General features: G+C 42.8%; 5 protein-coding genes across 6 annotated transcripts; 1 reads left to right on the top strand and 4 right to left on the bottom strand.

The window, feature by feature from the left end:
- Positions 1-9,150: 9,150 nt before the first annotated feature.
- On the bottom strand, positions 9,151-12,706 carry LOC310683005 (alpha-1-antiproteinase 2-like; the record flags this gene model as incomplete). The annotated part of the gene is made up of 3 exons (XM_083452414.1): positions 9,151-9,310; positions 11,213-11,483; positions 12,127-12,706. The coding sequence occupies 3 exons, from the start codon at positions 12,704-12,706 to the stop codon at positions 9,151-9,153; spliced, it is 1,011 nt and encodes a 336-aa protein (XP_083308540.1).
- Positions 12,707-20,465: 7,759 nt separating this feature from the next.
- Positions 20,466-24,810, top strand: LOC310682943 (serpin A3-5-like; the record flags this gene model as incomplete). The annotated part of the gene is made up of 4 exons (XM_083452294.1): positions 20,466-21,060; positions 21,312-21,582; positions 22,209-22,356; positions 24,619-24,810. The coding sequence occupies 4 exons, from the start codon at positions 20,466-20,468 to the stop codon at positions 24,808-24,810; spliced, it is 1,206 nt and encodes a 401-aa protein (XP_083308420.1).
- Positions 24,811-28,891: 4,081 nt separating this feature from the next.
- On the bottom strand, positions 28,892-57,340 carry LOC310676978 (alpha-1-antitrypsin-like). 2 transcript variants are annotated; one of them, XM_083439248.1, is made up of 4 exons: positions 56,352-56,466; positions 55,676-55,946; positions 55,233-55,380; positions 28,892-29,227 (listed from the first exon to the last, which is right to left on the bottom strand). In XM_083439248.1, the coding sequence occupies exons 1-4, from the start codon at positions 56,380-56,382 to the stop codon at positions 29,036-29,038; spliced, it is 642 nt and encodes a 213-aa protein (XP_083295374.1). In that variant the 5' UTR covers positions 56,383-56,466; the 3' UTR covers positions 28,892-29,035. The 2 variants fall into 2 exon arrangements, with proteins under 2 accessions (XP_083295374.1, XP_083295373.1); XM_083439247.1 differs by lacking the exons at positions 28,892-29,227; positions 56,352-56,466 and adding exons at positions 51,122-51,454; positions 56,835-57,340.
- On the bottom strand, positions 30,881-35,331 carry LOC310677129 (kallistatin-like). Its single transcript, XM_083439505.1, is given in 4 exon segments — positions 30,881-31,185; positions 33,057-33,411; positions 33,415-33,710; positions 35,213-35,331. Coding segments are annotated over 3 exon segments (906 nt in total). The 5' UTR covers positions 33,691-33,710; positions 35,213-35,331; the 3' UTR covers positions 30,881-30,910.
- LOC310677266 (serine protease inhibitor 2.1-like) lies at positions 38,247-43,401 on the bottom strand. Its single transcript, XM_083439947.1, has 5 exons — positions 43,332-43,401; positions 41,805-41,996; positions 40,500-40,770; positions 39,765-39,825; positions 38,247-38,568 (listed from the first exon to the last, which is right to left on the bottom strand). The coding sequence occupies exons 1-5, from the start codon at positions 43,384-43,386 to the stop codon at positions 38,377-38,379; spliced, it is 771 nt and encodes a 256-aa protein (XP_083296073.1). The 5' UTR covers positions 43,387-43,401; the 3' UTR covers positions 38,247-38,376.
- Positions 57,341-61,900: the final 4,560 nt, after the last annotated feature.

The following is a 61,900-nucleotide window of genomic DNA, read 5'->3' as shown; positions in this document are numbered from 1 at the left end:
TAATAGCACAGAGCTCACTCATAGAATCATAGAATCATAGAGTTGGAAGAGACCACAAGGGCCATGAGTCCAACCCCCTGCCAAGCAGGAAACACCATCAGAGCACTCCTGACATATGGTTGTCAAGTCTCTGCTTAAAGACCTCCAAAGAAGGAGACTCCACCACACTCCTTGGCAGCAAATTCCACTGTTGAACTGTCAGGAAGTTCTTCCTAATGTTTAAGTGGAATCTTCTTTCTTGTAGTTTGGATCCATTGCTCCATGTCCGCTTCTCTGGAGCAGCAGAAAACAACCTTTCTCCCTCCTCTATGTGACATCCTTTTATATATTTGAACATGGCTATCATATCACCCCTTAACCTCCTCTTCTCCAGGCTAAACATGCCCAGCTCCCTTAGCCGTTCCTCATAAGGCATCGTTTCCAGGCCTTTGACCATTTTGGTTGCCCTCCTCTGGACACGTTCCAGTTGGTCTTGAACTGTGGTGCCCAGAACTGGACACAGTACTCCAGGTGAGGTCTGACCAGAGCAGAATAAGGTGGCACTATTACTTCCCTTGATCTAGATGCTATACTCCTATTGATGCAGCCCAGCATTGCATTGGCTTTTTTAGCTGTCACGTCACACTGTTGACTCATGTCAAGTTTGTGGTCAACCAAGACTCCTAGATCCTTTTCACACGTACTGCTCTCCAGCCACAAATCTTGTATTTGTGCCTCTCGTTTTTTTTGCCCAAGTGCATTACTTTACATTTCTCCCTGTTAAAATTCATCCTGTTTGTTTTGGCCCAGTTCTCTAATCTGTCAAGGTCGTTTTGAAGTGTGATCCTGTCCTCTGGGGTGTTAGCCACCTCTCCCAGTTTGGTGTCATCTGCAAATTTGATCAGGATGCCCTTGAGTCCATCATCCAAGTCGTTGATAAAGATGTTGAATAAGACTGAACCCTGTGGCACCCCACTAGTCACTCTTCTCCAGGATGAAGAGGAACCATTGATGAGCACCCTTTGGGTCCGGTCAGTCAGCCAGTTGCAAATCCACTGAGTGGTAGCATAGTCAAGACCACATTTTACCAGCTTCTTTACAAGAATATCATGGGGCACCTTGTCAAATGCCTTGCTGAAATCAAGGTAGGCTACATCCACTGTGTTCCCTTCATCTACCAGGCTTGTAATTCTGTCAAAAAACGAGATCAGGTCTGACATGACTTATTTTTCAGAAATCCATGCTGACTATTGGTGATCACAGCATTCCTTCCTAGGTGCTCACAGACTGTTTGCTTAATGATCTGCTCCAGAATCTTCCCTGGTATTGATGTCAGACTGACTGGGCAATAATTATTTGGGTCCTTTCTTTTCCCCTTTTTGAAAATAGGGACAACATTTGCCCTCCTTCAGTCTGCCGGGACTTCGCCTGTTCTCCAGAAATTCTCAAAGATGACTGCCAGTGGTTCTGAGACCACATCTGCCAGTTCTTTTAATACTCTTGGATGCAGTTCATCTGGCCCTGGAGACTTGAATACATCTATACTAGCCAAGTATTCTAGTACTATCTCCTTAGTTATTCTGGGCTGTGTTTCCTCTGCTGAATCATTTGCTCCAAATTCTTCAGGTCGGGCATTGTTTCCTTTATCGGAGAAGACTGAGGCAAAGAAGGCATTGAGGAGTTCAGCCCTTTCTGTGTCCCCTGTTTGCATTTCACTGTCTTCTCCTCTGAGTGACCCCACTGTTTCTTTGTTCTTCCTTTTGCTACGAACATACCCATAAAAGCCGTTTTTGTTGCTTTTAACCTCTCTAGCAAGCCTGAGTTCATTCTGTGCTTTAGCTTTTCTGACTTTGTGTCTACACGTGCTGACTATTTGTTTGAATTCCTCTTTGGTGGTTTCCCCCCCTTTCCATTTTTTGTACACATCCTTTTTTAATCTTAACTAAGTTAAAAGTTCTTTAGATAGCCACCCTGGCTTCTTTAGGCACCTTCCCTGTTTCTGTCTCATTGGTATTGCCTGAAGTTGTGCTTTTACTATCTCCCTCTTAACAAACTCCCAGCCATTATGAACTCCCTTTCCTTTTAGTATTACTGCCCAGCACTTCCCTAAGTTTTATGAAGTCGGCTCTCTTAAAGTCAAGAAATTGAGTCCTAGTATGCTTGGCTGCTCCTTTCCACTGTATAGTAAACTTCAGAAGAGCATGATCACTCGCGCCTAATGATCCGTCCACTTCTACCCCACTAACCAGGTCATCAACATAGGTTAGGACCAGATCTAAAATGGCTGTTCCTCTTGTTGCTTCTCCCACTTTCTGGACAATGAAGTTGTCTGCAAGGCCAGTGAGGAATCTGTTTGACCTTATGCTCTTGGCTAAGTTTGACATCCAACAAATATCTGGGTAATTGAAGTCCCCCATTACTACTATCTCCCTTCCTTTTGCATGCTTGGCCATCTGTTCCAGGAAGGCATCATCTATGTCCTCCATTTGGCTTGGGGATCTATAGTAAACTCCCACAATGAGGTCACTGTTATTCTTCCCTCCCTTAATTTTGACCCAAATGCTCTCACTTTGGTTTTGAGGTTCTAAATCTTGGATCTCTTCACAGGTATACACATCCCTGACATATAACGCCACTCCTCCTCCTTTCTTGTCTGGTCTGTTTCTCTGAAATAGATTGTATCCCTCCATTATTACATTCCAATCGTGGGACTTATCCCACCAGGTTTCAGTGATGCCCATTATGTCATATTTAGTTTGCTGTACCAAGAGCTCAAGGCTCATCTTGTTTATTTCCCATGCTTTGCGCATTAGTGTACAGACATTGAAGACCATTAATCATTCCCCCCTGTCTCTTATTTAAGGATTTTTCCCTCCCACCACTAGGTCTGCGTGCTGTTTGCTCCATTTGGTCTATGACATTTGGATGATCAACTTCATCAGTTGATAGACTCCTACCTTCAGGAGCACTGTCTCCCTCCCCCACATTAGTCAGTTTAAAGCCCTCCTGATGAGGTTTCTGAGATTTTTGGCAAAAACATTCCTCCCAACCGTTGTGAGGTGCAGCCTATCACTCAACTCAACGTGCCAGTTGAGAAGGTCTGCCCTGAGGAACTTCAGAATAAAAGCTTATATTGCAGTTCGAGCACAGCAAACAAAGTCATAAAACATCTTCACATATGCCAGGAAAGGTTACATGTCATGAGAAGTAAAGCACACATGGCTCCATACTGGTAACTTCACCCCCACACCTTAAGAAGTAGATTCTTCATAATCACAGACATTTTATCTAGCCACATCAACTGGTAGCAATGCTCAGCATTCTAAAGATGTTGATGTCTCATTTAATGAACTTTTATGACAACAAAAAAAGACAGCAATATTTAATAACAAGCTAATCACGCCATAAGATTTATCATATATTCTTTTATTCTATTGTCTCAAGTCAATGTACGTGAATTTAAATCTTATCTGGCATTATCTGGTTATATATTTATTTTGCAGCCGGGAATTAAGTGGAACAGTTGCCTAAACAGTTGAAATAGTGACAGAATGTAATTCACAAGTTTCAACAACATGACAGCTGCATCATCAGCAGGAAGGGAGAACATTTTGTATAGGTGCCTTGTTTAATGGTTTGAAATGCATCACACATTCGCAATAGCAGCTGAGGCTCCCCTCTTTGTTGATAAAGCCTTAGGGAGTCTTCGTTTTTAACACGTTGGCATTTCTGTAAGATTCAGCGATTTACTTTCTATGTTCCTTTTGAAGGCATAAATCACGTTACAGATCTGAAATAGCAAATGGATGTTCCCTTGGTGTGTCATGCTTGAAGTGGGTTCACTATTTTCCCCATGAAAAGCATTACCCAGTCCTCTGGTGCCCACATGAAGAGAAAGAACGGCCTGTCAAATTTGAGTAGAACAGGACTTGGGGCATTGGGTCCAGTCTTGTCACTTCCAAAGCTGACTGCAGCTGCCTCCGTCCCTCTTTCATTAACATCCAAAACAGCCTTGTGAGAAGCCTGCACAGGAGGGAAAATATATATATATATATTGTTGGAAACCATTGCAGCTTCCAACAGAACCACAGGTGAAAAGAGAGTCACTGATTTTTAATAGGGCACAGTTGTTTCTGCTCTTATACTAATGCATGCGTTTACATACGTGTGCATATTGGCAAATATGCACACGTATGTAAAATATGTGTGCTATAACATTGTGCCACCAGATGGCGATGTGGAGTCCTGATTTTCTCTACCTGTTTTCCCTGCTTAAATTTACAATGCTTTAAACTTCGTCACTTTTTTGATGTGTCTAGATCCAGCCTAGGAGTTTTACTGATGGCAACTGCATGCACACAGAAAAAACTGTGTTGCGTTAGAGAACTTTGTCTTGGCTATAGAAATTCAGCACTAAACTACTGTGGACCAAGCAGCAAATATACTGCAGCTGCTAATTTCATAAACGAATTAAAGCATACACAACTTCCCAATGTAAAATGAATTTAGAAGCAATGAAAACAGCTTTGTGGCTAGAAATGACACCTTAAAACAATATAAAACAATAATGATGAAATGAAGGAACAGACCACGATGTTTGGCACCTATCCATGCTCTGCTTACCTCCAGATTGGGACTGCCCTAGAAGATTACTGAGCAACTGCAGTTGGTCCAAAATGCAGCAGCAGGGTACTGGCTAGATTTCCATTTAATAATAAATAATAATAATAAATTTTATTTATATCCTGCCCTCCCCAGCCGAAGCCAGGCTCATGGCGGCTAACAACAATAAAACAGTACAACAGAACAACAGAACACTCTAAAATCATTCATTATAAAATTAATTCAAATCAAGCCCCTGGCAACCATTGGGCCAGAGCTCCACAAAGATTGCCGAGGGAGGGAGTCAGGCTGTGCCCTGGCCAAAGGCCTGGTGGAACAGCTCTGTCTTGCAGGCCCTGCGGAAAGATGTCAAGTCCCGCAGGGCCCTAGTCTCTTGTGACAGAGTGTTCTACCAGATCGGAGCCACAGCCGAAAAAGCCCTGGCTCTAGTTGAGGCCAGCCTAACCTCTCTGTGGCCTGGGAATTTCAAGATGTTTTTATTTGAAGACCGTAAGTTTCTTTGTGGAACATACCAGGAGAGGCGGTCCCGTAGGTATGAGGGTCCTAGGCCATATAGGGCTTTAAAGGTTAAAACCAGCACCTTAAACCGGATCCTGTACTCCACCGGGAGCCAGTGCAGCTGCTATAGCACTGGGTGAATGTGATCTCACAGCGAAGACCCTATAAGGAGTCTTGCTGCAGCATTCTGCACCCGCTGGAGTTTCTGGGTCAGTCTCAAGGGCAGCCCCATGTAGAGCGAGTTACAATAATCCAGTCTGGAGGTGACTGTCGCGTGGATCACAGTGGCTAGGTCAGGGCGAGAGAGGTAAGGAGCCAACTGCTTAGCTTGGCGGAGATGGAAAAATGCCGCCTTTGTTATAACTGCTATCTGCGCCTCCATGGAGAGGGAGGTGTTGAAGATTACACCCAAACTCTTAACGGATGGTGCTGGCACTAATTGCACCCCCGCAAGAGATGGGAGTTGCCCCCCCCCAATCCTATATCGGTTTGCAAGCCCCCTCCACAGAGGCTGACCCCTCTCACTGTCCTTGGAGCTTGCTTACTGGTAACCTCCTCTGGCTGACATCCAGACAGACCAGGGAGATTTTGATAGGCGACATTTTCCCAAGAGTGGGGAAATGCACACCCCCTCCTCCTGCTTCCGCAGGGGAAAGAAAAGTAGTCAGAAATCTATTTACATGATGTTTATTTCTGACATTAAAGCACTACAGAAAAACACGTCCTTTCAGTTCTGTTCTTCCAGCACGTCTAGCAAACTTCCTATACATGCGCACACGGAAGGTTTCAAATTACACTCTTCACAGAGACTTTTCCAGCCTGTGAACTTCCTGGGAAATTCTTTCCCACAGATAGGCGCATCATGTGATGTCAACAATCTGGCTGTCTGCAGCTGTGATGTTTCCATATACTGACAGTCCCGTCCCAGCCACAGGACCTCTGTCTTTGGAGGATTTAGCTTCAACCGGCTCCCATGTAACCATCTAGCCACAGCTTCCAAACATCTGGTCAGTGTGTCTGGGGCTGAGTCAGGATGGCCATTCATCAACAGATAGAGTTGGGTGTCATCAGCATAGTGATGGCAACCCAGCCCAAAACTTTGGACAAGCTGGGCGAAGGGGCGCATAAAGATGTTGAAAAGCATCAGGGAGAGAATAGCACCCTGAGGTACTCCACACACCAAGGAGTGGCGCGATGACAATTCCCCCCCAAGCGCCACCCTCTGTCCCCGACCAGAGAGAAACAAGCACAGCCATTGAAGGACTGTGCCCTGGATCCCCAAGTCGGCAAGGCGGTGGTCCAGGAGTTTGTGATCGACCATGTTGAAAGCTGCTGACAGATCTAGAAGAATCAGCAGCCCCAACCCGCCTCGATCCAACTGTCTACGAAGATAATCTGTTAGGGCAACCAGAGCTGTCTTGGTCCCATGACCAGCGCGGAAGCCGGACTGGAACGGATCCAGAGCTGATGTTTCATCCAGAAACCCACCAACCGCTCTCTCAATCACCTTACCCAGGAACGGAAGATTCAAAACCGGGAGGTAATTGGATAGATCTAAAGGATCTAATGATGTTTTCTTTAAGAGCGGGCGCACCACTGCCTCCTTCAGTTCCCCTGGGAATGTCCCTGTGCCAAGGGACAAACTGATGATATCTCCCAGGAGGGCCCGCACCTCGTCCGGACATGCTCTAATCAGCCAAGACGGGCATGGGTCGAGAGGACTTTCCAGCTCGGAGGAGTCTGTCCACATCGGCTGGGAATATCTGATCAAAGTGGTCCAATACTGGACCCGAGGACAGTCGAGGGGCCTCCAGTTCCTTTATTGTATCCAAATTGGTAGGGAGGTCATGGCAGAGCAACAAGACCTTCTCCGCAAAAAAAGCTCGCAAATGCCTCACAGCTGTGTGTCAAATTGTTATTTAAATTTGGCTGTCCCTCAAGGGACGTTAAAGACCTAATTATACTAAATAATTGCGCCGGGCGAGAGCTAGCAGATGCAATGGAGGCCGAGAAGTAAGACTTCTTAGCAGCCTTCACCGCAATCTCGTAGGTTTTCATAAAAGCCCTATAAGATGTCCTTGAGGCTCCATCACGGGCACCCCACCATACTTGCTCTAGCCGTCTGAGGTCCCGCTTCATTTTCCGGAGCTCCTCAGTAAACCAGGGAGCCCAGTTTCTGCGGGGTCGCAGAGGGCGCTTAGGTGCGATCTCATTGATGGCTGCCAGGAGCTGGATATTCCAGCCCTCAACAAGCTCAGTCAGTGAGTCGCCAGGGGGAGCAAGTTCCCGCAAGGCTTGGTGGAATCTATCAGGGTCCATCAGCCTCTGCGGGCGAGCCCAAATCGGCTCGCCACCTAAGCAGGGTGGGGGTGGAAAGTCAATCCTGGCTTTCAGGGCGTAGTGATCAGACCATGACACCTTCATCAAAGGAGACATGATCACATCTATACCTACGCCAAGGATCAAATCCAGCGTGTGGCCTGCTTGATGTGTGGGGCCCGAAACAAACTGGGAGAGCCCTAGTGTCGCCATGGAAGACACCAGGTCCAGAGCCTGTGAGGAGGGAGTGGCATCAGCATGGATGTCGAAGCCCCCCAATACCAATAGGTTAGGGAACTCCAAGGCCAAGCCGGCCACCGCCTCCAGTAGGCCTGACAGGGTGGCTGCTGGTGCGCTAGGTGGCCGGTACACCAGCCAGACAGCCAAGCTCTCCTCGGAGCCCCACACTAGGCCAACACATTCAATGCCGGGGATAGATGGCGATGGTAGAGCCCTGAAAGGACAATCTTCCCGGATTAATAATGCCACCCCTCCCCCCCAGCCCACAGTCCGCGACTGGTGGAGGACGGAGAAACCCGGGGGCGCCATCTCTCGTAAGGTAACTGTTTCCCCTTCGCGCACCAATGTCTCCGTCACACAATCCAGGTCGACCCCCTGTGAGATAAAGAAATCTAGCAGGGTGGTGGTTTTGTTGCCTATAGACCTGGCATTGCACAGCACCAGTGACGGAGGTGAGTAATCCTTGCTCACCCTACCCTCGTCCCTCGGGATGAGGCGCAGATTGGAAGGGGTATGAGCATATCCATATCTTGATCCCCTTCGCTTATAGCATCTGCCCCCACTGCCATACCTCCCTCGCCCCTCCACGGTAGCAATCATATTAGCCTCCATTGGTGGCAATTAATGTTATTCTTTCACAGCCTAAAACAATAAAACCTTAAAACAATAATAAGAAAACCCCATAAAACAATAAAACAATATAAATAAAAACTGCAAAAATTACAAATCCATCAAAATCAAACAAATTCCCAAGCCCACCCAAACGTCCATCCCACCCCCATATATAAAAAATCTAAAGGGAAAGGAAAATTTTAAAACATGTTAAAAAGCACCCCTCCGGGTCCTCCTGGGCAGCAGCATCAGTGGCAACAACCGTCCTTGTGAGGCCCCACCCTGGGCCAGATAGTAAGTGGCAGGAGCAGTCCTTTTGAGGCCTGTCAGGCCCCGCCCTGGGCCAGGTGGTGAGTGCCAAAAGTAGGGCCCTCACGCACTCACACAGGGGAGTCCTCCTGGGCAACAGAGCAGTCCTTGTGAGGCTTCAGGCCCCGTCCTGGGCTAGATGGTAAGTGGCAAGAGCAGGGCCCTCATGCATTTAGATCTTCTAAAACCCCTGTTTTAAAACAGCTGTGGTGGCTGCCATTTCTGGGCCCAATCCAAGGTGCTCATGAAGCCCTAATGACTCGGGCCCCAGTTGAAAGACTGCCTCCTTCCTATAGACGGTCTTAAATGCTGAAGACCAGCAGAAGAGGGCCTGCTTGGTAATTCTTCCACCTGAGCAGTTTGCACATGCATGTTTGTGTGGCCTGAGAAAGGGCATTCTCTGTGGCAGCCCCTAAGATGTGGGACTCCCTCTGCACAGAGGTGTGTCTGGCAACTTCATTATGCATCACCCAGTGGATGCTGAAGATACACCTCTTTACCTTAGCTTAATGATGCAAAAGCCTCATGCCTACACGCTACTCAAAATACCTGAGTCTGTTTTGACCCCGTTTATGTACGTACTGTGGAAACCATCAGGTTGCTTTTTCCAGTAATTCCCGATAGGTCAGCCTTCTTGGTGAAGACTTCAGTAATACCCAGTCTGGAAAGCAAATCTTTGAGATCGTAGGATGTAGACATTAAAAATTTTGGAAGGTGCAGGCTAATTTTGCTGGGAAACAAGAGAACGAAAACGTTAAAACGATAGCAATACGGAGTTTTATTTTGTGAACATGTACAGACCCTCCAAGTGTCCATATTTCCCAGATTTACAGAAGCCGCCCAGTTTCTGATTTGATCCCGGGATGTCCCACTTTTCCATAGGATGTCCCTATTTTCATCGGAGAAATGTTGGAGGGTATGGAGTTATATGACCCCTGAGCCAAGGAGATAAGTAACTATACAACCTTTAGAAGATATCTGAAGGCAGCCCTGTATAGGGAAGATTTTTAATGTTTGATGGGCAGTGCAGAAGCAGCAGCAGCAACAACAGAACAGGACATCCTTATTTTCATCAGAGAAATGTTGGAGGGTATGCATGCAGCATTTGCAGTTTCAGATTTGCATACACTTAAAGGCGGGCATTTACAAATAGCGGGGGAGAGAAGGCAAGCAAAATGCGAGGGAGATAGTGAAAGATACAGGAAATTGAATGCAGATTTCCAAAAAATAGCAAGGCGAGACAAGAAGGCCTTCTTAAATGAGCAATGCAAAGAAATAGAGGAAAACAACAGAATGGGAAGAACCAGAGATCTGTTCAAGAAAATTGGAGATATGAAAGGAACATTTCGTACAAAGATTACAATAATAAAGGACAAAAGTGGTAAGGACCTAACAGAAGCAGAAGACATCAAGAAGAGGTGGCTAGAATACACAGAGGAATTATACCAGAAAGATATGGATGTCTCATACACCCCAGGTAGTGTGGTTGCTGACCTTGAGCCAGACATCCTGGAGAGTGAAGTCAAATGGGCCTTAGAAAGCACTGCAAATAACAAGGCCAGTGGAAGTGATGGTATTCCAGCTGAACTATTTAAAATTTTAAAAGATGATGCTGTTAAGGTGCTACACTCAATATGCCAGCAAGTTTGGAAAACTCAGCAGTCGCCAGAGGATTGGAGAAGATCAGTCTACATCCCAATCCCAAAGAAGGGCAGTGCCAAAGAATGCTCCAACTACCGCACAATTGCACTCATTTCACACGCTAGCAAGGTTATGCTTAAAATTCTACAAGGAAGGCTCAAGCAGTATGTGGATCGAGATCTCCCAGAAATGCAAGCTGGATTTAGAAGAGGCATTGCTTCATTGACTATGCAAAAGCCTTTGACTGTGTCGACCACAGCAAACTGTGGCAAGTTCTTAAAGAAATGGGAGTGCCTGATCACCTCATCTGTCTCCTGAGAAATCTCTAAGTGGGACAAGAAGCTACAGTTAGAACTGGATATGGAACAACTGATTTATTTTTCGCCCTATAGGACGCACTTTTCCCCCTCCAAAAATGAAGGGGAAATGTGTGTGCGTCCTATGGGGCGAATGCAGGCTTTCGCTGAAGCCTGGAGAGTGAGAGGGGTCGGTACGCACCGACCCCTCTTGCTCTCCAGGCTTCAGGAAGCTCTCTGCAAGCCTTGGAAGCCCGCGGGAGTTCCTGTTGGGCTCCCTAGGCTTGCGGATAGCAGCATGCATCTCAAAGCCTGGGGCGTGCTGCACAGCGCGCCCCGGGCTTTGGTTCCCCGACCTGGTTTGGAGGCTGGCGGTGGGGAGAAGCCAGTGAACCCATACCCGGCGTATAGGACGACCCTTAACTTTTTAGAGGATTTTCCGTGGTTAAAAAGTCGTCTTATACGCCGGAATCTATGGTAAGTATAATTTGGTTTGCAGATCCTGCAAGGAGCCATATTCAATAAAACTTTATCATTTTCACCACAAGTGGTTTCCAGAGTCATCTTCTGGTATATTGGTAAAAGTCCTTTGCACAGATGTTCTCCTTTATTTTAAAAGAATGCCTTCATTCCATACTCTCCTGCACAATAAATACTACAGAGGTGCTTAGAAACGGCAGAGAGAGAAAGCTTACCCTTTTTGTAAAGTTGTTTTCCACCTGGCCAGAGTATTTTGCCCCAATGCATCCTCCACTGTCTTCAGTTTCCCTTTGTCCGGCAGAACAAACCAGGCGACAGCACCTCCTCTGTAGGGAAGTTCCACTAACCAGCAAGACAGGTGTTCATCGCGGAGATAATTGAGAGTCTCGGTTTTGCGCATCATCTTGACTTTCAAAGTGGTCTTTGCGTCGACAAAAAAGGGTTCTTCCCAGGTAAAACGAGCTTCAAAAGGGTTCTCCCAGTTGTCTTGGGAGAAAAAGAATAGGTAACTGCATATTTGAGGATTAACCTTCAAGCATGAAAGCAAGGCGTCACATCAGGCAAGGGCAGTCAAAGGAGAAAAACTACCAAGTGCAAGTCTACAGACCTTTGAAGTTTTAGAAAGGAAAAGACAAAAGGGGAAAAGCAGGGTTCCACGGGCCAAAATGTGGACTAAGTAGAGGGGCACTGTTTCCTTTGGTAGAAGCATCCAGGGACAGGAAATTTGGTGCCCTACAGATGTTATGCCCTAGCTGGCATGGCAATGGTCAGGGATGGTGGAAGATGTAGTCCCAGAACATCTGTAGGGGCAGAGCTTTGTCACCCCTCCCTCAACCCTTGCCCTTCTTTAATATTGTAATATTTCATTGAACTTATGTATTTTGGAACTTTCAACTCTTTTATACTTTACAAACTCTCAAAAATTGGTCTGTAATATACTATTACAAAAATCAGTTCAAGACATGCAACTTTAAAGCCACCCATTTGAAAGTGATAACTTTTCCACCATTGCCTGCCAGATTATGTACTTTAGAGAGTAAATATTCCTTTGTTTGTCATTCCTGCTAACTTCAGGTGATTAAGCAATTCAAAGCATTAAATATTTGTTACTTATATTTTTTCAACATACCTTTGAAGTAGACATAGTTCGCAAGAAACATGCTAGTGTCTTGAGCTATGTTTCTAACCATTTCGGTTATTTTCCCACGAGTTTTCTTCTTCACATAATCATTTATCTGCTTTTCAGCCACTACATTGTCTTTGAAGTCAACTGCAAAGATCTCAGAATTGTAGAAACTTTGGAGATCATTATTGTACTTAGTGGCTATTTTAAGGCCCTTAGTTAAGTAGAAAGTATTTCCTATGTTTACCTTGCCTGCCTTTTTTGAAGTGGTCAGCACCTTGAGGAGCTGTTGAAATCCTGTATGTATCTTGCTTGTGTCAATTGTCGTCAATCCAAGTCCGCTGTAGATCTGATTTTGGGTTTTAGACTTAGCACCCAGGCCAAGTGCTGAGAAAGCCATGGAGATACTCACAGGAGAGAATAAAATATTTTTGGCACCTTGACGTGAAGCTACTTGTCTGGAGAATTTAAATGCCAAGTCAGCAATGCTGGAAGCTAGCTTTTCTTGAAGTGGATCTTTATTTCCATGACCATTGTGGACTTGAAGGACAATCAGTAACAAGGAGAAATGGATGGCGAGTTTCATTGTGATTTGAGATTTGCTTAAAACAAACAAACAAACAAACCAAACACAACACAACACAGAATATGTTAGCACTCTCCTTTATAAACCCACTGAAAGGAATTCATTTTGATCAAAAGCAAAATTCATTGGGAATGAGACACCCTTATTTGTGAGTGTGGCCCAGTTCTACAGAAATATGTAACAGAAATAATTCACTCTGCATACAGGGATGCAACCCACCATTCCCACCAGGTTTGCATGATCTCCTCCCTTCCCCAGCACCAGTGCAAAGCGTGCTAGTTTGGGGAGTGTCCTGTGGAGATGGTATACAGCCTCAGTGGAGTCTATTCCTAACGTTACTTGCATTTAAGAATGGCAGACAGCCTCTTAAAAACAGCCGCTTCAGCAAGGGAGCACAGGGCTTGAGATTAAGCCCACACACCTTCATGAGCTGTCTAGCTTACCTCCTACTGCTTTTGCCTACAATTTTGTTCTATAGTTCCCCCACCCCCCACAAAAAATGGCCAATCATAAACATTTCCACCCTTGTCCCTTGTGGATCATGAATTATGAACAAACGTTCCACAGATCCTTTTTTAATACCTAAAGTGGGTTTATAATAAAATGTTGCCTGGTACCTTGGCACTTGGTCTGTGGGGCCTGAGATGTGTGGTCTTCACTCTTGCCCATAGAGTAAGCTCTCTTGCTGGGTTGCATTCAGTTTATAGCCCTGGCTAACTTCTACTTCCTGCTGCAGCAGGAAGGTAAGGGCAATTAGGTAAGGACACCTAGTTGGTTTGAAAAAGACAAAAGGTACAAAACTGCCTTGGCTGCCCAGCTGGAAGAGAGACGGCAGTGGGGTGTGTGTGCGGAGCGTGACCTTGTTGGCTCTACCTGAGTTTGTTGAACACAGTAGCTTTCTTGATTGGCCTGGCGAGATGGCGTATGGGGTGGGAGCACCCCACCCAGTCTCTGAGCTTCAGCCTACAGCCCATACTAGCTTCCACATGCTGCCGCTGGAACCAATTAGATCAGGACATGTTTATTTATTTATTTTGTTACAAACACGTCCTAGAATGTTAGAATCATAGAATCATAAAGTTGGAAGAGACCACAAGGGCCATTGAGTCCAACCCCCTGCCAAGCAGGAAACACCATCAGAGCACTCCTGACATATGGTTGTCAAGCCTCTGCTTAAAGACCTCCAAAGAAGGAGACTCCACCACACTCCTTGGCAGCAAATTCCACTGTCGAACAGCTCTTACTGTCAGGAAGTTCTTCCTAATGTTTAGGTGGAATCTTCTTTCTTGTAGTTTGGATCCATTGCTCTGTGTCTGCTTCTCTGGAGCAGCAGAAAGCAACCTTTCTCCCTCCTCTATGTGACATCCTTTTATATATTTGAACATGGCTATCATATCACCCCTTAACCTCCTCTTCTCCAGGCTAAACATGCCCAGCTCCCTTAGCCGTTCCTCATAAGGCATCGTTTCCAGGCCTTTGACCATTTTGGTTGCCCTCCTCTGGACACGTTCCAGTTTGTCAGTGTCCTTCTTGAACTGTGGTGCCCAGAACTGGACACAGTACTCCAGGTGAGGTCTGACCAGAGCAGAATACAGTGGCACTATTACTTCCCTTGATCTAGATGCTATACTCCTATTGATGCGGCCCAGAATTGCATTGGCTTTTTTAGCTGCCGCGTCACACTGTTGGCTCATGTCAAGTTTGTGGTCAACCAAGACTCCTAGATCCTTTTCACAAGTACTGCTCTCAAGCCACAAATCTTGTATTTGTGCCTCTCATTTTTTTTGCCCAAGTGCAATACTTTACATTTCTCCCTGTTAAAATTCATCTTGTTTGTTTTGGCCCAGTTCTCTAATCTGTCAAGGTCGTTTGAAGTGTGATCCTGTCCTCTGGGGTGTTAGCCACCCCTCCCAGTTTGGTGTCATCTACAAATTTGATCAGGATGCCCTTGAGTCCATCATCCAAGTCATTGATAAAGATGTTAAATAAGACCAGGCCCAAGACAGAACCCTGTGGCACCCCACTAGTCACTCTTCTCCAGGATGAAGAGGAACCATTGATGAGCACCCTTTGGGTTCGGTCAGTCAGCCAGTTACAAATCCACTGAGTGGTAGCATAGTCAAGACGTCCTGCTCTAATTGGCTGCTGCAGTGGTAGCTGGAGGTTAGCTACATGTTCTGATCCGATTGGATCCAAATGTCCACGTGGGTGCCTCCCAAATTCAAGTCTAGTGGGTTGTAGTTTACTAGTGGGATTTAGGATAGTTCAGCCCCCTGAGTACGGGCAGTTTTGTCCGTTGAGTGGGTGATGTTTGATATTTTACTATGTTTTACATATGCTGTAAGCTGCCCAGAGTGGCTGGGGAAACCCAGGCAAATTATCATTCTCTTTGGATGCCTCAGAACTCAAATACTTTACAACTGGTTTTAAAGAGAATTAATTGCTAAAATTACACTTTTGTAACTTGGTAGGGTTCAAAAGGACACACACAGGACAATGCTTTGTTTTGCTCCAGCTACAGATCCTTTTGTGGGGAGTGTTTCTGCAGGATCACAAGGGTGGCCAAATATGCGTGTCTGTCCGACCATCCCTCCCATTAACAATGGCCACCCTCTGGGTAAAAGTGACAACAACTGGCCCTACTTAAAAATACCCCAAAGTAAAATTGACTTGTAAAATCCACAATCAGGTTGTTTCAGTGGCTGGCAGCAATAATGTTTTGTTTTCATCTTTGCTGTGCTGTTTACTGGGGTATAAAAGTGCCACAGTTTGATCCTCCACACCAGGGATGTCTTTAGCATATGTGCCGCCGGGGTACAAAGATTCGCCCAGCACCCCCAAATTTAGTTTAGCCCCCAAATTAACTTTTATTATGCTTATGTCAAACACCACGCTTACGCCTTATCTCTTGTTTATGAAAGAAGGGAGGAGAAAGAAACAAACTTTTTTATTTGCTCATTTATTTTACAATGCACTTATACTCGTTGAGTCTGACAAGTGCTGCCCTTGTGAATGACAAGCGCCGCCACTGGCACAGTGCGCCTTTGATAAATGAGTGCACAAAGTCAGTGGCATAGCGTGGGTTGTCAGCACCCGGGGCAAGGCAAGTAATTTGCGCCCCCTAACCCGTGGATTTGCGCCCCCTAGCCTAACCCCCAGATGTTGCGCCCGGTGCAGCCGGCCCCCCCTGCACCCCCCACGCTACACCACTGCACAAAGTCGAAAGTCCTTTAGTGAAGCAGTAGGTATACATTGCGGTAATGCCTAGGTATATATGTATTTTGTTTTTCTAGCATGATCAAAATTATTTATGATTTCATAACAGGTAGATCATTAAGAGCTTAGGCAGCTTCAGCAGCAGCCCTGCTCCACACTGAACCAGCATTCGTCAAGACGTGGCTTTAACCAAACTGAGGTCAGTGAGCACATAGAGATTTCCATCATTTCCTCCTGAAACACAGCAGAGCATGGATCACAGATGAACAAGCTCATATATATAATTCATGCATTTTTTAAAGAAGTTATATATATATATATATATATATATATATATAACTTCTTTAAAAAAATGCATGAATTATGCCAAATGTTTTAAAATGTCAAGCTGACGTTTTCTATTGTGCAGAAGCTGAGGGTCACATAAACAGCTACATCCACCTAGAATTCAATTGACCTTCCCACCATAAACTCATCCCAGTTATGCGTCCTGATCTTTATGAGAGCATTGAAGCTGTAACATTTCCGTGTTCTGATGAATACTTATCAGATGCTCTACCCTCCATGCTTATCTCATCTTCCTATATGTGTTCTGCGCCCATTTAGATTGCAAGCGTGCATACTGTGCCTCTAGCCCTTGTTCTGTTTGTTCTGCTAGTTTCACTGTCCATTAGTTCCACTTTTCCCTATTCTTGTGCCAGCCTATTATACCAGTATATCAACTTAGTAGAGTTCCACATGACCCTATATCCTTGATGTATCTATTTCCCCCCTTCTCCTAATTTAGTTAGGTACCTTCAGCAATGAGCAATGTTTGCCTCCTTGGCAGCCCTTTGAGGCATCTGGCCTTTTCTCCTTCTGCTGGCAGCTATGAATCATGCTTAATTTAACCTTGAGAGAGCAGAACCTAGTATTCAAATAATTTCAATCAATAGTGGGGGCTTCAGACATGCTTCACATCCATTCCCAAAACAACAACAACAAACATATGGTTACATGAAACATACTCAATAAACACACAAGACGTAACTGGCTGTACTTTTGAATAAATAAGGTATACTATTCATTGACCCTGATGTTGGGAAAGATGGAGGACACAAGGAGAAGGGGACGACAGAGGACGAGATGGTTGGACAGTGTTCTTGAAGCTACCAGCATGAGTTTGACCAAACTGCGGGAGGCAGTGGAAGACAGGAGTGCCGGGTGTGCTCTGGTCCATGGGGTCACAAAGAGTTGGACACAACTAAACAACTAAACAACAACAACATTCATTGTATCAAATTGTAGATTTCAATGGAAGTCTCATAAAGTTCAACGAAAAAAGCAGAAGACCAAGTGGATCAGTTCATTCTCTAGTCAGTTCATGCATAAGGTTCATACAATGAATAGTATACCTTATTTATTCAAAAGTACGGCCAGTTACATCTTGTGTGTTTATTGAATATTTATCACATCCATTCCCATCTGCCTTCCAGCTTGGCCATAGCACCAAAACTGCCTTGGCTGCCCAGTTGGAAGAGAGATGGCAGTAGGAGGGCGTGCAGAGAGTGACCTTGTTGGCTCTCCTTGACCTCTCTGAGGTCGTTGAACACAGTAGCTTTCTGGATTGGCCCGGGAAGATGGCGGATGGGGTGGCAGCACTGTATTGTTGCACCCCACCCAGTCTCTGAGCTTCTGCCTACAGCCCTTCCACGTTTTGCTGCTGCTGGAACCAATTAGATCGGGGCTTGTTTACTTATTCTTTTCGTTACAAACATGTCCTGCTCTAATTGGCTGCTGCAGTGGTAGTTGGAGGTTAGCTACCTGTTCTGATCCGATTGGATCCAGATGACCATGTCCAAATGGGCTCGACTCAGCTATGCAGCTGCATCCAATTCCAGTGAGTTGAAGTTTGATCCTGGGATTTAGGACAGTGGAGCCCCCTTGGAATAGGGAATCTTACCAGTGGAACGGACAATGTGTTACAATTCAGTGGGATTAAAGGGAGGATGTGCAGAGTAGCAGTCCCTCTGGAAAAGCAAATAAAATAAAATAAAAATCTTTAGAACAGAAATGAGTTTTCAGTTTCTTTCAAACTGATCCAAATGATGAAACCTTTAACTTGGACCCAGGTCTACCCTTGCAATTTAATTTATATATTCAGTGATCAAGAAAACGGTTGGTTTCAGATCAGAAATTAGTGGCTATCTAGCACAGCATCCTTTTCTCAGCGAGGTCAACTGGATGCCTCTTGCAAATAAGCACGCACAAGAGTACTCTTCCCTCTTGGGTTCAAACAACTTGTATTCAGAAGCATACTGCCTCTGAAAGTGAAGGCAAAGCATAGCCATCTTGGTTGGTGGCCATTGACAGCCCTCTCCTCCATGAATTTTTCTAATCCTATTTTAAGGCCATCCAAGTTGGTGTTCTTTACTGCCTCTTGAGGGAGCAAGTTCCATAGTTCAAATGTGTACTGAGAGAAGAAGTCCTTTCTTTTATTGGTCCTAAACCTTCCCCATTCAGTTTCTCACTCGCCTTTTCTCTAAACAAAAAAGTCCCACATGCTGCAATTTTTCTTCATACAGGAGCTGCTCTTCGTCATTTCTGAACCTGTTCTGCCTCTGCAGTATCCATTTTGAGGTGAGGCAGCCAGAACCGTACACAATATTCCAAATCATCTTGGGGGGAAAGTACAAGTGGAGTGCCACAGGATTCTTTTCTGGGTTCATTGTTGCTCAACATTTTTATAAATGGCCTGGATGAAGGCATTGAGGGGGATGCTAATCAAATCTTCAGATGATTCCAATCTGGTAGGGGGAGCTAATGACACTGAAGATGTAATGGGCATTCAAGATTTCCCTAACAGATTGGAGTGCTCAGCCCAAACTACCCAAGTGAATTGTAATAAAGATAGATTTCAGGTTCTGTACTTAGGCAGGAAGAAACAGCAGCAAAAAAATAAGATAGGAACACCTGGCTTGCCTGTAGTACATGTGAAAAAGAACTAGGGGTCTTCATAGACCACCAGGGAAAGTGTGATGAAGCAGGAAAAAAAAAAAAAAAAGCTAATGCTATTCTAGGTTGCATCAACAGAAGAACTGTGTCCAAATCAAGAAAAGCATACAGTCGTACCTTGGAAGTCAAACAGAATTCGTTCCAGAAGTTGAAAAGTTTGACTTTCAAAGTGCAGCTTCTGATTGGCTGCAGGAAGCTCCTATTTATTTATTCTATTTATGAAAAAGCAACATTTCCCTCTTCTTACACAGCTCAGTAGTTAGGCTACATCTATTTTTTCCCCTTCCAAATAATGACCTCATGAACTTAATGGTTGCTGCTATGGCTAGTTAGCTGTTCTGATCTAATTGGCTGCTGCAGGAGGAGGGAGATGCTATCCGGAGTTATAAATTGAAAGCAACTGGAAAAAAACCTGTTGTTCAAGCAAGACAGGAGTCTCGGAATCTCAGCCCAAACAATCAAGCATCAAGTGCCAAGCGGCACTTGGGAACACTTCCAGAAAACCCAGGTCTGTACAAAAGGGATGGGCTCTGTCTGAACCTGAATGGGAAAAGACAGTTTAAAATGATTGCCGGGGGAAAGTGTGCAGGATCTGAAGAGTGCCTGGTTCAGAATAAATCATCCATTAGGGATGAGGGTGAAAATGTTTATGATACCCTAAAGGAATAGTCCTAGGTGATAAATCTGCAGGATCACTTACCGTAACAACATTCCAAGGAAGCCAAAGCACTATAGGGCAAAACACAAATGCCAAAAACATTTGGCAGAAGACACAGTTTACACATGTTTATATACTAATGCTATCGGACTATGAGCCAAGTGGGAGACAATTCAACACCCGTAATATAAAAATATTGGACTTTACCCCCATCTTAGCTCTCACCTGGGATAAAACAATCACTCCCCTCTGTCTCCCAAACAGGGAACAGTTTCATGTTAGGTCAGACTCTTACTCAAGGGCCTGAAAATACCATGTCTTTCTGTCTATGTACATTCATCACCAGTTTCAGTCACTGAAATGGTGAGATGGAACATGCACCCAATCTTTCTTTTTCATTTTGTGACAATATGAAAGTGTCACCAAATACAGCCTGAGAGGCAACAGAAAATAGGAACCACATGGTTCCACCTTGCTTCAACAATATCCCTGGGGCAGTTCAGTTGAGCTTGTCTGGAGGACTCAGAGATGCAATCGCAAAGTTCAGGGATGATTGTTCTGGCAGCATTGATTCGAGGCCGCAGTTTCTGCTTTCTGTTATGGGCCTTCTTTGGCTTGAGATGTCTATGTCTATGGCTTGAGATGTCTTTGGCTTGAGATGTCTATGTCATCACTGTGGTAGCTCTGCATGAGATGAACACAGTTCAACGTCAATTGTCCAGTGACCTTGGATATTGTGAGGACACTTGGTGTTTTGCCTTAGTAGAAAAGAACTCATGCAGCTAGTAAGCTAATAGACACTACCCAACTGCAAACATTCTTCATTATGTCATGGTAATGAGAAATTTTAAATGTGATTCTTTCTGTACAGACTACTTCCAGAGGAAAACAATGTCTCATACCTACCTATATGTGCTTCTTGCTGGGCTCTGTGTTTTCCCCCACTGCCACTATACGTTTGAAGCCAGGAAGATACCCTCTTTGATGATAGCCCAAGGAAATACTGGGTTTGCCTTTAGATTATACCACCAGCTTGCTTCCGAAACTCCTCACGATAACATTTTCTTTTCACCTTTGAGCATTTCCACTGCATTCGCCATGGTGTCACTGGGAGCTGGAACCACCACGCTGAGTGAGCTTTTGTCAGGACTTGGCTTTAAGCAGTCAGATATCAGTGAGCAGGAAATACACGAAGGTTTCCGCCATCTCTTCCAGATGCTAAACAACCCCAATGGTGAAGTCCACTTGAGCATTGGGAATGCCCTATTCACAGATGACCAAGTGCAACTCCTAGACAAGTTCTTGGATGATGCAAAAACATTTTATGAGACAGAAGTTTTGCCAACTAATTTCAAAAATCCCGAGGAAGCTGAAAGTCAAATCAATAGCTACATTGAAAAGAAAACTGATGGGAAATTAGTTAATGTTTACAAGAAGCCTGACCCAGAGGCTGTAATGGTTCTTGTAAATTATATCTTCTTGAAAGGTAAGTCATGAGGACTTGTTTTATACACTGTTGTAAGTTCTTTTTGCTTATTCCTGCACTAAAATCCACTAGGAATACCTAAGACTGAATTTCCAGAAACGAAAAAAAAAAGTTTTTATTGTTCCAAAAAGCCATATTCCTTTTAGAGTTTGTGAAATGGATTTTTACCTTAAGCATGGTCTTATTTTGGCTCTCTTCCTCCTGCTCTCTGTCTCCAATGACCTGTATGCTGTTGTTGTTCTTTCCATAAGCCTTTTGGGAAAAACCTTTCGATTCTCAGATGACAAGCGAAAATGACTTCTTTGTGGATGAACAAACAACGGTCAAAGTCCCGATGATGAACAGAGAAAGCCGGTTCGAGACTTACCGTGATAACATCCTATCCTGTGTGGTTGTGAAGCTCCCTTACAAGGGCGACGTTTCAGCATTATTTATTCTTCCTGACCAAGGGCAAATGGAGCAGTTGGAAAATGCTCTTAACGAAGACGTTTTGTTAAAATGGATGAATTCACTGCAACCACTGTAAGTGAGCATGCAGTCATGGAAAGAGTGTTGCACTTGAATATATCAATGCCGTTGGTTATAGCACAGTGCTGATCATGCCAAGCTTCTTCTTTGGCGATCACTAATAGCCGAGTAAGATTTTCTTCCATATACACGATTTTAACAATGAGTCTGCAAAGTGATTGTGGAGGCCAATTCTGGATCCACGATTGCAGGCTCGATCCCTGTATGAGACAGCTGCATAGTCCTGGATTGCAGGGGTTTGGAACAGATGAACCTCAACGTCCATCCCAACTCTACAATTCTATGATCCTATGTGTGCATATATAGAGATTTTAATACATTCTTTCAGCTTTATCTAGTTGTAGTCCTGCTCAGAGCACATCCATTAAAATTAATGGAGATATTTTAGTCTTGCCTATTAATTTCAAGGGGTCTGCTCTGAGTAGGACTAGCACTGGATATAACCCCATTGTTATAAAAATCTATTTATTGTGGTCATTGGCTATGATTTTTTTTAACCTTGTGCTTTTAGCAATAATTGACAGCCCCTTTTAATCTAGCCATATTGTAAATTTCCATTATTTGCCTTATGCATTTTTCTCAAAGTGTACCTCACCAGCCTCTGATTCCTCTTTCAACAGGAGAATACATCTATTTCTTCCAAAGTTTTCAATCTCAGGCAGCTATTCTATCAAAGAGCTATTAATAAAAATGGGTATTACTGACGTATTCACAAACAGAGCAGACCTCTCTGGATTTACTGGGAACCCTGATCTGAAGGTTTCCAAGGTAGGCATCTCAAAATCAATCACGTTGATCCAAAAGCTCTTTATTTTATTTCACCCTACATTTTGAGTCAAATGTTTTAGAGTGCTTGCACCACAATCCCATCTCCCATGAAGAGGAGGAGCCAAAAAATACTTGGTATTCCAGCTGTGCTGATGAAGAGGCACCACAAACTGTTTGATGACAGTTGAGGAAAAGCCCCAGGTCTTCTAACAGAACTGGTGGAGAAACCCTTAAGCCCCGGCTAACATCATATAAATAACACAGTATACATAAAAACAGGCATCAATTAATTAAAATACATCCTAAAATTAATTCAAACAAATTAAAATCTGGACAAGCTGCACTTATCAGGTTAAGACTGAGAGTGGTTAGTACTTGCCAGGACCAACTGTTTTCACTGATCATATAAGGACCTGTGAACAGGCTGGGAGGCCCCCTTCACGCTTGTTCTTATGCAAAGGAAAATAATTATGCACCAAATTCATCTTGTCTGACTTCCTCCCATGGCTTCCAATTTCAATCAGTCGTCATCTTGCATATCATTATTTTTCCTCTATAAATTTCAAATCTTATTTATGAATAGATTGTCCAAATTTAACCCATCATAAATGTTACAACCCTGCTAATGTTTTAATATATTGACAGTGTTCTTTAACATATTCTATAAATGTTATCCAATCCTGTGAAAAAAATTTCTCGTCTTGTTGCCTAATCCTCACGGTAAATTTTGCCATTTCAGCATAGTCTATCATCTTCATTATCCATTCTTCCTTCTTCTTTCCATTTTTGGGCATACAGTATTCTGGCGGCCGTGGTAGCATACTTAAAAAATCTCTTTAGGTTCTTTGGTATCTCTTCCCCCACTATTCCAAGCAAAAAGGCTTCTGGTTTTTTATGAAAGGTTATCTTAAATAGTTTTAAAAACTCATTATAAATCATTTCCCAGAAGTCTTTTGCCCTTCTACAAGCCCACCACATATGCAAAAAGGTGCTGTCATTATCTTTACATTTCCAGCATACTTTTGTGGAGATTTTATACATCTTTGCAATCTTAACTGGGGTTAGTTACCAACGATACATCATTTTCATGTAGTTTTTTACCTTATTTCATGCATCTACAGGTTCATTATCATCCTGATCTATTTGTCCTCCTGTCGCTCCCTGTTCTTCTTCATCTCTACTTGGTCTCTTTATCTTTAAATGTCCCCCCCCCCCTTCAATAACATTTCTGCCTCGTTTGGAAACCTACATCTTTGTTTTTTCCCTTTATAAGTAAATGAAATACCTTCCGGATACTCCCATCTGTATCTTATTCTGTTACTTCTCAAGGTTTCTGTCAGAGCTTTATAGCTGGCTCTTTTTTTCAATATTCTCATCAGGATTTCTTTCAAGATGATCACCCTTTGGTTATCAATCTGGAACTTCTTCTCATAGTTAGTCTATAGAGTGAGCAAGGTCTCAACTAAAGAAGACAGGCAACATAAGTTGACAGAATATGCACAACTGGCATACTTAACGTATAGAATAAGAGAAAAATAAGATTGGAAAACATTTACTGATTATATGGAAAATAACTGTGTACAGCTGAAAATGCCGGCAGCAGTAAGATAAATTCAACAGTGTGAATAATCGTTGGCACATGGAATAATGGAAAAGCAATTGAAATAATTTTTGAAAAATATACAAGGATACAAGATATGCAAAATGAACCATGGAAAGGGAAGAAGGGAAGTCATTGATATTTTATGTAAAACGTTTAGTTGAAATTGTAAAATAGAAAATTTAATAAAAATTATATATACACCACTCAGATCCAATTCTACCCCCCCCCACCTCCATTGATTAAGACTCTTACATGAACAGATAGATAATAATTGGGAGATCTAGTCAAACATATCTTTGTTCATGCCATGCATCACAATCATGATCAAAGTAACCTTGGGCTTACTTTGAAAATGTGAGACCAGATTTCATTTTGAAAAGAGTAAAACTTGTGATGCATTTTTGAACTAACCCTAGCAATGGTGAGGAAGAAGAGAAAGTGTACAGTCCCCTGAGGCCAAATTCTTGAATCACTGGAGACGTGCACAATACACTCATAATTGGTGGGAAAGAGAGATTAATACATCATAGTTGTGAGAAATGACAACATGAATTTTGCCTCGCATACCCTCTTCTGCTTGCAAGGGCCAGGAAAATCTCTGTCTAATCATAAGATATTGGCCTATGTTGGAGACTAATTCTTGATTGTCTCGCTGGCAGGCTTTTCACGAAGCTGTTCTGAATGTCCATGAGGCTGGCACTGAAGCTGCAGCTGCCACTGCAGTGGAAGCAATTCTCCGGAGAAAGCCTCTTATAGTGAGGTTCAACAAGCCCTTCCTCGTTCTTATCTTCCATGACATCACCAAATCCATCTTGTTCATGGGAAGAGTTGCAAACCCTCAGAAGAAGTAATTACACAGCTAGGATACATTTGCATGACTTACAATTATGTTCTGGTTTAGTGTACAATGTGTATGAAATTGTATTTTGAGTTAAGGCCGCTATTGGCACAAATTATTAAACAACTGAAGGATTCATGGCATTGTTGTTGTTGTTTTAGGTTGACTAGCTATTGCTTATTGTAATTCAAATGATGTTTGCCCAAGGTGGACTTGAAGTGCTGGAAACCCAAGAGCGATTTCACAGATATGTCGTCATTATTTTATTTCTTATTTTATTTTATTATGAACATTCATAGCCTGATCTTCATCTTGGGCAGCATAAAAAACAACAAAAACACAGCACACAAGATTACCTTAAAACACAAGAATGAACACACACGAAAACTTGCATAGCAATTTTACACAATGCCGCTCTCACACTTGAACAGGGGGCGAATTTGCCACACCCTGATTCCCCTGGGAAAGAAAACACAGGTGAGCTCCCTCAGAGGTGCTGTGCTGCTAACCCATGTGCAAGCTGTTGGAAAAATGCCCACCCAGGAGGCTTGCCAGCTCCCAGACCCACCGGAGCATTTATCCGGAGGTCCACTCTCTGGCTGGAACCCAGGAATCCTCCTCAGTCTAGAGAGACCATTAATAAGCGACTTCTCCCTTGTGAGAAAAGCACACTCACTTCCTCCTGGCAACCCATCAGAAGAAAAGGGCAGTCCGTAGTCTCCAGGCTACTTTATTAAAACTGCATCCAAAAGCATGGCTGCTCGTCTTGAGCAGTACAGCCTTAGAGTCTCCGACTCAACACTGCTTCAATCCAGAAGCGGAAGAAGCACTCAGCAAACTCCACCCGGTTAGACTGAGTACTCTGAGAACTGACTCGGACTTCCTGTCCCACGGTCAGTAACATCACCTGATGTAAACAACCCAGCTACTTCCTGGCAGCTTGTGAGAACTGAAATCCCAACACAAGCATGGGTCGAATATGGAGGTGGAGGAGCAGATCCCCTTTTCAGCCCTGCTCCTCCCCAAACATGCCAGTCTCCACTTCAGTGTGCCCTCCTTCCCTATGCAGGATGGGCTTTTGCTAAGAACTGCATAGGAATTTTGGAGGGAGCCCCTAATTTGCCTGGGACTCCTCTTTTTCACCTACTTCATCCTGCTGGGAGTACTTTGTTGTACTGGTGTATTTTTTTGTAAATAATTTTTATTAATTTTTCATTAATAACAGTCCAATACAGCAGGAAAAAACAGAACGAAACCGACCTGGGTCCTTAAGAGACACGATGGGCCTGCAAGATACTAGATGGTTCCTGCGGTCGGAGAGAAATAAACTAGACGACAACCAAAGTAACTTGAAGCGAAGCAGCTGTGAAGCCTGACCTTTATTTTGATAGAAAGCAACTGCTATGGCAGGGTCCTACCCAATCCAACAGGGAGACAGGCAAGACCTCAAACAAAAGAGGACCGAAACTTTTATAAGTTTCTAAATTACATATGCACACCTCTAAAAGTACATCATTACTACATCATAGATTCTTCACACAAGGGGAGGTTGGGTGGCAGTAACCTGAGTATGGGGAGACTGCCCCTTCCCTCCTCATGACCTTCACCAGACACCTATAGATGAAGACAAGGGGGATATTTACAGTTTCCTGACCCTCGCAGTCAATTGTTCAGGTTAATCACAGTCTCTTTGTTTAGCCAAGACCCAAATTCCTTCTTGGGTAGTCCGTCTTTGTTCTTGAGATGGCTACCTGTCTGACACCTGGGTCTGATATTATCTCTTGGGCAAGGCTCGCTGAATACGTGATCTCCTGCTTTGGGGGTTATGGTTGCCAGGTTCACATCTCAAGCCCTCCCCTTTGGTAGCCATCTTTCCCCTTAGCAGACAAATTGGAAGGGTGAAGATCCGTGGAACGGTCAATTTATAAGAATATTTTGAAAGTTTGCGCAATTGGAGAAGGCCCTTATAGACAGGAAGTAATTAATTACAGTGGATACATTGTAGCAATTCAGTTACGCTAATCAATTGCTCTTTGACATAGTGGATCAATGAAGGGAGCATATGGGATTACACTGCAGTACCAGTGTAGTAAACACAAGATGGCGCTGTTTGGTTGTGTTCATTGGTCCGTGCTTGACAGGTCATTTAAGTAAATTGTTTTGAACCCTCAGTCTACCTTGCCTTTGTCTCCCGTTGAGTTTTTTCTCCTGGCTGCCCTTATTTGCGGGGGCCGTTTCTTAATACTAAAAACTATTATTAGGGGAGCAAGTTCTTTGTTGGACATGAGTGCAGATTGTTGTATAAAGTTTTTCCTAGGTGGGGTTGTGGGGCGCTGATGGCTATGTTTGTCCTCTGGCTTTTGACAGGAACGGAATTGCTGGAAGCGCCTGCCGGTTCCTGACTCCGTGACATGTCTGGCCACCTCCTGTTGTGTCCTTGCATGTTTGCATAAAGATCACCTCAGGCATATGACCCAGTTGTCTGAAGATTTGTATCTGTTAAACTGTCTTTCCTTATTTTCCTGTCTGACCGCTTTATGTTTTTTCTTAGCACTAAGAGTATTGCAACTGTGGAAAGGGAAATGGCAATCTAATACCCTTAGGGATATTTGCAGTTTTCAAATATTCAGTTACATAGTTGTCAACTTTGTTATATACACACATTTGAGAAGATACGTTTTTGAAAGCATATCTGACAGTTTCTTGGACCGGAGCAAAGTTACGCACTTTATTCAGTTGGTCCTTATTTGTTTCGGTAGCCAGAAAGAAACCTTTAAAAGCAGACAAACACTCTGTCTTGTCCTGATCACAGGCCACATTAATACAATACCAAATCATACCAGATCATAATGTAATCAAAAGAGCCAATTACCATATTTTTTCATTCTATAAGTCACACTTTTCCCCTCCTAAAAAGTAAGGGGAAATGTGTGTGCGTCTTATGGAGCGACTGCAGGACGGAGGATCTGCTCAGCGGTCCCTTTAAAGAGCTGCATTAAGTGTGTGTGCGGCTCTTCGGGGCTTTTACCCTAGGAGGGAGAAGGGCTGCCCTTCACCCCGCTGCCCTGTGGAGGCTTCACGTGGCTATCCCTGGCTTTTGCGGGAGGTGGGGGAACATAGCATCCTCCCAGAAAAGCGTCCAAGAGCCATGCTCCCTTCAAAGAGCGTGCAACTCTTGCGGGAGCTATATTCAGGGCTGGGTAGGAAATTGCCTTTCAGGCAAATTGGCTATGGCCTGAGGGTTTTGTCTACATCATAGCAATCATCACATGTTTGGTGGTTTAGGCATTGAGTAACCTTGGTCTTGGCTGGAGGGGGCGTTTGTACCCTCGCCTCACCTTCCTGAAATTGGGTATCCCGATAAAGGGATCTGTGTAGGAGTTGCTTCTGTCCATATGCCCAAATGGGGACCTGGGCCTCAGCGCTCCTCTAGGCAGCAATCCCTGCTGGGATTACCCCATTTGATGTAAGTCATAGGAATCCCCGCTGCTGGGTTGACCCTTGAAGTCATTTCTGGCAGACGGGCCAGAAGTAAATTGTTACCCAGGCCAAACCTCTTCATCTGTAGTCAATAAAATTGTGGCCTGATTTGATCCCATACTGATTGTGTGGTGCCCTTCATTTCTGGTCCGCATGGTGAAGTGGCAGGGGGAATGCATGACCTGGGTCTGCAACTTTCTGCTTTGTGCATGTGTGGGCACTCATTAATCCAGGTTTATCACTGGGGGCCTGACTGGTATCTGTGGTATGCAGTATCTTCCACCAGCCTTTGTTTGAAGGAACTTGCACATTTTGCCCCATAACATTCTTTCTAGGGGGGAAGAACATTACTTTTCTTGAAAGCTCTCTTTGGGGTTCCTACCCAGGGGCACCAGTGAAAGCCTTTGCATATGCCATGGAACTCACAGGTGCCAGTAAGGAAACTCCTGGCTTAATTTCAGTAACTCAATCACTCATATTGCTCCCCTGAAATACACTGCATATTTTTAAGTCTGTGAAGAAAGACAAAAAGACGGACGGACGGACGGAAGGAAGGAAGGAAAGAAGGAAAGAAGGAAAGAAGGAAGGGAGGGAGGGAGAAAGACACCAAATGATTTTGCAGACAACTCAACTATTGTTTAATTTGTTTGGGAACATGTTATAGAAATGGCCCTAGTACCTGATACCTAAAAGCATCTTTTCAAACATGCCTCATATTGGAAACCAAAGTTTTCTGTGCTGCGGCACAAGTTGTTCAATCATGTCTCAGTAGGATTCTTCACTTTTCCTATGAACAAGATGGTGCTGGTTTTCTCATGAACAGTTACCATCAGAAAGGGGTGGTTGATCTTAACTTTAGGGGGCACGGAGTAAGGGGCACTTTCAAAAACAGTAGTAGCTGCAGCTTCTGTGCCATTCTCATGGACATTTAAGTAAGCCTTGTGAATAGCCTGCAAAGAAAGATAGCAATACTTCAGTACAACATAGTGACTGAATCAGGATTTTAGTATGAGAAAATCTAGTCCTTCGAAACAGACAAATCCATTGAATGTCTTAAGAAACAGCTTCATGTGGTCACTTCTCATTCTGATTAGCTATTAATCTAGTCCTCCTAACCATCTCTAAGCATCATCTTTTTGTATCAGTCAGCTTCAAGGAACTGATGAAATTTTCAGAAAATCTTGCCTCTCCCTTAATGATGATGAGAAGCAAGATCCCTGTCCGTTCTGATGGTTGCCCCCCAAAAAGCTCAGCAGCTTTGAGGTTCATTCCCCTCCAAAAGCTGAACAACTTTTGTCTCCAGATTTTAAATTCTTGAAATCTGGCAACTCTATAAAATACATTATATACTTATAATATACTTACAAAATTACACTGCAGAAACATAGTGTATGTGTACACACACACGCGGTTAATCAAAGGTAGGTTTGTTTGTTTGTTTGTTTGTTTTAAAAAGAGACAATGCATGAGACATAAGCAGGCACATAATACAAGATGCTGTCTGAACAAATTCTGCATATAAATTACATTCCTCAATTCGCATCAAAGAATAGAGTTAAACTTACTTCTAGAGAATAGTTACATCCACACTGGGACAAAGTAGAAGAGTCTTATTGCCATAAATTGAACCCACTGGCCCTGTTAGAATGTAACAGTAAGCCATTGTCTGAAATAACCTATGGTTTATTATGAATGTGCAGCATTCTGGTACAAGCTGCTCTGCTCGAAGCAAGTACTCTCTGTTCCTTGACAACCATTCAAATGAAGGGCAGTTATGGAAAGTTGTTTTTAAAATACCATAAAGTATTGTGGTATCTTAAACCTGTGTCCCATCCTATAGATGGATAGACACACACACACACACACACACACACACAGTTATTTGGCCCTATGTCTCAGAACACAGCTGGATTCTTTTAACAGTAGGCAAGCTGCTCTTTATGATACAGTTTTTCCAAAATAATCTGGTACTCTAAATAAGATTATCTATGCAATGAAAAAATAAAGGTTGTTCTATTCATGTAAAAAACAAAAAACAAAAATTACATTCCTCCTCCATTCCCAATGCTAACTGCAGTCTTCCCAAAGCTAATGAAACCTAATTTTCTAATATTTATACCCCACGCATCTGGCTGGGTTTCCCCGGCCACTCTGGGTGGCTCCCAACAGAACATGAAGAAGAAGAAGAAGAAGAAGAAGAAGAAGAAGAAGAAGAAGAAGAAGAAGAAGAAGAAGAAGAAGAAATAAAATATAAAAAATTAAAAACTTCCCTAAACAGGTGGTCAAGGTGGTCTTGTTTATCCCATAGTCATCACATTGGGTTCCAACAGAAATCAGGCATGGCTCGCACTCTCTAGCTTCTGCCTGCTTCAAACCCACACACAAACATTTCCCCTGGCCTTTGACCTTCTCACCATCAGTCAGGAAAAAGAGATTGTGTCCCAAAGCAACTTCCTTTTTTATACTAATGACCCATACTTAGGTGCCATTATGGTCCTGTCCTGGCTAATTCCACAATGGAATCGTTCACTGATCCAGGAATTAGAAGGGATCATAAAGCCTAATCCCATCCCTCAAATTCACAGCACATGCATTGAAAAGTGTGTGTGTTACATACTTTCCACTATGATCTCTTACCCTGGTTTCACCAATTTCATCCATTTTAACAAAACGTCTTTGCTAAGAGCATTTTCCAACTGCTTCATTTTTCCTTGGTCAGGAAGGATAAAGAATGCTGAAACGTCACCCTTGTAAGGGAGCTTCACAACCTTACAGGATAGGATGTTATCACGGTAAGTCTCGAACCAGCTGTCTTTGTTCATCATAGGGACTTTGACCATTGTTTGCTCATCCACATAGAAGTCTCCTTCACTTGTATTCAGGTAATTGAAAGGATTTTTCCAAAAGGCTCATGGAAATAACAATAACAGCATACATGTCATGGAGGGGAGTGAGGAGAAAGAGCAAACCAAAATAATATTTCACGCATAAAGGTGTATAGCTGTTTCACACACTCTAAAATCAGGAATACATCAGGATTGACCTTCCCCCATCCCCTGGAGTGTGAACAGAGACGGGGGGGGGGGTTGGAAGGCTGCCAGGGCAACTGGGTGTGACCTGACAGGAAGAGTCTTGAGCAACGGTTGGTGGGAAGAAGAAGGAAGAAGGCCTGGGAACCATCTTTGGGCAGGCTGGCTGAAGGTCTGAGCAGGAGATATGCCATGGCTGCACTGCTGTGGGAGACAAGCCCCTCTTGAAATGACCTTGCTGTAAGATCTGGACTCCCTCCATGCAGACTGAAAGTGTAAATAGGTAAATGTTTCTTAGAGCTACAGTACAACAATCTCCCTGTGTCTCAGTTCTCCAAAGGGGAACCCCATGGGCTCTTGTTGCAGCTCAGCACAGAGTGTGAGTGCCCCACCACCACTTTTGTAACAATATGTTAATAAAGCTTTGCCTCTTCCAGGTAAGCAATGCGGTAACTTCATCATTCTAAAATGTGGGGGCAAAAGAGAACAGATTCAGACTTATTTTAGCTATTACACTGGTACCTCGGGTTAAGAACTTAATTCGTTCCAGAGGTCCGTTCTTAAGCTGAAATTATTCTTAACCTGAGGTGCCTCGGGTTAAGAACTTAATTCATTCCAGAGGTCCATTCTTAAGCTGAAATTGTTCTTAACCTGAGGTACCACTTTAGCTAAAGGGGGCCTCCCGCTGTCGCCGCACCACCTGAGCACGATTTCTGTTCTCATCCTGAAGCAAAGTTCTTAACCCGAAGTACTATTTCTGGGTTAGCAGAGTCTGTAACCTGAAGCATCTGTAACCTGAAGCGTCTGTAACCCGAGGTACCACTGTACAGCTTTAATCCAAACCCCTAATCCTAATGGCTGGAGGGGTTTGGATGAAGTGGCAGTGTCCCTCAACTCCACACTCTGGCACTCTGCAAGGCTCCGCTGGTGAGGAGCCTCTTTCCTCCATGCACCTGATCAAACAGTGGGTAGAAGCTACTGCTGGTGTTACCCCTTTCTGTGATCGCCAAGTAAATGACGGGCAGAACTGGGTCAGATACAGATGTGTGGATTACAATGTTGAAAAAAGGCTATTTAATTCTTCAATATATTTAATTCTTCATTATTATATTATATTATATTATATTATATTATATTATATTATATTAATACAGTGGTACTTCAGGTTACATACACTTCAGGTTACAGACTCTGCTAACCCAGAAATAGTACCTCGGGTTAAGAACTTTGCTTCAGGATGAGAACAGAAATTGCACAACAGCAGTGCGGCGGCAGTGGGAGGCCCCATTAGCTAACGTGGTGCTTGAGGTTAAGAACAGTTTCAGGTTAGGAACAGACCTCCGGAACGAATTAAGTACTTAACCTGAGGTACCACTGCAATATTATTATATATTAACATACTCAGAGCCTTTAATAAACGCTCATGTTTTAGTGGTATCTTGAGGCACATGTCTTTATAGCTCTGTTTCTACTTTAGTGCCCAATTGCTGAATCACATTTCCAGGAAAATGGTTATCACAATATATTTGATTTGTTTTGATAATGGTGGAGGTCAAGTTTCTGACAGATTTAAGGAACTTCTCTGTGATGAGAAGTCTGAGAAGTTTCTGTTCACACAATGGGCAGATGATGATTTCAGACTAAAGCACCAACAAATCTGGACCTAGAACCACAACTTAAAGTTTAAACTTCTCAGTTTAAAGAACATCTAAGAAGCAAAATGTGTATAAAACAAGTCCATCTGACTTACCTGTCATGTAAATATAGTTCACAATAACCATCACAGCCTCTGGGTCAAGACCCTGGACAACATCATCTAATTTCCCATTGGTTTTGTTCTTTATATATCCATTGATTTGACTTTCAGCTACTGCAGGATTCATAAAGTTAGTTGGAAGAACATCTGCCTCATAAAAATGTTTGGCATCATCCAGGAACTTCTTCACGAGTTTCACTTGGTCATTTGTGAATAGGGCATTCCCAATGCTCAGCTGGATTTCAGCATTGGGGAGGTTCAACATGTGTAATAGATGGCGGAAACCCTCGTGTATTTCCTGCTCGCTGGTATCTGACTGGTTAAAGCCAAGTCCTAACAAAAGCTGACTTTATGTGGTGTTTTGAGCTCCCAGTGACAGTATGGCCATGGCAGCAGAAATGCTTAGAGGGGAAAAGATGATATTCTTCTCAGCAGTCTCTGAAGCGACATGGTGGTAGAATCGAAAGGCAAAGTCAGCATTTCCTTGGACCATCTTCACAGAAGGCAAATCTCTGTCACCTTCAGCAAAAGGAGAATGGTCATTGTCCTCCTTGTGGTCAAGAGTATGGTGACAGTGGGCAAAAGCACAGAGCCCAGCCAGAAGCAAAGACAGGTAGATGTGAGGCATTGTGTTCCTCTGGAAGTTCTCTCGGGGGGGGGGGGGGGTCACATTTAAAAATTATCATTGCAACTATACAATGAAGTTGTATGTTGGCATTGTTGCCAAACGCAATGTTGGCATTGCGTTTATGTCTACTTTATATTAACATGGCAGACAATCTTTATTTGTTGCTTTTGTCCTTTCTGGTCTCTTAAGCTTCTCTGGTACTGTTGTGCAGAGGACTCTGGCTTGCATTTCACTTATTGTCTGGCATTCTGGCAGAAATTTTTTAAAAACCCGCTTTTTTCCCCTTTGGGCGGAATACTGGGAACAAAGTGATCTTTGTTAAAACCCATGTTTTTGTTTTTGTTTTTTAAAAAGAAACAAACGTGCCAGCAATCATCATGAAGACTCATCATGAAGTTGCTATAGGAAGTTCCAAACATTTAACAATTAAAAAATAAATAAATGGTGCCAGTACTGTGTGCCCCCAGAAAAAGCACAGGTTAAAACCTTTGTCAATGACACAAAATCGAATAAGGTAATAGAAAGCAAAATTTGCCTGATGCTATTTCTTTTTTCTTTTTTCATTTTATTTTTCATTTTAATTTTGCATTGTTACATTCAGTTACACCTTTGATCATTCTTTACAATACATACTATCAATATATATTACTGTCTATTCATTTTTCTGATTTATACCGTTGTGACTTCGCTCCATCCATGCTCAGCTTTCAGTATTATTGATTACTATAATATTGTGTTAAGGAAAATTATTTACATATTGCCCATTAGTCACTTTTCTTCTTTTAACCTTAACTTTACGATCTTCAGTCAATGCATATCAATAAATTTGTTTTGAAACAATGTTTTGTTATATATTCTTCCGCACATTCCCATTCTTTCTTTAATTTTTGATTTGATTGGAATCTAGTAGCTGCTGTCATTTTAGCCAGATCTATAAATTCACAAAGCTTGTTTTGCCACTCTGCTACTGAGGGAGCAGTGCCCCTTTCCAGTTTTGGGCTACTAGTAATCTGGAAGCAGCTGTGGCACATAAAAACACATTTTTCTTATCACCGGGGATGTCTTTTGAGACTAAGCCTAGTAGAAACGCTTCTGGCTTTTTCTCAAATGATGTTCTAACATGTTTTTTAGTTCTTTGTGAATGTTACTCCAGAATTTTTTTTATTTTCCCACATCCCCACCTTACATGATACATCGTTCCCTCCACCTCTTGACATCTCCAACACAAATTTGATTTTAGTTTGTATATTTTGTCTAGTCTGATGGGAGTCATGTACCACCTACATGACTTCAGTATGTGCCTGATGCTATTTCTAACCACCCTTTGCAACTCCTTATTTCTAAAGCTGCTTCTATTCTGCAGCCTCCTTTTCAACCCATTTTTCACCATCACCTCCTTTTTCATACCTGCTCCTCTTCTCTCCTTTCCTGACATCTCCATTGGCACACAGACCACCCCCATGGTACCCTCCAAGCCACCCTCTGCTGTAGCAGCATCGGGAAAGGCACGCTTGATACTTACAGAACGTTCAGAGGTGTCTCTGGGAAGAAGCAGGGAAAACTCTTTCCAGTAAGTGGCTATTTATGTTGGGGCACTGTCTCCTTCATTAAACAGTACTGACTAAGCCAAGAACAGCAAATATTGACTACGGGTTGCATTGCTGGATACCATCATCATCAAGCTTTATTACGGTCCAGAGACCCAACAAATCAGTACAAAGCAATACACTATACATACAGCCTACCTCCAGGTTAAACAAGCATTTTTTTCAGAATATAGGGATCTAAAAACTTTGCCACTGCTAATGTTCTAGCGTTTGTCCTGTCTTCCAATAGGAACCTGACATAGTGAGCCTCTGATTTTCCCGGGAAAGGTACCAGCAATGGTAATAACAGTTCAGCCTTGGCTTGCTCATATTTTGCACAGTGCAGCAAAATATGTTTTATGGAATTGATGTCTTGAGCACACGAGCAAAGTCTGTCAGGGTAGGGAACTCCTCTCAACCTGCCATCCAACACTGCAGAAGGAAAGACGTTTAGTCTGGCTTTGGTGAAAAGCCTTCGATAATTTGGTACTGTCAGATCTTTAATGTAAGATGTTAACTTAAAGACATGCCCATATTGTACTCCTAATGCCAGCAGACTACAGACTGTTGGGAAACACCCCAAGGAAGGCTGCCAACTTCCCAAAGCACCGGGGCTTCTCTCCGGTGTTCACTCTCTGGCTGGATTCCTCCCTCAGTCCAGAGAGACCAGTTATGAGCGACCCCTCCCTCCTGAGAGGAGCACGCTAATCTTCTTCTGGCGTCTCATCACAGAAGAAAGAGACAGTCCGTAGCCTTCTCAGCTACTTTATTAAGACTGTACAACACAGCTCTTACAAGCATGACTACTCTCCTGAGCAGCAAGAGCAAGAGTCTCCGACTCGACTCAGGCTTCAACTGAGAAGTGAAAGTAACTCTAAGTAACTCTCCAGTTACAAGAGAACTAGCTGAGGCTTCCTGTCCCACGCTCAGAGACATCACATGTCAACAATGTAGCTGCTGCTTGCAGCTGGTGGGAAACTAAAATCCCAACACAGACTGAGTGTGCTCGAGATCACAAGTCACTGTGTGCATTATCCCATAATCTTTGCTTTAACGTCTTTAGGGCGCCTTCATAACCCAGGTAATACAGTTGGGGGGGGGGGAGACAGACCAACAGAGGTGGCTTTTTTAGCCATAGTTTTCTGCCATTTGCTGACAAATTCCTCATTGGTCAGGTGTTGGTACAAACCCTTCCCTAGATCAAACACTGAAGTCCTGAGCCAATGTTTTAGGGCAGCCCACCACGCTTTAGTTGAAATTGGGCATTCACCAGTTTCTAACAGAAGTGTGGAGTTGGGGACACAGTTGGGTACCTGCAGCAGAGATTGTAGAAATTTTGCCTGAAAGCCATCTACCTTTGGCAGGTCCCCATTATGCCAGACATTTGCAGCGTACAGGAGTTGGGAAACGGGTTTTGCGTTGAAAACCCTTAAAGCTGCTGGAACATATTTGCCTCCCTTTGTGAAAAAGAATCTGAGTATGGCTAGCTTTGTGATCTCTGCCTTTTGAAGGGAGGTATGCCAGTGGTGCTTCCAAGACCCTGTATGATGGAATGTGAGCCCTAGAAAACTGAAGTATTTGATCTGTTCAAGGTTATGGCCATCCAGCACCCATTTAGACTGGGAGAAGCATCTTTCAAAAACTAAAATTTTAGATTTTTCATAATTAATGGATAAACCATTTCCAGAACAGTAATCAGAAAATTTCCTCAGCAGATAATTCAAAGCCGGTCTGGGACGTGAAATGATGGCCGCATCATCCGCATATAACAACAAGGCGGTCCTTCTCATTCCTAGTTTTGGAGGGTGTCCATCTGGGTCCATTAAGCTATCTTCTAGGTCATTTAAGAATAGATAAAACAATGTGGGGGGCAAAATGCATCTCTGTCTCACCCCCCTAGTCATCTCGATACTGTTTGATAACTGTCCCTGCCGACCGCATCGGACCTACAGTTTGGTTCCATTCTACAGGGCTTTTATAAGAATGAGGAGTCGTTTGTCCTGCAAAATCAGATTTAATTTGGTCCATAACTGGGATCTGGGGGTGGGGTCAAACGCTGATTTCAGATCCATGGAGGCCACAAAGAGTTTACCCTGTACAGGCCTGGTATACTTCTCGGTTAGGAAGGAGAGCATTAGACAGTGGTCTGATGTTGAATGGTTCTCACGAAAGGCTGCTTGGGCTTCAGATACTATATTATGTTCGTTTAGAAAAGTTGTCAGTTTGCTACTGAGGAATCGGACATACAGCTTCCCAATTATTGAAAGCAGGCTAATTGGCCTATAATTGGAGGGTACATTTGGGTGGCCTTTCTTAAAGATTGGGAGGACTATAGCATGTTTCCAGCTATATGGTAGGTTTGGATTTTCCATAAATATATTTCTGAAGTGGTTCTCCCAAACCTGAGCTGGAATGGATACAGCTCATCAGGCTATGCAGATTTGAATTCATTTGAAGTTCCATTACCATCTTTTTTCCCTGTCTTAGACTGCAGCTCCATCTATGGATTATTAGTTTTTTTCTGTTCTCTCCAGGTTGGGCACTGCTTTTCTTTTCAGTGAAGACAGAGGCCAAGTATGTGTTGAGCTGTTCTGCCTTCACCCTGACACCGAATTTAATTTCTCCGTGTTCTCCACACTGAGGACCTATTACTTGCTCTTTCTTCCTCTTCCTTTGGGCATAGACAAAGAAACCTATTTTATTATTTGTAACCTCTCCTGGAAGCCTCAGCTCATTCTGAGCTTTTGACCTACCTGACCTTCTCCCTGCAACTCTTGGCTACTTGTGGATACTACACCTGCATGAGAGTTAATAATAAAATACTGTTAACCTGATCTTTCAAATGGCACAGGTGTCTACACCCCCCAAAAGATCATGGAGTGAATGCTAGAGAGCACACTTAAAATAAAAACCATATTTTTTAAGATTGTGAGAAAAGAAAGAAAAATGCCAAGTGATTTTGCATACAACTCAATCAGTGTTTTATTTCTTCAGATTGGGAACATGTGACAGTAATGACTCTGATACCTAAAAACATATTATCAATCATGCTTCATATTGGAAACTCCATGTTTTCTGTGCTGCAACAGAAGTTGAGCAATCATGCCTCAGTAGGATTCGTGACTTTTCCCATGAAGAGGACGATATCCTTTTCTTCGTCAACAATCACCAACAGAAACGGGCGATTGAACGCCAGTACAGTAGGAAGGGATCTAGGAACAATTTCAATGGCAGCAGTAGCTGCAGGTTCAGTGTCATTCTTGTCGACATTTAAATAAGCTTCATGAATAGCCTGCAAAAAAGTACAACAAAAATTAGTACAAGATTGTGTCTGACTCAGGGTTTTATTATGAGAAAATCAAGGCCTTCAAAACAACAAATCCACTGAAAGTCTTAAGAAACAACATCATGTGGTCGTTTCTCACTCTGATTACCTATTGATCTGGTTCCTCTAACCAGTTTTAAGCATCGTATTTTTGTATCAGTCAGCCTCAAGGAACTGAAGGAATTTTCTGAAAATCTTGATGTCAATTTTCTCCATAATTATTTTTTTCCTAGTTCTTGTCTCTCTCCTTTACTGTTGATGAGAAGCAAGATCCCCATACCAGCCTCATTATGCTAAAAATACGAACACTTCTTTCATATATACATCATATATAATATTACCGTATTAGTCCTATAATATTATAAACACTAGGTAGCCAGGACATAAACAGATAAATACAAAAAAGTTTATATAACTGGATAAAAGACATATTTAGTAATATACTTTAGAATTATGCTGCAGTAATACACACAGCATATGGTTCATCAGAACTATGGTAAATTTTATTTTAAAATGGGGTTTCAGAGTTTTTAGGGGGTATTGAATGTTTTAAGTAGATTTTCAATTTCATTGTTCTGTGCGGCACAATGACAATAAAGATATCGTATATATCGTTAAAAAAATTACAGTGCCTGAGCAGGTCAGACTAAAGCAGGTATGTGATAAATGATACTGTCTGCACAAAGCTTGCAAATATATCAGATTTCTCCTCCTTCTCCAATGCTAACTGCAATCTTTGCAAAGCAACTGGTACCGAATCATCTGCTCTTGAAAATTCTGTGTCAGAGGTGGGGAAACTATGGCCCTCCCATCAGCCCCAGACAGCATGGCCAAGGGAAGAGGGAGAGCTGAGGCTTAAGAGTTTCTCCATCAGTTCTGTTGGGAGACCAGCTCCATTGGGGCTCCCCCCCCCCCCAACTGTCATCAAGCACCACTCATGCCATTAGGCTATAGTAGAGGGAGAGATGGGTTTTTGGTGCCTCTTAATCATCTGAGCTGTTATAGCAAATATTTTGGCTCCTCCTCTCCATGAGAGATGGGATTGTGGTTCAAGTACCCCAAATTATGTTCATTTGAACATAATTCAGACAAGAGGATACCTCTGTGGAAAAAGGAGGATGCAAGAAAATATAGATCAACCTGTAGAATTTTGAGAAGCCTACTTTGGAAATCTTCACCTCAGGCTTCCCAGGAATATCAGAGAGGTCTGCTTGATCTATTCTCCTGTTGAAATAGGAACCAGAGGCTAGTGAGGTATTGCTTTGAAAAAAAATGTGCCAGGAGAATTTTGGGTGTCATATGGCAGGACAGAATTCTAATCAAAGATGTGCTCTCTCAAGCCCGCATTCCTAGCATGTTTGTGTTGGGATACTGCCAGGGAGACAAAGTCCATTATGACTCCACGTCGTCTCCAGACGTCCATTGATCTCCTGAAGACACGCAGTATCAGCAATTAGCGACACGAGCTCCAGAAATAGCTTGCCACATTCCAGAGCCGTGCACACTCTTATCAGCAGTTAATGCACAGCGAAAGATGCACACAGGAGAGCATTATTTACAAGTATATTTAGCGTTGATCAGAACAAAGAAAAATATGACTGCCTGCTTCAGTGTTCCGGCAGAGAGAGAAACGAAAGCAAAGACACAACATAAACATCCTGTGAAACAGGAAATGTGCAAGCTGTGACACAAACATCCTGCTCCTTTTTAAGGTGGAACGGAAATATTCTGACAGTTTGCACTCCTGTCTCAGCGATGTCTGTGCTCAATTGATCCTGTTCTGAAATTACAAGGGACGTGGTCTTTACACAGCCTATCACTACCCCTCAAACTCGCAACAATATATTTACACCTACAAATATGTACTACACTCTTTCCACTATAGCATGTACACTTACTGTGATTTTGTTGAATTCATCCATTTTAACAAAACGTCTTTGCAAAGAGCATTTTCCAACTGCTTCATTTTTCCTTGGTCAGGAAGAATAAATAATGCTGAAACATTGCTCTTGTAAGGGAGCTTCACAACCTTGCAGGACAGGATCTTATCATGGTAAGTCTCAAACGAGCTGACTTTGTTCATCATAGGGTCTTTCACCTTTGTTTCCTCATCCACATAGAAGTCTCTTTTTGTTGTATTCAGAGAATTGAAATGTTTTTCCCAATTGGCTTATGGAAAGAACAATAACAGTATACATGTCATTTAGTTCTTCAAAATATTAATTGTCATACTCAGAGCTTTTAATAAAAGCTCCTGTTTTAGTGGCATCTTACTGTGCTGAGATACCTGCCTTTATAGCTCTGTTCTTAATCTAGTTCCCAATTACTTAATATCATTAAAGCCAAGTCCTGACAAAAGCTGACTCAACATAGTTGTTCTAGCTCCCAGTGACACTAGGGCCAAGGCAGTGGAAATGGTCAGAGGGCGAAATAAAATGTTCTTCTCAAGAGTATGTATATGATTGGTTGCATTATTATCAGGTTAATGAAATGTTTAAAAAGGATTGTAAAGAGTGCGGTTATGTGGAAAAGGATTCAAAATTTCAAACAGAAATACTAAGTAACGACTATAAAATTTTATCAAAAATGTATAAATTGTTGCTGGAATGGTATACAAAAGATGAAGAAGTTAAATCAGTGATGGTACATTGGGCCAGGGATTTTGGATATAATATACAATTGGATGATTGGGTAAATCTATGGAATGAAAGATTAAGATTTACGGCATGTACTGCGTTAAAGGAAAGTGTTATGAAAATGGTATATAGATGGTATATTACACCAGTAAAACTTGCAAAAATGTATAAAACATGTAATAAGTGTTGGAAGTGTAAAGAAAAAGAAGGGACATTTTATCATATGTGGTGGGAATGTAAGAAAGTGAAAGGCTTCTGGGAAATGATTTATAATGAATTGAAAAAGATGTTAAAATATACATTTCTTAAGAAACCGGAGGCTTTTCTTTTAGGAATTGTAGGAAATGAAATATGTAAAAAGACTGTTAAGGCTGGGGAGGGTATATTTTAAAGGCAATATTAAAATTAGAAAATGTGTAAACAAATAAATAAAACGGAAGATTGGCAGAGAAACTGAGGGAAGTTTAAAAAAAAAGAAGATTATGTGATAAATTCTGATAATGGTCGTATAAATTTGTATTTGAAAATGAATAAAAATATTATTAAAAAAGAAAATGTTCTTCTCACCAGTCACCGAAGGAAGGTAGTAGTAGACATGGACTATCTTCACAGAAGGCAAATCTCTGTCACCTTCAGCAAGAGGAGAATGGTCATCGTCCCTCTTCTGGTCAAGAGTATGGTGACAGTGGGCAAAAGCACAGAGCCCAGCCAGAAGCAAAGACAGGTAGATGTGAGGCATTGTGTTCCTCTGGAAGTTCTCTGTGGGGGAGGGGGTCACATTTAAAAATTATCATTGCAACTATACAATGAAGGATGTTGGCATTGCGTTTATGTCTACTTTATATTAACATGGCAGACAATCTTTATTTGTTGCTTTTGTCCTTTCCGGTCTCTTAAGCTTCTCTGGTACTGTTCTGCGGAGGACTCTGGCTTGCATTTCAGCTATTGTCTGGCATTCTGGCAGAAAAAAATTAAAAACCCACTTTTTCCCCCTTTGGGCGGAATATTAGGGACAACGTGATCTTTGTTAAAACCCATGTTTTTGTTTTAAAAAAAGAAACAAACGTGCCAGCAATCATCATGAAGACTCATCATGAAGTTGCTATAGGAAGTTCCAAACATTTAACAATTAATAAATAAATAAATGGTGCCAGTACTGTGTGCCCCCAGAAAAAGCACAGGTTAAAACCTTTGTCAATAACCCAAAATGGAATAAGGTAAAAGACAGCAAAATTTGCCTGATGCTATTTCTTTTTTCTTTTTTTATTTTATCTTTCATTTTAATTTTGCATTGATACATTCAGTTACACCTTTGATCATTCTTTACAATACATACTATCAACATATATATTACTGTCTATTCATTTTTCTGATTTATACCATTGTGACTTCGCTCCATCCATGCTCAGCTTTCAATATTATTCATTACTATAATATTGTGTTAAGGAAAATTATTTACATATTGCCAATTAGTCACTTTTCTTTTTTTAACCTTAACTTTACGAACTTCAGTCAATGCATATCAATAAATTTGTTTTGAAACGATGTTTTGTCATGTATTCTTCCACACATTCCCATTCTTTCTTTAATTTTTGATTTGATTGGAATCTAGTAGCTGCTGTCATTTTAGCCAGATCTATAAATTCACAAAGCTTGTTTTGCCACTCCGCTACTGTGTCCCCTTTCCAGTTTTGGGCTAATGGTAGTCTGGCAGCAGCTGTGGCACATAAAAACACATTTTTCTTATCACCGGGGATGTCTTTTGAGACTAAGCCTTGTAGAAACGCTTCTGGCTTTTTCTCAAATGATGTTCTAAACATCATTCGTGAATGTTACTCCAGATTTTTTTTATTTTCCCACATCCCCACCATCCATGATACATCGTCCCCTCCACCTCTTGACATCTCCAACACAAATTTGATTTTAGTTTGTATATTTTGGCTAGTCTGACAGAAGTCATGTACCACCTACATGACTTCAGTACATGCCTGATGCTATTTCTAACCACCCTTTGCAACTCCACATTCCTAAAGCTGCTTCTATTCTGCAGCCTCCTTTTCAACCCATTTTTCACCATCACCTCCTTTTTCATACCTGCTCCTCTTCTCTCCTTTCCTGACATCTCCATTGGCACACAGACCACCCCCATGGTACCCTCCAAGCCACCCTCTGCTGTAGCAGCATCGGGAAAGGCACGCTTGATACTTACAGAACGTTCAGAGGTGTCTCTGGGAAGAAGCAGGGAAAACTCTTTCCAGTAAGTGGCTATTTATGTTGGGGCACTGTCTCCTTCATTAAACACAACTGACTAAGCCAAGAACAACAAATATTGACTATGGCTTGCATTGCTGGATACCATCATCATCAATCTTTTTTATGGTCCAGAGACCCAACAAATCATTACCAAGCAATACACAATTTATACAGCCTACCTCCAGGCTAAAGAAGCATTTTGTTCAGAATATAGGGATCATTGGTTCTTGCAACCACCGATAAAAACTTTGCCACTGCTAATGTTCTAGCGTTTGTCCTGTCTTCCAATAGGAACCTGACATAGTGAGCCTCTTTTTTCCCAGGAACGGTACCAGCAATGGTAACAACATTTCAGCCCTGGCTTGCTCATATTTTGCACAGTGCAATAAAATATGTTTTATGGAATCGATGTCTTGAGCACACGAGCAAAGTCTGTCAGGGTAGGGAACTCCTCTCAACCTGCCATCCAACACTGCAGAAGGAAAGACGTTTAGTCTGGCTTTGGTGAAAAGCCTTCGATAATTTGGTACTGTCAGATCTTTAATGTAAGATGTTAACTTAAAGACATGCCCATATTGTACTCCTACTGCCAGCAAACTAAAGAATGTGTGTGATCGAGATCGCAAGTCACTGTGTGCATTATCTCATAATCTTTGCTTTAACGTCTTTAGGGCGCCTTCATAACCCAGGTAATACAGTTGGGAGGAGGTGACAGACCAATAGAGGTGGCTTTTTTAGCCATAGTTTTCTGCCATTTGCTGACAAATTCCTCATTGGTCAGGTGTTGGTACAAACCGTTCCGTAGATCAAACACTGAAATCCTGAGCCAATGTTTTAGGGCAGCCCACCACGCTTTAGTTGAAATTGGGCATTCACCAGCTTCTAACAGAAGTATGGAGTTGGGGACACAGTTGGGTACCTGCAGCAGAGATCATAGAAATTTTGCCTGAAAGCCATCTAGTTTTGGCAGGTCCCCATTATGCCAGACATTTGCAGCGTACAGAAGTTGGGAAACGGGTTTTGCGTTGAAAACCCTTAAGGCTGCTGGAACATATTTGCCTCCCTTTGTGAAAAACAATCTGAGTATGGCTAGCTTTGTGATCTCTGCCTTTTGAAGGGAGGTATGCCACTGGTGCTTCCAAGATCCTGTATGATGAATTGTGAGCTCTATATAACTGATCTGTTCAAGGTTATTTGATCTGTTCAAGGTTATGGCCATCCAGCACCCATTTAGACCGGGAGAAGCTGTTTTCGAAAACTAAAATTTTAGATTTTTCTTAATTTATGGATAAACCATTTCCAGAACAGTAATCAGAAAATTTCCTCAGCAGATAATTCAAACCTGGTCTGGAATGTGAAATGATGGCCGCGTCATCCACATATAACAACAAGGGGGTCCTACTTATTCCAATTTTTGGAAGGTGTCCATTAATCTCTCTTCTAGGTCATTTAAGAATAGACAAAACAATGTGGGGGCCAAAATGCATCCCTGTCTCACCCCCCATGTCATCTCGATACTCTTCAATAACTGTCCCTGCTGACTTTGGTTCCATTGTACAGGGCTTTTATAAGAAAGAGGAGTCATTTGTCCTGCAAAATCATATTTAATTTGAACCATAGCTGGGATCTGGGGATGGAGTCGAACGCTGATTTCAGATCCATGGAGCCCACAAAGACTTTACCCTGTAGAGGCCTGGTATACTTCTCGGCTAGGAAGGAGAGCATTAGACAGTGGTCTGATGTTGAATGGTTCTCACGAGAGGCTGGCTGGGCTTCAGATACTATATTATGTTCATTTAGAAAAGTTGTCAGTTTGCTACTGAGGAATCGGGCATACAGCTTCCCAATTATTGAAAGCAGGCTAATTGGCCTATAATTGGAGGATACATTTGGGTGGCCTCTCTTAGAGATTGGGACTACTATAGCATGTTTCCAGCTATATGGTACTTTACCCGAGTTATTTACTACCCTAAAAAGTGCGGCCAGAAGCGGAGCCCACCAGTGCTGGTTTGATGTAATCAGTTCCGCTGGGATAAAGTCTTTCCCCGGAGCCTTTCCGCTCTTCAGATTCCCAATTAATGTATGGACTTCCTGCACAGTATCCGGCTTCCAATGAGGGAGCAGTGGCAATTCTGCCCTGTCATCATCCTGGAAGCGGGAAGGGAGGTTTGGATTTTCCATAAATATATTTCTGAAGTGGTTCTCCCAAACCTGAGCTGGAATGGCACAGCTGGGGGCTGAAGAACTGTTTTTCATTGAGTCGGAGACCAGTTGCCAAAATAGTTTAGTTTCATTGTTTAGTGAGGCATTCAATAGCAGGGACCAGGAATTTTGTTCGTACTGCCTTTTTTTTTTTGAGGCCAAAAGGGCTTTATACTCTTTTTTGATTTTGAAATAAGATGGAGGTAAGTAATTTAGTCCAGCGTTTCTATAGGCCAAATAAGCGTTCCTTAAGGCTTCCTTCTTTGTGCGGCACTCTTGGTCAAACCAACCGCGCCCTTTAGCAGTGCGTGGCTTGCCGGCTGAGTTTATGTTGACAGAGACCACATCCTGCAAGGACTCAATGAGATTTTTGTAAGCCGTCAGGGAGGAATCTATTGATAAATTGTTTATTATAATTGATCTTAACTTAATTGCAGTTTGTGAATTCAATCTATTCTCAACTGCAATTGCTGTCTCAGGTGTCCATTTTTTTCCCTACGCAATGCTGGATCATTTGCTTTATCTATTTCCTCATGTTCTATGTGAGAGCGCTGAATTGAATTTTGGCCAGTAGTGGAGACAATTAGAGGTAGGTGGTCGCTTTCGGTCCTATTATCTATGTTGAATTTTTCAATTGATTCTAAGGCCTCCCTGTTAGTGAGACAGTAGTCTACTATGCTGGCTCCACTTGTATTTATGAATGTGTACTGTGGGAACCATGAAGTCATGGCAGAGGCCTGTAGCGCCACCTGGTGCCTCGCTGACCTCGGTGCCCGGCATGTCTGTGCCTTGCAGTATATTGAGTGTATTGACCTTATATGGTGATGGGTGCTGTAAAGCCATGATTGGGCACGTAACGTGAGACATTGGCAGACGGCCATGCAGGCGAGGAGACAAAGGATAATAAAAATAAAGATACCGGGGAGGAGAGAAGTTCGAATGAGCTGCCCTCCACCATGAAAATATTGCTGTCTCTCTGTGTGTTTTTCTATGCTGTGCACCCCATTTGTGACAGCTGGTTTCCGTCAGTGTACTCGCCTTCTCTGTCCCCGGGGAACGCCCCATTAGCAATGATAAGGTCAAGACTTATTTGTAAAAAAAGCCAGGCAGAAGCCAGCATAGTTGATTTGACAATCTTTCAAATTTGTACAAAGGGGTGGGTTTAGAAAGAGGGCGCTATTTTCCTTTAGATCTCTTGATATTGGGAATTTTATTTCCAAGCTATCATTATTTGAGCCTATTCTGGTATTCATATCTCCCATTAGGTAAAAAGGCGATCCGGGGTACTTAATATGTAGGGAATAAAGGAAACTATGGAATTTACGCCATGTGCTCTCGATCTGTGTTTGCGCTGTATATGGTGGGATAAAAACTGAAACAAGAATGATACTCTTGGATTGCAGATGCAAAGTGATCCCCAGTGCCAGCTGCTCGAAAACTGAGCACTCAGTAACCTGTGACGCCAACTGAGTGGAAACTAGAGTTACTAGGCCCCCGCTCGGTCGTCCCCTTCCGAGCGGTTTAGAGGCCTTGATTTCATAGGCATGGTAACCATCGAGAACTGTGTTGACAGTTGCCCAAGTTTTCTGGAGCATTATTATGTCAAAACACGTTATATATTCACGAAATGGCTCATCCCCTAGTTTGTTGGCCCAACCCACTATGTTCCACGAGATAATGTGAAGACTGCATGTTCCATAACCGGCTTGGCTTCATTGTGGTGGGAAAATTGTTATCAGCTCTCAGACTGGTTCAGTAGTGATGCAACCGTTCTTAGGATATGCACAGTGTTGTTGTTCTCGGGGTTGAGTTGCAACATTTTCCCAATTTCCCGGCATCGACGGTGTTATGTGAATTGCTGGGACCATGGGGGGGCCTTCGTCAAAGACAATAAAATCTGTCTCTTGCTTTCTGTGTGTCACATTTCCCTTGGGAGGAGCGTCACTTGGCACTGGCTGATCAGATTCCAGCCGGGGTAAAGAGTGGTGAAATTCTGGATCCGCCAAAGGCGTAATGGAGTGTCCTATCTTTGAATTATCTAGATTGGGCTGGCGTTCTTTGTGTGTTTGGCCTTTTTGCTCTGACGTTTTCCTCCCCAAGGGAGTGTTACGACTGGGTTCACCGCACGTATTCATATTTGACGGCCCCTCCGAATGAATCATGGCCCTGTGGCAAAATTCCCAAGTTGATTGCTTGGGGTCGGTCCGACTATACGACAAGTTGGGCAGTAGTTGTTTTCGTTCTGTGTTTTTAAAAACGCGCCTCAACTCAATATTATAGTCCTGTAAGAGGGCCTTATATTTCAGGAGCATTTTAGGGGTAGCTGAGTCAGAAAATGTCAGCATGAGTCTAGTGTGCTTGGGGTCCGTGCAAAGCAAGTTTATCGTAATCAGAGTGTTGCAATGGATATTTAGTAAAAGCTTAAAGTTTCTCTTCACACTGTCGATTGATTTCCAGTAAGGCAGCATACAATTAAATGGATATATATTGAGAGCTACTTGAGTGCTTTGTAGGACCAGGTCCCTACTTTCACTTTTGTTGTTTTTCCTATTTGTAGTCTCTCGGTTATCAAGTCCAGACTGGTTACACCCCTGTACACGATGGTCTAGGGGGAGGGCAATGCTGTGGTCAGTCTCTTTAGTACTGAGTGAGCTATTTTTGGCTGCCAGAAGCACCAACTCCATCAGGAGAGATGTTACCTTTTCTAATTTGATGTTAATTTCCTCCACTGTTCTTGCAGTCAGCAGACAGTGGTCCGCGAGTATTTCTGCATAGAGCGGTGCCCCCTCAGATAGTAGTTCATGGAATAGTTCACTAGCGCTCATCTCAGCATTCTCCTCTGGGTGATCTCCACCCATTAAAGCATCCCCACCTACCTGGGAATGAGTTCTGGGCTCTTACAGAATCGTCCATTTTACTCTGCTTGCTCTTCTGCTGTGGGCTGACTTGTGGAGATGAGGCCGGTTGCGTCCTTTTCCTAGACATTTCCCCAGAGATAGAGCAGCTACTAATTTCTGCCGTAAATCAGGAAGCTCGGCATCCTCCCACGAGAGGGTGTTTAATCTCCACTCCTGCTGATAAGTAGTTGGTAGGTTGAGTTGAGCTGCATCTAATTAAGGCTTTCTCCGAGACTTTCCGAGACTTTCAACTCAAGCCCTTAACTCAAGTTTGTGAATATAATAGCTGCCAAATGACAGAGATAAAATACTGCGGCTGATAAAAGCTAATAAAAGACTGATAAAAATAAGAAAAACCACATCAACTAATGCAGAGCTCAAGTCAATGCTACCACTAACAACGCCATCTTGACCTTCCGCCACCTCTGACGGATACCAAGAGTCCCAAGTCTACAGCGTACGGTCCCCTCGAGTGAGGATAAAATTGGGAGTGTCAATGGGTTCTCCTGGCAATCTCATACCCCCAAATGTCCCATTTTAAGTGGGACATCATGGATCCTGGAATGTCCCATTTAAGAGGGGCACTCTGGCACAAATCAACAGGGCCAACCCTGCTGTTTCTAAAGGTCCTGAAGGCAGGCCAAGAAGGAAGGGGGAGGAAGGAAAAGGAGGGAACTCATGCCTGCAGTAAAAAAAATTCCAGGGCTTAAGGGAAGGTCTTGATTTTGGGGAGAAGTGTCTCCCTCTGTGTGTGAGTGACAGCTCTAGTTCTCTGGTGGCATAGAGAAGCAAGAGATGGAACTGGCTGATGAGTGGATGTGGGTCAGAAAAATGCAGGTCACACAACTGAAGTTGAATCCTGAAAAGAAAGAGGTGCCTTGTATTCTGGGCAGTGTTGCAGCTCCATCTATGGATCCCCCCCCCCCCGTTATCTTTTTTAAATAATATAATTTTTATTAACAGGCCAATCAAATCACATTAATTCCAAATCACATTAATTCCAGATTATACAGCCAGATTTTTAAATTTTTGTTGGGGGTACCCATACTTCAAGCTCCGAAAGGGGTCCAAACATCACTCATGTTGCTGCTTTAATTAAACAGTTCTATCCAGTTCTGTCCAGATAGTCTCTTTGTTACTTTCCTCATCTTCTTGTTGTTATCATATATTCCTTTCTTTGCGATCTCTGATAATCTTCACAAGCGGGTTGAAAACAAACATCCTCTGTGTGGGTTTTACACTCTCCAAAAGTCATATCACATAAAGAACAGACACCATTTCCACACCTCCATAAAGAACATTCCCTCCGTCTGTCTGTTGATTTCCCCAGGCTTGCCAGACATATCTCAGGGGGCCCTGCCAGGTCAAGATCACATTCCGATAACCATACATTCACATTCCGATGACCCTGGTTCTCCTCCCCCTCGTCCTTCTATGGGCAAGCCTGTCTTAGCGAAACACCATTTGTGTCATAAAACTTTCTTTCAATTCCCCGATGTTTCTACCAGTCCTCTCTTTGATCAGTAATTCATTTCCACACAGTTCTTGATCTCCTGCTTTGATTAATAATTTGCAACGATTCTTCTCTCTAGAGGGGAGGGTTATTGGTACTCACATAGGACAAAAAAAAAGAAAAGTTTTTTCCTTCCCCCCCCTTTCCGTTTCACTCCAACATGAATGTCTTTTAATGATGATTCTTCACTTGATTTATTGTTCAGCCCGTCGCTCCGCTCACAGAGATCCATTAATCAGCAGTCTTTACTCCTGATCTTCACTTGATGTATGTGCATTAGCTTCTTTCCAATTATATATTTCCAATTATATATTTCAAGCTAATGCGAACCAGTGCGCGAATTAGAGACAGTGTCAGGGAGAGCCGGCCTCACTCAAGGGCTTCGTGCCAAGTGCCCACACACCCTTCTTTCGAATCCGGGGGTGAATTATGGACACAGCTGGCAAGGCAGTCCCCCCCATTCCCTTGGGGGGGTAAGGGAGGCTGCATACTCCCATATCAGCCTCTTAATTACCTTGTGTGGGTCGGAGAGATGTTATTGTCAGCCATCTTCCAATGTGCCCCCTGGTGCCCCCCCCCCCCCGTTATCACCAGGTTGGGCACTGCTTTTCTTTTCAGTGAAGACAGAGGACAAGTATGTGTTGAGCTGTTCTGCCTTCATCCTAACACTGAATATAATTTCTCCGTGTTCTCCACACTGAGGACCTACTACTTGCTTGTTCTTCTTCTTGCTTTGGGCATAGACAAAGAAACCTTTTTTATTATTTGTAACCTCTCTTGAAAGCCTCAGCTCATTCTGAGCTTTTGACCTACCTGACCTTCTCCCCACAACTCTTGGCTACTTGTGGATACTACACCTGCATGAGAGATAATAATAAAATACTGTTAACCTGATCTTTCAAATGGCACAGGTGTCTACACCCCCCAAAAGATCATGGAGTGAATGCTAGAGAGCACACTTAAAATAAACAGCATATTTTTTAAGACTGTGAGAACAGAAAGAAAAACGCCAAGTAATATTGCAGACAACTAAATCAGTGCTTTATTTCTTCGGTTTGGGAACATGTGACAGTAATCACTCTGATACCTAAAAGCATCTTATCAGTCATGCTTCATGTTGGAAACCCCATGTTTTCTGTGCTGCAACACAAGTTGAGCAATCAGGCCTCAGTAGGATTTGTGACTTTTGCCATAAAGATGATGGTACCAGTTTTCTCGTCAACAGCCACCAACAGAAAGGGGCAATTGAACGAAATTACAGGACGAAGGGAGGTAGGAACAATTTCAGTGGCAGTAGTAGCTACAGCTTCAGTGCCATTCTTGTAGACATTTAAATAAGCTTTGTGAATAGCCTGCAAAGAAATACAAAGAAATACAACAAAAATTAGTGCAAGATTGTGTCTGACTCAGGGTTTTATCATGAGAAAATCTAGGACTTCAAAACAAACATATCCACTGAATGTCTTAAGAAACAACATCATGTGGTCATTTCTCACTCTGATTACCTATTGATCTGGTTCCTCTAACCAGTACTAAGCATCATATTGAAGGAATGGATTTCCAAAACCCAAAACTGACTGTGCAGGCAGTTTGAAACTGCACCAAAATCCCTATTTTTACTTAGCCATAATCCATTAACTTGAGCTCTGAGCTCAATGTATAAACAAAAGCCCGGCTGTATAAACAAGTGCCCAGAGCCCTCTCCTGATCTCGTTTTTTGACAGAATTACAAGCCTGGTAGATGAAGGGAACGCAGTGGATGTAGCCTACCTTGATTTCAGCAAGGCATTTGACAAGGTGCCCCATGATATTCTTGTAAAGAAGCTGGTAAAATGTGGTCTTGACTATGCTACCACTCAGTGGATTTGCAACTGGCTGACTGACCGGACCCAAAGGGTGCTCATCAATGGTTCCTCTTCATCCTGGAGAAGAGTGACTAGTGGGGTGCCACAGGGTCCAGTCTTATTCAACATCTTTATCAACGACTTGGATGATGGACTCAAGGGCATCCTGATCAAATTTGCAGATGACACCAAACTGGGAGGGGTGGCTAACACCCCAGAGGACAGGATCACACTTCAAAACGACCTTGACAGATTAGAGAACTGGGACAAAACAAACAAGATGAATTTTAACAGGGAGAAATGTAAAGTATTGCACTTGGGCAAAAAAAACGAGAGGCACAAATACAAGATGGGTGACACCTGGCTTGAGAGCAGTACATGTGAAAAGGATCTAGGAGTCTTGGTTGACCACAAACTTGACATGAGCCAACAGTGTGAGGCGGCAGCTAAAAAGCCAATGCAATTCTGGGCTGCATCAATAGGAGTATAGCATCTAGATCAAGGGAAGTAATAGTGCCACTGTATTCTGCTCTGGTCAGACCTCACCTGGAGTACTGTGTCCAGTTCTGGGCACCACAGTTCAAGAAGGACACTGACAAACTGGAACGTGTGCAGAGGAGGGCAACCAAAATGGTCAAAGGCCTGGAAACGATGCCTTATGAGGAACGGCTAAGGGAGCTGGGCATGTTTAGCCTGGAGAAGAGGAGGTTAAGGGGTGATATGATAGCCATGTTCAAATATATAAAAGGATGTCACATAGAGGAGGGAGAAAGGTTGTTTTCTGCTGCTCCAGAGAAGCGGACACGGAGCAATGGATCCAAACTACAAGAAAGAAGATTCCACCTAAACATTAGGAAGAACTTCCTGACAGTAAGAGTTGTTCGACAGTGGAATTTGCTGCCAAGGAGTGTGGTGGAGTCTCCTTCTTTGGAGGTCTTCAAGCAGAGGCTTGACAACCATATGTCAGGAGTGCTCTGATGGTGTTTCCTGCTTGGCATGGGGTTGGACTAGATGGCCCTTGTGGTCTCTTCCATCTCTATGATTCTATGGTCAGAAGTGCAGGAAGGAATACGCTTTTATGGTTAAGATTACCAGAGCAAGAACATATGTGATGTCAACCTGCGTACATAGGCTGACATGGTTGGACTCCTGGGGAAGGAGGGAGAGGGTGCCTGGAGGGTATATATACTGCATGAAACTCCTCATTTCTTTGGACTTGCTGAGGACTCACCGCACAAGTGCCTTCTGCTATCTGGAGAGCAGAATAAACTCTTTCTTGAACCAATCTCGGTGTCATTTGACTTCCTTCCTCCTGTCCCGGAGCAACGCAGACCCAATCGGTGAACTCCAATAAGGCTACAATATTTTTGTATCAGTCAGCCTCAAGGAACTGATGGAATTTTCTGAAAATCTTGATGTCAATCTTCTCCATAATTATTTTTTCCTAGTTCTTGTCTCTCTCCCTTACTGTTGATGAGAAGCAAGATCCCCATCCCAGGCACATTATCCTAAAAATACGAACACTTCTTTCATATATACATCATATATAATATTGCCATATTGTTGTTGTTGTTGTTTAGTCGTGTCTGACTCTTCATGACCCCATGGACCAGAGCACGCCAGGCACTTCTGTCTTCCACTGCCTCCCGCAGTTTGGTCAAACTCATGCTGGTAGCTTCGAGAACACTATCCAAACATCTCATCCTCTGTCGTCCCCTTCTCCTTGTGCCCTCCATCTTTCCCAACATCAGGGTCTTTTCCAGGGAGTCTTCTCTTCTCATGAGGTGGCCAAAGTATTGGAGCCTCAGCTTCACGATCTGTCCTTCCAGTGAGCACTCAGGGCTGATTTCCTTAAGAATGGATAGGTTTCATCTTCTTGCAGTCCATGGGACTCTCAAGAGTCTCCTCCAGCACCATAATTCAAAACCATCAATTCTTCGGCAATCAGCCTTCTTGATGGTCCAGCTCTCACTTCCATACATTACTACTGGGAAAACCATGGCTTTAACTATACGGACCTTTGTTGGCAAGGTGACGTCTCTGCTTTTTAATATGCTGTCTAGGTTTGCCATCGCCTTTCTCCCAAGGAGCAGGCGTCTTTTAATTTCGTGGCTGCTGTCACCATCTGTAGTGATCATGGAGCCCAAGAAAGTAAAATCTCTCACTGCCTCCATTTCTTCCCCTTCTATTTGCCAGGAGGTGATGGGACCAGTGGCCATGATCTTCGTTTTTTTGATGTTGAGCCATATTTTGTGCTCTCCACTTTCACCCTCATTAAAAGGTTCTTTAATTCCTCCTCACTTTGTGCCATCAAGGTTGTGTCATCTGCATATCTGAGGTTGTTGATATTTCTTCCAGCAATCTTAATTCCGGCTAGGGATTCATCCAGCCCAGCCTTTCATATGATGAATTCTACATATAAGTTAAATAAGCAGGGAGACAATATACAGCCTTGTCGTACTCCTTTCCCAATTTTGAACCAATCAGTTGTTCCATATCCAGTTCTAACTGTAGCTTCTTGTCCCACATAGAGATTTCTCAGGAGACAAATGAGGTGATCAGGCACTCCCATTTCTTTAAGAACTTGCCATAGTTCGCTGTGGTCGACACAGTCAAAGACATATTACTCCAATAATATTATAAACACTAGGTTTCCAAAAGTAGCCAGCTCATAAACAGATAAATACAAAAGTTTATATAACTGGATAAAAGACATATTTAGTAATATACTTTAAAATTATGCTGCAGTAATACACACAGCATATGGTTCATCAGAACTAGGGTAAATTGTATTTTAAAATGGGGTTTCAGAGTTTTTAGGGGGGGTGAATGTTTTAAGTAGATTTTCAATTTCATTGTTCTGTGCGGCACAATGACAATAAAGATATCGTATATATTGTAAAAAAAAAATTACAGTGCCTGAGCAGGTCAGACTAAAGCAGGTATGTGATAAATGATACTGTCTGCACAAAGCTTGCAAATATATTAGATTTCTCCTCCTTCTCCAATGCTAACTGCAGTCTTCGCAAAGCAACTGGTACCGAATCATCTGCTCTTGAAAATTCTGTGTCAGAGGTGGGGAAACTGTGGCCCTCCTGATGTTTCTTAATCATCCTAGCTGGAATAGCAAATATTTTGGCTCCTCCTCTCCATGAGAGATGGGATTGTGGTTCAAGTACCCCAAATTATGTTCATTTGAACATAATTCAGACAAGAGTGTACCTATGGTGAAAAATGGAGGATGCAAGAAAATATAGATCAACCTGTTGAATTTTGAGAAGCCTACCTTGGAAATCTTCAGCTCAGGCTTCCCAGTAATTCCAGAGAGGTCTGCTTGATCTGTGAATACCTCCGTAATATTCATTCTTCTTAAGATCCCTTGGATAACATAGTTGCCACAGATTGTAAACTTTGGAAGGAATAGATCTATTCTCCTGTTGAAAGAGGAACCAGAGGCTAGTGAGGTATTGCTTTGAAAAAAAAAGTGCCAGGAGGATTTTGGGTGTCATATGGCAGGACAGTATTCTAATCAAAGATGTGCTCTCCCAAACCCACATTCCTAGCCTGTTTGCACTCCTGTCTCAGCAATATCTATGCTCAATTGATGCTGTTCTGGAATTACAAAGCACTTGGTCATTACACAGCCTATCACTACCCTCAAACTCACAATGATATATTTACCCCTACAAATATGTACTACACTCTTTCCACTATAGCATGCACACTTACCGTGATTTTTTTGAATTCATCCATTTTAACAAAACATCTTTGCTAAGAGCATTTTCCAACTGCTTCATTTTTCCTTGGTCAGGAAGAGTAAATAATGCTGAAACGTTGCTCTTGTAAGGGAGCTTCACAACCTTGCAGGACAGGATCTTATCATGGTAAGTCTTTAACCAGCTGACTTTGTTCATCATAGGGACTTTCACCATTGTTTCCTCATCCACATAGAAGTCTCCTTCTCTTGTATGCAGAGAATTGAAAGGTTTTTCCCAATTGGCTTATGGAAAGAACAATAAGAGCAGACATGGCATTTAATTCTTCAATATATTGTCATACTCAGAGCTGTTAATAAAAGCTCCTGTTTTAGTGGCATCTTACTGTGCTGAGATACCTGCCTTTATAGCTCTGTTCTTAATCTAGTTCCCAATTACTTAATCTCATTTCCAGGAAAAGGTACTGACAATATATTTGATTTGTTTCGATAATGGTGGAGGTCAATATTCTGATTGATTAAAGGAACTTCTTTGTGATGAGAAGTCTGAGAAGATTCTTCTCACACAATGGGCAGATGATGACTCCAGACTAAAGCACCAACAAATCTGAACCACAGTTTAAAGTTTAAACCTTAAACTGAGAACATCTAAGAAGCAAAACCTGTATAAAACAAGTTTATCTGACTTACCTCTCATGTAAATATAGTTCACAATAACCATTAGAGCCTCTGGGTTAAAACCTTTGACAGCATCAACTATTTTCCCATTTGTTTTTTTTTCTTTCTTTCTTTTTTTCTATATAGCTATTGATTTGACTTTCAGCTACTGAAGAAGATCAAACACACCGGTGAAAAGCCTCACAACACTGAAGGAGAGACAAGAGGGTAAAATCTCTATTTCTATATTAAAACAAACATAAAGTGGTAGCAGCAGCAACAAAACCTAAAAGGAAATAAGACAAGAAGAAGAAAAGGGAACTTGGGGGGGGGGGACCCCTCGCGGAGTGAGTAAACCCAAAACAAAATAAAGAGTAAAAATAGCGGAGGGGATACAATGCTACCACAAAAGTAAAGGGAAGACAGAAGAACAGAAAAAATATAGAGAGAGTGTAAAGAAATCACTCAGATTGCAATTAAACTATTTGAAAAGCACACTATCTGAAACGGACTTACTAGAAATTGCAGAGCGGTGCAGGCTGCCTGTTACTGGAGCTGGGTAGAGTAGAGCAGCCACTTTGAAACTGAAGGAAGGGAATTTAACAAATAAGATGATGACGAGGGTTTGAAGACCCTGAGTAATCACTGAGAAGGAGGTAGTGACAAAGACAAAATTGTGAAAGTGAGGTTTAAATGAGGATAGAAGCTGGCGAGTTGAATTAATAAGAACACAGTGACACCCAATGGACAAAGGAAGAAAAGCAGCAGTAAAGGAAAATTGGATGAAAGATAAGATTCTCCAAACAAAGAGTAAGAACAAGTTAACCATAGATGGAAAAGAAATAATAATTTTACGAGAAGTCCTACCCAGGTTGATAAAAGAGACAGCAATTCCAATTTCTAACAAAAGCATTAAAGGCCAAATCATCTGCTCTTAAAAATTCTGTGTCAGAGGTGGGGAAGCTGTGGCCCTCCTGATGTTTTGGGATCCCATCAGCCCCAGATAGCATGACCAAGGAGGGAGGGAGAGCTGGGGCTTAAGAGTCTCTCCATCAGTTCTGTTGGGAGACCAGCTCCATTGGGGCTCCCCCCCCCTCAACTGTCATCAAGCACCACTCATGCCGTTAGGCTATAGCAGAGGGAGAGATGGGTTTTTGGTGCCTCTTAATCATTCTAGCTGGAATAGCAAATATTTTTGGCTCCTCCTCTCCATGAGAGATGGGATTGCATGGCGAGTTCCCACCTCCCCCCAGTGGAAATAAAGACACATGACACAGATATTTTAGGTTAATGGGCTAAATATGGCCACAACTTTATTGGTTACAGGTGATGAGTGGTATTGGCTTAGGCATTGGTCCTAACCGACTATCCGGCTTCAGCCTGTTCGCTTGAAGTCCGGGAAGGGTTAACCATCAGTAGGGGGAGTCCTGCTGATGCACATCAACTAGGAACTCCCCTGGGGTCACCACTCGGGGGTGTGCCTTAGGCCCTCACCTCCACAGGCTTTGGACAGGGAGGGCCACGCCCCCCCCCCGAATCCTTTATCAGACTACCCTTTGATATGCGAGGGAGGTGATGGCGCTTCCTCCCCCCCTTCCATCTGCTTAACAGTAACAATACCAATGCCTAACCGCCACTCGAGCAAAAGCTCACCGCCAATACCCTCAAACCTGCAACCAGTCCCTAATCCCAGCCATGTTCCAAAAGCTCCCTGGTTTTGTTTATCGCAATAGGGCACAGACCGTCTCTCCATACACGCCTCTCCATCAGTGGTGACTAAATTAGGGTTGAATCTGGCAATGAGGCAATCAGTTCATTGAAGTCATTGCAAAAGTCCCACATCAAGTCCACGCATTTCCAATAGGCCAAGTCATTTCCCCACAGCTGAATAACCAGAGCATGAGGCCACAGTTGACAGCACTGTTTCTAGCCCAGTGGACAATGCTGTGGCCTGTAATCCAAATGTGCACCACAACGTCTCCTGAAAGCAAAAGAAGGTAACAAAGCCAGGTCTATTATACCGTGAACAATCACAAGGTCTTACAAATATATCTCTTAAAAGTATCAGACTTCCACTGCCCCAAGTCCTTCATCCTTTCAGCTGAGAGTCTCAAATGCATTGCTGTGGTAGCGGCCCCAATCCGAAAGGAGTTGGCCGCGAATTCAGCTGGGGGTAAACCACAGGCAGCAATCGCCCTTTGCATAGCGCACATGAACTGATGCAGTGCAAAGCGGGAGCCATCTGAATGTATGAGGAATGGGCCTGAGACGGTCGGTCTCACGTACATGAAACGTCTAGTGCCCTTTACTGGGCATGGCCCATTGTGACTAGTTGCTTGGAGCCGAATAAGGGCCCCCTTTCCCTGCTGATCAGTTTTGGAACATCGGACATGCAGGACTAAATTGGATCTGGACAAGGTCAGGTCTCTCAATAAACTTCCCCGGGCAGCAGAATCTTGTTGGCCAGCCGAAAAATAACCGGGCCTTGTACTTGGACCAACAGATACTTCTTAATTTTTGTTGTTGTTGTTGTTTGGATTTGGCATAGAATGTCATAGGTTATGGGCCTTCTAACCTCACTGCTGGGAGGCTGCAGCCTGCGCCAGCCCTCCAGTGCCCTTCACAGTAAGAAATCCACACAAGGGTCTATGGAGTAAATAGCATTACAGAAGAAGGTGATTGCAGCTGACTGGATGTTTATGAGTCTTTGCTGCATGACCCAGCTCCCTCAAATGTACCAAGTATTGCAGAACTTCAGCCTTGGTAGGGGATGTGTCAAGCCTAGCATTTCTTAATTTGCCTCAAAACTCCATAAAGTCCGTCCAAGCCTTTTTATAAGATCCAAGCGTGGACGGGACTACTTCAGCCAATACTCCCTTCAGGACGTCACGTCCCCAAGGCTCCAAAGGTGCTCCAGGAATGGCTGTGGCAATTGCTGCGCCTCTGGGGCTAATGAGCGGAAGCAGTCCATCTGAAAATGAGACAGAGCATCCGCGATGTCACTGTTAACCCTAGGTGTAAATTTGGCAGAGAAATAGATGTTTAATAAAGTACAAAGGACTGGAGCAGGTTTGCCACCCTAGGAGAGTACAATGATTGCTTAGACAGGACCCTGACAACCTCTTGATTGTCGGTCCAGAAGCATACCTGGTGATTCCTGAACTCATCAGCCCACAAGTGCACCGCAACTATGATAGGAAAAAATCTAAGAAGGTGAGGTCACACCTGATAGGTTTTCCTTGCCAGCTGGTAGGCCAACGCTGAGCACACCAGCGCCCCCTAAAGTAGACACCAAACCCCAGGGAACCAGCTGCATCAGACTGTACCTGAAAGTCTGAACGCAGCATCAAATTGTCCTGCTACAAAGAAATGCCCTTGTACTTATCCAGGAACTTTAACCAAACCTCCAGGTCTGACTTGACCACTTTAGCAAGGCGCACTCTGTGTTGAGGAGCACGCAGTCCCGCTGACAGCTTAGCCAATTGCCCACAAACGGGGCAGCCAGGGGACACTACCCGGCATGCAAAGTTGAGGTGACCCAAGAGTGATTGACTCTACCTAAGGGTGACCTCCTTGAGAGGAAGAAGTTGCAGAATTAATTCCTTAAGTGCTGCTGGCTTCTCCCTTGGTAGGCGGATGTCTGTGTGATTGTGTCCAATTCAATACCCAAAATAGGTTATGGTTGAAACTGGACCCTTGGTTTTGTCTGCCACCAAGGTACCCCAAGCTCCTCAGCCAGGGAGGTGAAAGCCTCTAAAAGAGAAGCGCAATCAGGGCTATTACTAGTGATGAGCGAAACATTATTGAGGTAATGGGTCACCCTTTCAGAACCAGTTCTAGAGCAAAGGGCCCAGTCCAAAACTGTACTAAATGACCCAAAAGCTGCACAAGCTACTGAGCACCCTATCGGCATAGATTTGCCAATGAAATAGTCCCCCTCAACCTAAAACCTAGCCACAGAAAGTCCTCTGGGTGAATTGACAGTAGGCGGGAGGCCGACTCAATGTTGCACTTAGCCAAGAGCGCCCCCCTGCTGAACCTGAGAATAAGCTTTATAGCCTGTTCAAAGGAGGCATATTTCACAGAACAAGGTTCCTGTGGTACCATTGACTGAGGATAGGTTGTGGATCATACGATACTCTCCTGGAGTCTTTTTAGGGACGATGCCTAAAGGTGAAATGTGTAAACCTGCTATAGGTGGATCCCTGAAGGGGCTGGCCACCCTCCCAGCCAGAATTTATTTGTTTATTTTCTTTTTTGCAATAGCTGGCATTTCCCTGTTTTTGTTTTGTTTTGTTTTGGGGTTCCCCCAAGTTAGGAGGGAATGAAACAGGGATCTTGATGGCATAAGAAAAACCCTTCCCAAGGGTACTTTGCTGCCTCTTTATTAGGGTATTTATCGAGAAGGGTTCTAAGAGGTGAGAGCTTAACAGAAGAGAACGCCAAAACCAAGGGCCAAATTAATACCGGTTTGTGGCTGAATTTTTTTTAAACATTTTTTTATTCATCAAATTTTTCAAAAATAACAATAAAGGAAAAACATTCCATCCAAAATTTACATCCAGTTCTAGTCTTTATACTTTTAGACTTCCCTCAGCCTATCTGGAAATTTTCCATATTATGACAATTATTCACATTTCTTCCATCTGTATTGTTTTTTTAACCATATTAGTCTAAACAAATAATATAAAACAATATTTCTCTCCATTATTATCACAGAGCTTCTTGGAAGCCTGCACACATTAATTGTCCTTCACATATATTTTTTATATACTCTGTAAATTTATTCCAGTCCTCGGTAAATCTTTGGTCTCATCGGTTCCGAATTCTCCCCGTTAATTTATCTAATTCTGCGTATTCCATCTGCTTCATTCTCCATTCTTCTTTCGTCGGGATTTCTTCCTGTTTCCATTTTTGTGCCACCAAAATTCTTGCCGCTGTTACTGCATATAAAAACAACTTCTCATCCTTCTTTTTTATATCATTTCTTAATATTCCTAACAGAAAAGCTTCTGGCTTCTAAACAAAAGTGTATTTCAACATTTTTTTCAACTCATTATAAATCATTTCCCAGAAACCTTTCATTTTTTTACATTCCCACCACATGTGATAAAATGTTCCTTATTTCTCCTGGCATTTCCAACATTTATTACTAATTTTATGCATCTTTCCAAGTTTTACTGGTGTTACATACCATCTATATAACATTTTCATAACATTCTCTTTTAATGTAGTACATGCAATAAATTTCATTCCTTCTTTCCACAGTCTTATCCAATCATCAAATTGAATATTATAACCAAAATCTTTGGCCCATTGAATCATTGCAACTTTAACCTCTTCATCCTTTGTATGCCACTCAAGTAATAATTTATGCATTTTAGATGGAATTTTAACATCATTATTCAAAATTTCTTTTTGAAATCTAGATTTTTCTTCTTGAAAAGCTCTTACCAGCATCTCTTTTTTAAACATCGCATTCAATTGGAAGTAATGTAGCCAATCATTCACATATTCTTTAACTTCTTCATATGGTTTCAATTTCCATTTATTTCCTTCTTTTATAATTAAATTCTCATATG

This window comes from Podarcis tiliguerta (assembly GCF_965153285.1).
Source record: "Podarcis tiliguerta genome assembly, chromosome: 1".
Taxonomy (NCBI): Eukaryota; Metazoa; Chordata; class Lepidosauria; order Squamata; family Lacertidae; genus Podarcis; species Podarcis tiliguerta.
Note: the sequence above shows the minus strand (reverse complement) of the source record. Positions and strands in the feature narration are given on the sequence as shown.

Coding starts and splice junctions, on each gene's coding strand:
- LOC310676978 (XM_083439247.1), bottom strand. CDS start 57,246: ATGATTTGGCCTTTAATGCTTTTGTTAGAAATTGGAATTGCTGTCTCT. Junction 55,381..55,675: donor ATGAATTCAAAAAAATCACG/GTAAGTGTGCAT, acceptor CTCTTTCAACAG/GAGAATAGATCTATTCCTTC. Junction 51,455..55,232: donor CTGAGCTGAAGATTTCCAAG/GTAGGCTTCTCA, acceptor ATTTCTTTGCAG/GCTATTCACAAAGCTTATTT.
- LOC310677266 (XM_083439947.1), bottom strand. CDS start 43,386: ATGGGGGTGGTCTGTGTGCCAATGGAGATGTCAGGAAAGGAGAGAAGA. Junction 41,997..43,331: donor AAAGGAGAGAAGAGGAGCAG/GTATGAAAAAGG, acceptor CCTCCCCCACAG/AGAACTTCCAGAGGAACACA. Junction 39,826..40,499: donor ATGAATTCAACAAAATCACA/GTAAGTGTACAT, acceptor CTATTTCAACAG/GAGAATAGATCAAGCAGACC.